Raw genomic sequence first — 72,089 nt, 5'->3', positions numbered from 1 at the left:
GTGAAAGTGATCCTAGCAAACAATTATAGTGTTTATTCGATTTAATTTAAAAAATAATTTTCATGATTTGAGTTGAACCTGTTAAATGTGAAACTAATTTTATTTAGAGTAATATTAAAGTTGGTATTAGATGAGGGTATTTCGGCAGATTTATTTTATTTTTGAAACACGTAAAAAGAAACTGAATTAATTTTATATTAGTAATCTTCTTTATTAGCTTTACTCTGAGTAAGTTAAATAACCAGTAAGAAAACAAATGCGCAAATATCCTAATTATGAATGAAATTAAATTAAACTCAGTTAAACTAAACCCACCTAAATTTGAATGGATTCCTATTTATGCATGACTAAAGATAATAAAGATTAAAAACTATTGGTGATTCCCATCATTTTTTTTAATCGTATATTGACAAAGTTTTAATTGATTGATTATTTTGTCCTTATTTTGAAAAAAATTTATCAGTTTATCTTAATTCCTAAATTAAATATCAATTTGTCCCTTTTTTTAAATTATATATTTATTTATCCTTATTTAACCGATATTTATTCAAATAAATGAATAAATAAGTCAAATAACGTCAGTCAAGTATATTGGGCAAACATGCACAGATTTATATATAATTTGAAAATGAGACAAATTGATATATAATTTAAGAAAATGAACAAAGTGATAAATTAATTTTAAAAGGGAGTAAAATGGTCGATCAACCCAAAGTTTCGGAAAATTTAATATGCTCCAGATCCACCACTTATTCAGTGGTCCCTTTTCCATAAATGAAAAAATTTCTTTTATTTCTATTCCTCTCTTCTTGATTTTTTTCCCTCTTCATCCTCCCTTTTTTTCTATTTTGAAAAAAGACCACCATGGTCCAGGCTCACAAAATATCTTCTCCCAAAATTTCTAATTCTTCCGTGGAAATTGATGAATTCAAAGGAGTAGAAGAGTTTTCTTATAAAAAAAATTACAAGTTTCTGTACGCCCTTTTTAAGTGTGAAATTATTTTTTGTTCAACATAATGATATTATCCTTCTCAACGATTACTTTAACATAGGCCTATCAAACAACTTATTTTCAGTTAAACTATTAACGGTAGGGGCAAGTAAAAAGAGTTGGTTAGCACGGTGACAATGAAACATACAATTTTGGTATAAATTATTCTTTTTATATTCATCAGATTATCTTATATTGTTGATTTACAGCTTGGACCACAATTGGTAGATTCTCCAAAAAGACAAATTGGAGAGTGAACAAAATCAAGCAAAAGATTATGAACTTTATTATATCAAGGGAGCATCTTTGCCTTTTGCTTATCATTAAACTCTTATTTTCATCATCTATTAACAGGGAATGTTACAAAAGTAACAACTCGATCGCTCTTACTCATCGCAACAATATACTTTTTATCATTGCTCTAAGGCATTGTATTAGCTAGCTACTTGGTGATTGTCCAGTCTTCCATCTTGACGTTGCCTAGTGTTCCCTATTGATTGACACGAAACTTTGGATTATGGAACAACATAACGAATCCAAAGCCAAGAGATGGTCAACAAAGCCAAGAGATGGTCAAAAGTTACTACTCAATTTCTTGAATATTATAGTAGGTGACATAAAATGGGTTTATTTTTTGGGACCGAACATGCTCACACACACACACAAGTGTAAATAAAAAAGAGAGAAAAGGGGGAAAAAAAAAGTAGAGACACACACAAGCGCGGAGGGATGAATATTAACAGTCGCTCATCCCTAAACTTTGATTATTTTATTATTATATATAATTATATTTGTTTAATAATATTAAACTATTAGTGCTAATAATTAGTCTCTCCCTAAAAAATACTTATAATATTCACTTCATTTTATTATTCTTAATAACACTCGTAACTTTAGTATTTTATTTTCGTCTTCATCACAAAAAATCTCAGGTCCACCATTGGACACAGATTGCCTTGATTCATCCAATGCGGATTACGTCTAGCAATATATTCTTCTCACCACACTCGTTATTACTCATTCAATTTACAAAAGGAATACAAATAAATTTAGAAACCCTAAGTAACAACAATTATTTATGAGCCGCGTCACGCAAAGAAAAGTCATCATCTAATTGTAAAATATGAGTCGTACCTAACAATTTTAAGATTCAAAATAGCAATGTAAATAATCAAAAACTCTATAACATAACTTTTTCCTTTCTCTAGAGTACATGGAGGAAAACAACATCTACTAATCTTAGGAAGATGCTGAGACTCATTTACTTGCATAAAGAGAGTAGATCCCTGTATTCAAAAAAAAAAAAGAGTAGATCCCAAGTTACATTCTTTCCTCCAATTTTTTCCGCATACAGGGAATCAACCTATATTACTACATAAATCCTAGCTACAAAGTTACTTTTATTAGTTCTAATTGATTCTTTGAACTTCTCCTTAGGAGATAGTCACGGAACACTTTTTGAATATTGTCTAACTATTAAATATTGATATAGTTCTCCTTCATGTCCAAAGAGGTTCCCATAATGAGTTAATGCTAGTGTTCTCCTCAAAGAAGTTCATACCGCTTTGAATTTGATAGCCATTGCTGTGGGGAGGACTCAAAATGAAGTTATCCGCAGATTGTTGTGGTGATTCCTGTGGACTTTGTGTCATTTCCATGCAAATTAAAGCCATAAGATTGGCTTGCTGGAATTGCATGTTCACAAGCTCAGCTTGTGCCTTGGCTAATTGTGCTTGAAGCTCATTGACCTGCTTTTGGAGCTGGCAAATTGATCCTGCACAACCATAAACTGGGTCTCTTATTCTTGCACTAGCCTCGTAAACCATGCTAGCCACTGCATCAGCTCTTTGAGACTCTGGAAGTTCCTGAAAAAATTAAAAAAAGCAACAAAAAGTTTAGATAATAAAATGCACAAGTTTCTACCCTTCAGAAAATACTATAGGCAAAAAATATTTAATGATACAATCAATAAAATATATTTAAAAATATGTATATATTGACTAGTTCTGTTTCTCAATTATTTTATTAAGTTGAAGACTAAGAGTGTTAAGTATAACTACTAGGAGGACCACCATTAGATATTCGTTAAAATTAGGTGGTTGAAACTTGAAAATGCATTCATTTTGAGTCATTATAACACCAAGTACGGAGCTACATTTCGTCCAATTAGAAAATAGGGTCCCGATTGACCAAAAAATAAATAAAAATGACAAGAGCTTCACATAATTAAGCATTGTTACGGTTTGTGTCTCCACCAATATTTGTTTACTCTTCAAGTTTCCCTGCTAAAATGTGGTGCGTAAAATATTTATTTGTCTGTATACTTTGTCGTCACTGTCAAAGTTTCAGGGTAACAATAAAAATTAGGCACTTTTGTTCATTGCAGACTAGTCTTATCATTTTTGTCCTCAGAGAGGATGCCGAGACGTGTAGCACACATTTTTTTTTTTTTTTTCTTGGGACTTTTCAATAGATTACGTACAAGTTGATGCACTATATTGGGTGATGATGGGATGGCACAGGTAACTATAACTCAATAATGTAAACTACCAACTCAATGAACTCAATAATGTAGAGATTCCTATAGATTGTTATTTTTTCATAAACGAGGCAATTTTGTTTGAAGCATATTTAAGATTAATATTTTAAATTTTTTTAAAGATGATAATATGGAGGATCGAATATGTTCTCACCCTACTTGCTCAACTCTCCTGCATTAACTGAAGTACCATCATTTAGTTTTCATATATTGTTATTAATCCTAAAGTAAGTGGGAAAATTAATAAGGGAAATATATATATATATATATGGAAAAAGATCTGTTTATAAACTTTTTTTATAAATTACACTATGACCGGTCATACACTCTTGATTGAAGTATGACCGATCATACTTAGTGTAGTTTGTAAGAGTTTCTAAACAAAAATTTTGTAAATATAACATTTTCTTATATATATATATATATATATATATATATATATATATATATATAATAAGATTAATGTTTCTCATATTATAAGATATAATAATTTTATTTCTTACACACACATAAAAATATGTGAGGGCCATATAAAAAAAAACATGAGTCTTATATACTAACTTTATTTAATATGTGTGTAAGTTATCTCCTACAACATGAGAAATATTATTATTATTATTATTATAATATATATATACATATGGGTCAAGTTATATTTACAAACTTTTTTGTTTACAAACTATACTATGTTCTATCGAGAGAAGATAGTATAATTTGTAAAAAAATTCAAAAAAATTTGTAAACGGTCGTTCCCTTGTATATATATATTATATATATATAAAAGATCTTGAACACATTTTCAAGATTCACTTGTTTGTTTGGTTTCTCTAATTTTCACTTAAATAGCACAAACATCTTTACAAACGAAGATAGGTCTTTTAATTGAGAGTTTAATTATAGGACTAGAATGGCGGAGACAAGGGGGGAAAAAAAGAGTAATTGAACCAAGATGTTTTGAAGTCTTAATTATATTATAATTGGTAGCCTTTGTCCTATAATAACTACCTGTAAGAGTTTGATGATGTTGCTGGCTCCGAAGACTCTGTGAGCAATGGTAAACTTTGCAGGTTCAGTGGGAGGGAAATAAGGTGCCAATACACATTTCTCAGCACATCTTCGCCTCAAAATCTTGCATGCAGCACAAGGGGTCATGATAACATGAGGAGGTGGTTGTGGTTGTGGTGAGGAGGATGAGGAAGTGGGAGAGTGAGAAAGTGGGGCAGAGTAAGTTGGGGTGTTTGTGTCACTGCTCTCCATGTTTTTCTCTGTTTTTTGTGTATACCCTTTGTGTTTGTCTGCTTCTTTGTGTATTTTAGGGACACAGAGAGAGAAGAAGAGGTGTGTGGGGTTGGTTTGGATGGAAGCCAAAACTTGGGGTTTTATAAAGGAAATGAGAAGCAAGTAAAAGCGTCATCACATGGAAATGTTACGTCACCGTTGAATTCGTTAACCAACGTGGCTGCTCGTGGTTTCCCCACTTCTTCGTTAGGTGTATTGGATTTGGCTGATTCTATGGAAAACTCTTCATGTTTGAAAAACCGTTTTCAAGACACATTCTCATTGTGTTTTTGCTCCCATTACTTTAATAAACAATTTAAAGAATTAGTAATAATAATCGTTAAGGGTATCAATTCTTAACGCGAAACAAATATAATATAAAAATTCGTGTTTGGATTGACCTATATTTAAATTTGTGTAGTGTTCGTATTAGCAAAATATGTCACGTAAAATTCGTGTCATGTCACATTTCAACACGCAAACGCTCATTTGACCCGTATTTTTTTAGCCGTTTAACATTTTAACCAATTCATGTTGTATCATGTCGCATCAACCCATTCAAAAAATTATTCGTGTCGGTGTCAAAAACTCGTAAATTTCAATTTGCGTGTTATCTGTATCGTGTCATGTTATCTAATACAAAAAGTGATTCATGTCAATGTCAAAAACTTATAAATTCAATTTGTATATTATATGTGTCATATCTTGTCAACCTGCAGAATTTGCTGGTATTCATGTTGAAAATTTTGATACGAATAAAAATTTGTATCATGTTCGTATTGATATATTTGTGTTGTGTAATGTCACAACACAAGTAATTTCTTTCAATATGGAATTTATTTTTTTCATTTTCTACGAAAACCTTTGTGGTTTGCCTACCTTGGTAAAGTGCCTTTCCCAAACTAGTTAGAAAAAGAAACCTATGAGCGAGCAACCTGTCCTATTCACTCTCCAGCTTTGTTGGACTCATGTAACAGCATAATTTCAACCCAGAAAACCCAAAATGTCATATTGTAATTAATTAAGGTGCTTGAATGAATCTTCCTGGCTGAAATTCATATTAAAAAACAAAACTCCTTTCCCAAAATTATTTTACGTGCAAAATTAAGGAAGGTATATATATAGATGAGACATTATGACATTACTCTTCACCATTTGTTTGTTTCCGATTTTTTCCTCTTGCCCCTAAACCATATCATAATAGACAACACAATAAGCAGCAGCCTCGGAGGACAAAGCAAAAATAAACATACGTTCTCTCCATTTTAAAATTCTTTGGTTTAGGTGGTCACAAAATTTTTAATTTTCTGAATTAATTCAACAAATTGATAATATATATTAAACTTTTTTTGGCTAACAGCTCTCACTAAAAGATTCCATGATGAAACTGAAATGTTATTTTGTTCTCATATTCATATATTATAATTTTAGTTCTAATGTAGCGAGGCCAACATCAACTTTTGGTCCACACTAAACTACTTAAAGTGAGTTATTAGGGTTGCTATCACAAATAAGCAACCATTTCACCTAAAAGCTTCGGTTTATAAGTGACGAGTCTTTAGTTGTTTTATATTATGTTTCTCTAACACACTCTCTCACATAAGAGACTTTTGTTTTTAAAGTGTGGATATACCATAATAAACAATCAATTTAATCCAACAACTTAAATTTATAAATGAAGGACCTTCAATTATTTTATATTATATCTCTCTAATAACACTATATCTTTCTACTCCCTTAACTATTACCAAAATCCTTGCTATATATTTATTCACAAAGATTCTGCTTGCAGAATATATGCATATGTGTTTTTATGTGTGCAAGAAAGAGAGTTACGATCTGTTTGACTGTGTTCTGATTTTTTTTTCTTAAAACTATTTTGTAGAACAGTCATGGAAATAGTTGTTTTCGATGGCTTATTTGTTTTGAAAGTTGAAAACCTAAACAGAAAACAAAAACAACTCAAACAAGATCTCTAAATTTTATTCTAAAAACAAAATAACAGGTATAGTTTTTAAAAAAAAATTACAAAACAGGCTTTACCAAATGATTTTTAAAAAAAAAAAAATCATAAAACTGTTTTTGAAAATTGATTTCAAACAAGCCCTTAATTGGGCCACAAGGTGGGACAAGGTTGGTGGAGGGTCGTTCAGCTTGTTGGACACAACCATGTAAGAAAAAGGGACTTCCGTAATCGAAGTATTTGGGTTGCAATTACCAATTACAACCTTTCAAATATTGAGAATTACTTTATTATATAGCTCCAATATAACATTATAGGACATGAAGTTCTTAAATAGGTATTATTTTAAACCGTGGGATTCTAGCTTATCTTCGAGTGATTAAGTTTTCCACAACTTGGAAAATTTTAATTTGAGTTTCAACTTTGCGGTGGAAGTAGTTGGACCTTTTTAATTTATTACAATTTTCTTCCTCATTTGCTCTCTAACTCTCTTAAGAGTCTTTAGCGTGTGGACCTTAAGAAAAGAAGAACACTAGCCAACTCCACTTTACGGTTTACTCCCACTAACAAAGTCCTTTTTTTTTTTTGGTTCCCACTTAAACTAAACATTTTCATATTAATGATGAAGTAGTGGCTAGTGTAGACACAAAACAAATTTCATTAGTTCATAGCAAGTTGCGAAGGTAAAATCTCTCTAGTGTGAGAATAAATAGGGGTCATTCCTTGGGCAATGGTTCTCCAATAAATAAAAGAGAGATAGAGATATATCACTCTCCTAGCAACATGATTTCATATCATGTCCCAGATTGGTCATATAATTAAATTAGCCAACTTGACCGAAATATCATAGCTAAATTCAAAAATGTTATAAATGAAATGTTGCATCTGAAACCAGTCAAAATTGCAAGTTCAGCTTCGAACTTCTTGTTGAGAGGGGGGTCCCTAGTCCCTATCTTGCTTTCATCATCATAATCACTTGTCCTGCCATGCAAGGAATGGCTAGCAATCACGTTGAATAGTCGTACTATAACATTATAACATGTGTCCGTGTAAAGTGCTTTTATTAATGTTATACGACACTAGTACTCTTTTGGCATTGAATCATCCTCATCCTCATCCTCATCCTTTCCTTACTCTTCAATTAGCAAATTCAACAATGAAAGGTGGTCTTCCCTTAGCACACTTAATAAATGCAAAGTCCATAGAGTACTTTAAGTTAGTCTTTGATCAAATATGAATGAAAAACTAAAATCGTGAGCCACAGGGCACTGAGCTAGCTATGTGGGGTGTTGTGCGAAGAGGACCATGATCCAAAACATTCTCTAGACTTGGACCAAAGCTTCTAGAGCCTTGGTTGATACATTATTCACTACAGACTGAGGCCTGAGTTGTGCTCTGTATTGATGTGTGAGGATCATGACCCATAAACATTGATGACTTTATTTTAATTCAAAATTATACTTTAATATTAATACAATATGAGTTTCATGTGATGTATGACTGTATCTCAAATCTTATTTGTATGTTAATTGTGTCCTATCCTATAATTCTTAACATTTCAGAATTCAAACTTCCAAGCTCATAATTATAATGGCTGCAAGTTGTCACTTTTCTAGAAAGAGTTAAGCTTTTGCTTCCAAATTCATAGTAATCTAGAACTACAAGGTTAGGTCCACGCGGTTAAGGCTAGAAGGCTGAGAGAAGCAGTTCCAAATTCCTATCAATTCCGCACTCAGACTGCAGAGAATTCTTTCAGGTTCAGTGACCTATGTAAGCTAAATTATTTAGGTGGAAGCCAGGCTGATGATCATATCATTGAAAATGAAGACTAATGTATGGCTAAAAAGTTGAGGTTAGGCACACAAAAAAACAAACAAACTCATATATTTCCATATTCCCATACAAGACTTCTTCCTAATACGATTCATAATATAACTGGGGAGGACCACTGACATCTTACTAGCCTGGCCCTGAACATGTTTCATGCATCAATTTCCCCCCTCGATTTTCAAGTAAACATGTTCAATCTGTATTAGCATTCGTGATACTCCACTGCATTATGGTCCATTTTTTTTTTTTTTTTTTATTGAACATCCATTTCACATTATTGAAGCTAAAATGCATGTAAGTTTTTCTGCCTGATGGCAATGATTAATATTTGATCATTCTGCGATGCCCTTTTTTACACGTCGGTGAACATTGAGTCAAATAGGTGTTCTTAAGGGGTCCCTATGTGCCCATTTTTTCTCTGAGATGATCCATCACGTTACTGTAACAGCCAGCGAGAAATATTTCCCTCAAGCCATCTTATAGTATTAGTGTTAACTCATCATTACAAAAGCGAAGGATTTTATTCCCTCTCATTTGTTGGAAATTGACAATCACATACACAAAGAAAAGGAAAAAAAATTATAATAAATCAGAGGTTCACAACAGTACCTAGTCTCTACAGACCTGGGAGCAGACCCCCGATAGCTCACCTGAGAACAGGATCCCAGTTGTCTTTTACTGACCCCGACAACAAGGACCCTCGTCAGCATTGTGACGTGTGAGTCATATCCAACATCATTTTCTTTCCTCCCATTCAAACATATGTACGGTAAGAGACAGAGAACATTGTCACTCTGATGTTCCAGCATAACTTTCTTTTGTATGAATAACAAACCAAGACTTGTAGCTGGATGTAGCACAAATTGCCTACCCAAAAACACTGTTTGGGAGCACAACACATATAAAGGAGTCAAGTATTTGAATGATCAAGAGTAGCAAAGCCAATGCTGAAACAGTGATTCACTCTCTAGCAGTATCTTTCAAGTGAGTGAAGTTAGCACTGTCATGAGAACTAAAGTTTAAATTTCTTTTATGGAAACCAATCACCAAATGTAAAGAACCTTGGGATACACCACCCCAAAAGCTAGCTCAAAGGGTAGGAGTGCCCAAGGCCTTATAAACTCCACATTAATTGCACATACAACCATTGTGGGACTATATATCTCAACACGCCCTCTCACACCACCCCAAACGAACCTTGGGATACACCATGTAAAGAACCTTGGGATACACTACCCCAAAAGCTAGCTCAAAGGGTGGGAGTGCCCAAGGCCTTATAAACTTCATATTAGTTGCACATACAACCAATGTGGAACTATATATCTCAACACTAAATTTATATTTCAATGTAGATATATATTAGAATTCCATGTTGAGAATGGTATGGGATAGCAAAGCCAATGCTCAAAACTCTTTGTAAAGGATATCTTCATCAATGGGCCTAGGAAACAAACCATAATAAGTGGGCCAACACCGCATCTTAACCCAAAACTTTAAGGCTGTAGGTCTATGGGTCTTTTGCACTTATATGACCCTCACGTTGAGATATATAAAATCATTAATGTAGTCTCACCCAATAGTTTAAACTTTGGGTGAGACTACATTAATGGTTTTATATATCTCAACATGTAAAGAATCAATTCAACCCAAAAGCTTAAGCTATTGGGTGAGACTACATTAATGGTTTTATATATCTCAACACGCCCCCTCACACGAGAGCCCAATGGGCTTGAAGGATGGATAATGCACAGGTCCACCTACCTGTGTGAAGAAAGAAATTCCACTAGAAAGAAAATGGGGGGCAATGAGGATCGAACCCGGTACACCGAGGCTTTAATACCATGTAAAGAACCAATTCAACTCAAAAGTTTAAGCTATTGGGTGAGACTACATTAATGGTTTTATATATCTCAACATAGCCTACTTACTTCACCACTACTCACTGACACTTGATTATTTTCAACATTCCATTTGTAGGGAAATCAAACACTAAAGTTTAACCAACATTCAAGGTCAAGACAAAGTTCTTAAATTACCTTAAGTACAAAGTCATCAATGTTAACCCAAAAATAGATAACTCAAAACCCCGTTGCAGAATCACGTGGTATTAAATTCAGCAATTTGCAGCAAACAGATCACACCCCACGAGAAGTACTTGTTTAAACTCTGTCTTCGAAAGTTAGGTAGACTAAATCAATTCATAAGACAAATTATCTAGTGTAATAAAGATTTATATGATTATTTAATATAAACTGATAATCCGTACCAGACACGAGATAGATCTTCCAAAGAACAAGGCTTTTTTGGAATAAGTCAATTCATTTGGGAGAATGGTGTGTTCCGAGGTGTGAAGTGGGAGAAAAGGGATTTCATAATAGGGGACCCAACGTGCATTTTCTTTGCATTGGGCTTTTTCATTAACTGATAGAAATATCAGGTCCCTGCGGATCGGATCATCCATATAATATACAAACAGAAACTCCAGATATTTGATCTCTTTCTCTTTGAATGATATCTCAATTTCAGCGACGGTTTCAGGAGCTCCTTTTTTTCGCCCCCGTGTAGCGACATGGGGGCGAAAATTTAATAATCCATTTTTTTTAAAAAAAAATGGATTATTAAATGAATATTCTTTTTGATACAAAATTTTCTGTTTGTTGAGATATATAATCCCACATTGGTTAGATGTGCAACTAATGTGGAGTTTGTAATGTTAATTGGTTTATTCTACCCAACTTATGTATGTAAACCGGGTTTACACAAGTATTTCTCCTCAACCGCGGCATTTTGTCCATTGGAGCATAACATTTAGTTATGACTTTCTTGCCAATTTTCTTACCCACATGAAGGGAAAGAAAGACAAAAAAGCCCTTTCAATTTTACAAAAACAAATAAGAACAAGCTTATCAAATCAAGTGTTAACTTTAATTGGATTAGATACATATTCAAGCTTACCAAAAAAAAAAAAAAAAGATACATATTCCAACTAGAACCATTATCTGCATTTCTGTATCAGCCTGATAATTTTCTGCAACAATCAAAGTCATATCAGCTTCACAATATGCAAATGTTATGAAAAACTGATGTTGGAGCATGTTAGAGATATATAAAACCATTAATGTAGCCTCATCCATCAGCTTAAGCTTTTGGGTTGAATTGGTTCTTTACATGGTATCAGAGCCTCAGCGATCTTCACCGCCTCCTATTTAATTAATAATTAATTAGGTCTTGTGGAGTTTCTTAGCACAAGTAGGTGGACCCGTGCATTGTCCACCTTTCAAGCCCAATGGGCTTTCATGTTAGGGGACGTGTTAGAGATATATAAAATCATTAATGTAGCTTTCGTGTGAGGGGACATGTTAGAAATATATAAAACCATTAATATAGCCTCACCCATCAGCTTAAGCTTTTGGGTTGAATTGGTTATGCACTCCTATAGGTTTGCAAGAGCAACCCAGTGCCAAATTTCAATAAAAAGTTGTGTTCATTTGAGAAGCAATTATGGGTTTTATAAATACAAATAGACCCAGGAAAGCAATCTTTCCATTGCAAGAAAGCTTTCCCACTCATTTACTCCATAAAGCAGCTAGCCAGCTATTTAAGTGCAGTCTCACAAAAATCAAATAAGCTTGCACAGCTGCAATGTGCTCAAAACTCAGCAATTAAAAAAACGAGGAACAGCAGATTTGCAGCCTGAAGAGCAAAAACAACAATTTCAAAAGAGGGAAATACAACAGTAATTGATGCAGAGCCAAATATAAAAGTAAAGTTCTCATTCATATGCTTTCATGTAAGATACAGTATACTCAAGTACAATATATGCACTGATTGAATAGTGACGGAACTGAATACCTTTTCTTGATATTAGATCAAAGAATTTCAAGGACTTTAGTCATAATGAAATGGACTTACCCGGGATGTGTAACTCACTTATAACAACTTTGTAGCTAAGCAGCAGCAGCATCCAATTTTGAGTCCCAAGATTTTTAAACTTGAAATCATTATAAGCAGTCGAAATCCAACATATTGCATAACAATTTTGTGCACAAAAACTGCTTTTTATCAGGAGTCATGACTCCATATCTCTTCTGGTAACTTTTACCCTATAAATGAAAGCATCCCATCCGAATTCATCTGCCACTCTCCCAATCTAGCAAGTTTTAAAACCTCATAATAATCTGTAACAGGAAATGTTTAAGAGCAGTCAATAAAAAAAACCACAGATTTTAAAGATATGACCATATATATATAGGTGCATGCTTGATGAAGAAGGGCAATCCAAAATGACTAAATAGAATATTGTTTTTTAGTTTAAATGTTTTCATTTTAGAGAAAAACAAGAATGGAGATAGTTATTAATAACTCTAGTTATTCAATCTTATAAACATGCAAGTTTTGATTTGTTGTTATGAGTATTTTAGGTATTTACACATAAGACTAGATAAAGCCAAAAATATTCATACAAAGCATTTTACTTAAGCTCAAAATATACCACATGAACCATCTAAAACTACTGTCCAACAGTCCATCTTTTATATGTAAAAAATGCAAGAATTGAAAAGTTTTGGCAGACAAAAATGTCTTAAAGAGCACAAATAAACAGTACCAGTATCTATCACCTTGCCAATTCAGAGAGAGAGGCTGTCTGCAAATGTTTTCTCACTGTTTAAATTCATAATCAATGAAATCCTGAAGAGCAATCATTCTAATATAATAGCATTTTAAGCTCTTTATTACTTCAGCAGTTGCCAGAGCTCCATTAACTTTTATAACAATAGGAACCTTGTAATCCAAAGCCATCCTTCTCAGAGCCAAACCATCCAAAGGGAACCCATATCCTATCAGCCCCCCTCAAGCTGAGAGGGCTTAAAATCTAAGACCTGAAGCTTGTATTTGAACTGCAAAAATTTCGCGGAAGCAATAGCTTTGGTCAGGCCATCAGCAATTTGCTCAGTTGCTGGTATGTGATGGATAGAGACAGCACGATCTTGGACTTTCTCCCTCACAAAATGTAAGTTGAGCTCAAAGTGTTTTGTTCTGGAGTGAAACACTGGATTTGCAGAAAGCATGACAGTAGAAAGATTGTCACAGTATATGGTTGGAGGTCGAGGAATGCAAACATGAAGTTCAGTGAGCAAAGACTTAATCCAGGTAAGTTCAGCAATGGTAGCCGCCAAACATCTGTATTCAGCCTCAGTGCTGGATCGACTAACTACAGGTTGCTTCTTGGAGGACCAGGAGATCAAGTTGTTGCCAAGAAAAATACAGAATCCACTAGTGGATCTTTGATCATCAACATCAGACCCCCAATCCGAGTCACAATAAGCAGCAAGATGAAAATGCTTGGAAGGGTGAATGGTGAGCCCAAGAGAAGCAGTACCACTGAGATATCGCAGTATCCTTTTAACAGCCTTCCAGTGATTGTCCAAGGGATGATGCATGAATTGGCAAACTTTATTGACAGAGAAGGTGATGTCTGGCCTTGTGATGGTGGCATACTGGAGGGCACCTACAATAGAACTATATTGAGTAGGATCAGGATGTGGTTGACCACTGTGTGCAGAGAGTTTGCAAGTGGACACCATTGGAGTTGGCATTGGTTTACATCCTGTCATGTTAGCTTTTTGAAGAAGGTCCTGAATGTATTTGGATTGACTAAGATGATAGCCACCAGTAGAGGTTTTCTGAGCCTCAATGCCCAAGAAGTAATGAAGTGGTCCAAGATCCTTCAAAGGAAAAACACGATTGAGAGTGCGAATTAGATTGGTGACAGCAGATAAGGAGGAGCCAGTGACAATAATATCATCAACATAAACAAGAACATAAACAGTAGTGGTACTGGTGGTGTGTATAAACAAGGAAGTATCACACTTAGCAGAATGAAAACCAAGATCATAAAGGGTAGTGGACAGCTTATCAAACCATGCCCGTGGGGCCTGCTTGAGGCCATAAATTGCCTTATGAAGATGACAGACTAGAGATTTATCTTGATGGAGAAAGCCTGGAGGTTGTTTCATGAAAACCTCTTCTGCAAGATCACCATTTAAAAAAGCATTATTGATGTCAAGTTGGTGAACTGGCCACTGTCGTGAAAGGGCAAGAGTAAGAACAACTTTAATGGTGGCAGCTTTGACAACAAGGCTAAATGTCTCCTGGTAATCGAACCCTTCTTGTTGGTGATATCCTTTGGCAACTAGGCGGGCTTTGTGTTTAAGAATAGTGCCATCTGGCTTGTACTTGGTGCGATAAACCCATTTGCAGCCAATTGGACTTCTTCCTGGAGGTAGAGGGACAAGTGTCCATGTGTTGTTGGTGAGCAATGCTTGATGTTCTTCTTGCATAGCCTTGAGCCAGTGAGGCTGAGTAAGTGCCTGAGATACACTACCAGGTTCAACAGATGTAAGCAGAACCTTAGGTTTATGGATTCCTGCCTTGCTTCGAGTGATCATAGAATGTGCATTCTGCATTGGTGTCTCAATGTGAGAAGAAGAAGTCCTGAGATCAGTAGTAATGGAAGTGGGGAACCTGCAAGCAACAGTAGGAGAACTAGGAAGAGAAATATCAGTAAAAGCAGGTATATGAGGAGTAGGGCTGTTATTACCAGAAGTTGGAGGATGAGGTAAAATAGGAATAGCAGGAGGTGGTGTAGGTGGGCTAAAACTGGAATCAGTATTGGAGGATAAAGTGTTTTTGTATGGAAAAAGTGCTTCATCAAAAAGAACATGCCTAGCTAGAATGACTTGGTTATTAGGAGTAAGACATTTGTATCCTTTATGTCTTGGACTGTATCCAAGAAAGATGCATTGAATAGATCGAAAATCAATTTTGTTCTTGTTGTAGGGTCGAAGATAGGGGTAACAGGCACATCCATAGGTTTTAAGAAAAGAATAGTCTGGAAATTTATGGAAAAGTACCTCATAAGGGGATTTATTTTGGAGTGTAGGTGTAGGTAATTGATTTATCACATAGGCTGCTGTGTGGAAGGCAGTGTCCCAGAATTTTCTTGGAAGATGGGAACTAGCTAAAAGAGCCAAGCCACACTCAACAATATGCCTATGCTTTCTCTCAGGTTTCCCATTCTGTTGGTGTGTGTATGGACAAGTGAGCCTATGGATGATGCCTTGAGTTTGGAGATAGTTTGTAAATTTGAGGAATTCCTTTGCATTGTCAGTTTGCAATGCTTTAATTTTGGTGTTCAATTGGAGCTCAACCATAGACTTAAAGGAGAGAAAGATATCAAAGGCTTGGGACTTTGCTGTCATGGGATAAAACCAAGTGTAATTGGAAAAAGCATCAACAAAAATAATGTAGTATTTGGATCCAGTGTGACTATCAACAGGTGCTGGTCCCCAGATATCAGTTAGAATGAGTTCTAATGGAAAACTGTATATAGTGTCAGAAGCAGGTAAATGTAACTGATGCATCTTGGACATACAACAAGCACAACACAAGCTTTGTTTGTTTTTATTAACAAAGGGAATATTGCATAGTCTAAGAACTTTGGTGACAGTAGGAAAAGAAGCATGAGCAAGTCTTGAATGCCACAATTGTAAAGTATTTTCTGTAGAAACAGTGTTACAAGAAATCGAATTGCAAGTGTTAACAGATACAGAAGGAGACAGTATTGAACTAAAAGATAAAGGAGTGCTGGTAATTGATCTTGGTGCTCCATCAAAGACATAGAGGCCATTCCTAAGTGTCCCTTGGAGAAGGATCTCCTTGGTAACCTGAGATTTAATGTAGCAGGCATTAGCATCAAATTCAAAAAGAACATTATGTTGTCTAGCAAATTGGGAAACACTTAACAAATTCTTTGAAAGACCTGGAACATGCAAAATGTCAGTGAGAGTGAAAGATAAAGGAGATGAAAAAGATTGTAAAACAGATTGTCCTGTATTAGCAATTTTAAGATTTGTACCATTGCCAATTTGAACTGTTTCTTGGCCATAATATGGTGCTTTTTGTGTCAGGAGGCTGGAGTCAGGAGTGAAATGATGAGTGGCTCCTGAATCTGGATACCAACTGGAATCAGTGGTGGAGAGGTAGTCACTTGCTGCATCCAAAGATTGAGAGGAGGATCGAGGAATGGAGTTTCTGAATGACATGTTCATTTGTGGAGGGGTTGCAGAAACAGAAGAAGAAGCAGTGTTGCTGGTAGGTTGATGATAGGGACTTTGAAAATTTTGGTTGAACCTGTGATAGCATTCCCATGCCATATGACCAAGTTTGCCACAAACTTGACATTGGAGTCTGTTGCCATTGCTTCTGCCACCTCCTCTTTGAAATCTTCCTCCTCTGTAGGTGGTGTTTCTGCCTCTGGTGAAAATAAAATTACCTCTATTGGGATTGGAAAAGTTGGAATTCTGTCTTCTGAAAGGGGGTTGATCAAACCTCTGAGTGAGATTAGCTTGCATGGCCATAGTTTCTGTTGTCTTTTTGTGTTTGTCAAAACGTTGTTCTTGAGCCATGAGCAAGGCTTCTATTTCCCCAACTGTGTAAGGATCGGTTCTGGAGATTACAGATGTGACAAAAGAGTCATAGTCTTCGTTGAGGCCATCAAGAATGGCATCAATATGATCTTCGGAGCTAATGGGAAAACCTGATGCAACCAAGGAATCAACAATTTTTTTGATTTGCAACAGGTACTGAGATACATTGGTATCTTTCTTGATGTTCTTTAGCTGGATTTTCAGCTGCTTGATCTTTGCTCTTGTTTGAGAAGCAAAGAACTCTTCAAGTTTCTGCCAAACCTGGAATGAATTGGAGCAACCTACCATGCGTGTATAGATGGTTTCAGACATAGAAGAGAGGAGCCAGGAGAGGAGAAGTTGATCTTGTTGTGTATCAATGGAATCTTGGTCACTTTTTGCTTTCTTTGCAGTTTTGCTTGTCTTGCCTGCTTCTGCATGCGTCTTTTCTGAGTCATCTTGAGTGTCTTGAGGTGCTGCATGCGATGTTGTGGCAGTGAGAACTTGAGTTTCTTGCTCAATGAATCTGATCAGGTTATAACCTTTGATCGTGGCCAATGTTTGCTGCTTCCATGGCAAGAGGTTGTTTTCATCAAGCTTGAACGAAACTGGGTTGGCAAAAGATTGAATGGAATTTCTCTTTTCGGTCTCCATGGATCATCAGCTCATGATACCATGAAAGATAATGAGAAAGAAGGAAAGGAATTGTAAACTGAATAATACTTTGTATTGAAAACTTAATTGATCTGTGTTTACACAAAGGTGCCACATATATACTGATACTATTAACTAACAACTAACTAAAGCTTTGGGCTGGGCCGCATGACTTAATGAGAAAGAGCCCAAAGGGAGCCCATATCCTATCACAGCATTTCCAAGGTATTTCACAAGTTTATCATCATTATGCACAATTTTCATTACCCTACCACCCAATTTTTGTTGCAATGACTAGTGCATCTATGACTAGGGTAAAACATCATAAAAAAAGAATCACCGGCAAAACAATTGAAAAACCACCTAGCTGAAAAAATCTCAATAAATGGGAACCAGTTCTTTTCATGTTGAAGTGCAGAGTAGAGCACATTCAAATAAATCATGTTCAAGCATAAACCTAAACTGATATATGAGATGGACTAAAACTAAATTTAAAACTTCATCAATCATTAAAGGATTAATCTCAGGGTACCTATGATAGATATCATGCAGCAATGTCAGCAATCATATGCCTTGCTCCATATAATAAATACAGCTTTATCATATTAAAAATTCCATAATCCAATTGACAAAGTAGTGTAGTGACCTGTACAAAATCTAAAACAAAAGAAATGAACAAAAGCACAAAGGCTGCACTGAAGGCCTTTATTCCTGAGCTTGGTGCTGATGAAGATGATATCACTCTGTTCTCTCAAGAGGAGTGAGTGAGAGTTGGTTTTTCTGGAACTATTCTCAGAACCCGTTAACGGTAACCGCACATCTTGGCCTTGTCAACAACACAATTGTAGTATTTATTTGTCATCAAGTTAAAAAAAAAACTTTATCAAATGATGATAGATCACTGGGCACCAGGAACTACGCAGGGGATGAGAGTCAGCACCGTCTTTGGGAGGAGTTTAAAGCCTTAATCTCGGGACTCGTCCCGAATTGGACTAGTCGCGAAGCTACTGATTGAAACATCTAAAAAAAAAAAAAAGATAAAATTTTTTAAATAATGAACAAAACTAGTTACAAATTAAATAGGGCAATAATAAGTTAACCATGGTTAGATGTCTAGTTAATAGGAATGTTCATTTAAAAAATAAAAATAGTAGGAATATTCCGTTGTCAACTTACATTGTTTTATTAGTTAGAAGAATTCAATGGGTTTGTCAGTCATTTTTGAATGATAATGGTGCTCTACCTCAAGCAGGGATGTTATATTAAGGCTAGCTAGAATGATGAACCGTTTTATGGCATGAATTTCAAATCAACCAATTAAAAGATTTGACATTCTCTTAACATTTATCCACATGAAAGGGTAAAAATTATATCAAACCTGTAAGATTATAACTCAACTGAATCTGGTTTGCTTCACTTGGATTCTTCTGCTTTCTGCATACATACCTTAATATTGTCCAAGTGTACCACATGTCCAAATTGAAGATAACTTAAACCATTCAAAGATTTACATTGTTGCAACTATAGTTGCAAATAGCTCCTTAGAAAGAATCATTACATGTTGCCAATAAGTAAACTTTTAATTTGCTCTTTCTTACTACATAAACCGGCTTTCTTGCTGAATTTTAAATTCAGTCAATGGCAGGAATTTGTGAAATATACTATTGTATGTATCATTGCTCTCCATACCAAAGGGCAGAAGCCATATCACACTTATGATTAAGTGTAAGATATTTCTCCAAATTTACAAAACTATCAATACTTAATTCCAGCAAATTACAAAATAAGTTTCTTCTTCAAAGCAAAAACAGAAGTTTCACTGAGTAAATATAATAAATACATCCAGCCTTTCAACTTACAAGATTAAAACCAAAACCAAATTCATGTTACGGGTGTTTGATACAAAACCATGAGAGCAACCTAGTTACACAAAATCCCAAGATATGTCACTGAAACCCTTTGGCATCCAAATAGTGCTGCTAAAAATGAAAGGTGCTGGGTTGTGACTTTGTCATCCTCGCTTCACCATAGGATTCATCATTATCAATTCTGCGGTTGTTCCTATATGCTGCATAAGCAATTATGTAAACAATTACAAGGATGATCATAACAATAATGTTGATCACAGAGACCTTCCTCCAACTCTTCTTGAGACTAGCCAATACACCAGCCTTGCAAGAATCACATGCATAGCAAAGCTGTTGTTGGTCATTGCTCCACCTATTACAGTCTAGGTTGGATCCCATGAGTCCTGATCCTAGGTTCCACACTGTCTCGTTCTGATAAACATAGCCACAATCTGTTGGGGGCTTGCAGCAACCAGACTAGAGACACAAAAAGAAGAACATTAATTACCTCAATAAATCACATGACATATGGGTTTTAAAACAAAGAAACTGCCACTGGTTCTAAGTTTTTGAAAATAGTTAAATGATTTTTTTTAATATATTATCTATCAGTTCGTGGATTAATTGACTAGTCCGATTCGAGTCAGATAGGACCATATAAACAACAGAACTCTCCCTAAGACCACTAATTAAATTGGATCAACCCTTACCGGTTGATCACATGCTTGATGGTTTTAAATGAATGTTGTAATTCAAAAGATAATGATTTTGTAGTTGTCTTTATCTTCTGTGTCTCGTTGCTATTAAACTATAATTGTACTTTTTCTTTCCCCTATAAAAATGTTAGGCGTGCAATCAAAAGTTGCTTTGTTTTGTGGCAGTGGCACAATCACAATGCTTGGGCATGTATGACAATGAGTGCGGACCAAGTGTTTGATCTACTAATCGGAGCAAAACACGAAAAGATAAAAAGATAAGAAAACTGTCAAGTCATTCTAGAAGATGAAAATATGTGAGCTCAGAGGTGAAAACATTGTGTTGTACCATCATAAATCATAACACCATTGACCATATGTCTTATATTATTATGACACTTATATAATATTATATAGGGAAATAATTGTTGAGATAATTATCTAATCCATCAGAAATAAAATAGTGAGATCCACTATTTCTTTTTCTTTTTTTTTAAATAATAGATCCCACTATCTTTTTTCTGTTGCATGAGATAATTTAACATGAGATAATTATCTCATGTAATATGATATAAATAGAACCCTATGATATAATATATAAGATTTACTTATAGTATTATATAATAAGATGACACTTATAAAACTTCTTTTTAATATTAAACTAATGAATATAATAAAGAAATTTAAAATCTAACAATACAATGTACTAATTGCATTATTGAATAACAATTGGGTGTGGAAAAATCACGGTCAGGATTCATACATGATACATCTTTAACAATTTTGTCCGTCCAGCCATAACATACTGTTACTATACTAGCAAACAAAAAAGGGAAAGGATATTCCACCTAAAAGATAAATCATACGGAAAAAGGAAGACCTCCCAAATCTTCAAAGTTTTATTTGTATCAGGCAGAAAATTCTTATGTGCGTTGGGGGCAGCTTGTAAAAAGCATAAAGTGACAACTCTTAGGTTATATACATACAAAATGTTTGCCACTGCAAAAAGGTGTAAATGGAGCCCACACATAAACCGAAAACACAAAATATCAATTCAAATTTTAAAAAGTTATATAATATGAAAATTACTTAGAACTAACCCATTCCCTTCTATGTTAAGTAACAGATTATAATTATTTGCAAATTGCAATTATAACTATGTTTTATGAATTCAATCCCATAAATCAATACTTATCAGCAACGTGGCCACCGCCTCATATGGTCCTCCCATATCTGTCATATACCTCATAAACCTGTTCTATATCTTTCCATGATATCTTATATCGTTGTCACAATATCATTCTTTTTCACGCGAAGCTGAACTATAGACAAATATGTAAAAATCAAAGCCAAATATTGATGATGACACATTTGGTATCTAGCAGTGATGCCATCTTTCCATTCCAACTAATGTTTCATCAATTATCATTGCTCCATTACTTGATGCCATCTTGTCAATGTTATTTTTTCCTTTATTTGGTTTCATTTAACACGAGAGGGTTATATTTATAAATTTTTTGTTTACAAACTCTTACAAATTATATTATGTTTTTTCGGGAGAACACTAAGTTGTACTATATTTCTCTGAAAGTACATAGTATAATTTATAAAAATTTATAAAAAAATTTGTAAACTGATCATTCCTCCCTAAAATAGGTTGCAGCTTGCAATCTATTGGACAAGGAACCACGTCTTTCGGGGCTTGACTAGCGGAAACCCATCACCCCCACATGCCACACAGTTCCTTGCACAGAGGAGTCACATCTCTACCCATCTAGGGTCGTTTTAAATTTCGTAAAATTAATAATCAGTTTTATTTAAATAAAAAAAATCAGTTCTCTGCCCTTTATCCTTCTTACCCAAACAGGTATAGCTCAGTTTGCAACACAGATATGTTAAATGTGAAGAAAATTTGAATTCGATTTTGACCAAAAATATATTTTTGGAGAAAAAAAAAACTTTATCCATGATTAAATCTCAACTTGAGATTAAAGGGAAAAACTGTTTTGACCAAATTACAATTAATTAATTAACCAATGATTGCTAGGAAAATCTAAAAAAATAAAAAATCTGCATAATAAATCCTAATTCCTAAACAGTAAACACCATCCTTCATTCAGAGAACTTTTTTTTTTTTAAATGAATTTAGCATAAAGACACCCAGAAATTGATCCAGATTATTCAAGATATAACTCACTAGTATACATCATACATTATAGGATTATTGGGGGGACATACCTGAACCGGTGTAAGCTTTCTACGGAAGAACATATCAGAAGCTTCAGGTACCCCACCAACGGTTCTTCCCATTGTAGCACACACTTTAGAGTCCCTAACACATGAACTAATCTTTCCCCAGTAGCTATTACTAGCTACACGCTCTTCAAGCCACCCCGAGTAGTCCTCAAGGTAATAGTCCATGTAACCCCGGTTCATTACGGTTCGGCCTGACCCTTTGTCCGTGACAACGTAGGCGAAGATTATGAACCCAATAAGCACAGCTATGATGAAGAACATGACAACGAGGTAAAGTCGAATGAGGAAGGTGTTGCGGTAACACGCGCCCGCAAAACCAGCCAAAGAGACGACCATGATGCTTACACCGATTATGATCAATGGCCATTGAAGAAACTGAAGACAATCTGTGTTGTTTGCTCTGCTGCTTAGCCATATCCCACCACCTAGTATTGGAATTGAGAGCAAGAAGGTTAAGAAGTTAAGTGCACCAATCAAGTGGTTGCTTGTTCTCATCTTTCTTTCTTGTATCTGAATCTCAAAGTTCAAAGCTAGAGAGAGAGTGTGTTATGAAAGATGCAGAGTTGGTGTTGTGTTGTTTTTTTATTTATTAAGAAACTTGGGAGCGCGTTGTCTTAATGATGATACTCGCTCCTTGTTTTTGACACGTGTACATTGTATTCCCGAAAGTTACTTAAATAACCTTATTCATTTGAAAATGGTAATAGCACTTGGATGGTTGGTTCCAAATATTTATATTTTATAATACAAGTCGGTTAAACTTATAAAAGTGTACTTGTCCTGAAATATTCAATTGTGTATGGAAGTACTTATATTACTATTTTACAATATTTTAACATGCTTCGGCTTTTTCGTAGATGTGTTATCCAGGCCATGTCGTCCTTTTTAGAAAATAAAAGCTTGTATCAAAATTAGAAAAGTCATAAAAAAAATTATATTTATCTCATTTTATATGAGATAAATAATTTTTTTACACACACAAAAAAGAAGATAAATCTCACCACTCTTTTTTTCTCTTTTTTCTTATTTATGGGTCTCACTTATAATTTTATTTCTACAAAATGAAGTAACTTCTTTCCTACAACATAAGAAAAATATTTCCCAAAAAAATATTATATCATATGATAACAAAAATTGAAGAGATGTAATAGATAACAAAATTTAAAAGGAAATATTTTAAATTTATTTATACGTGTATTAACTTTTTAAAAAATAATAATAAAATAAAATTTTGTTGAAAATTAAATAAATGATTGTTTAATGTTACATATATGTGTGTGTGTGTTTTTTAAATTTAAATTGATTAATTTTTTAGTTACATATATGATTCTAGATATTAAACCAAAAGAGGAGAAAAAAGATTATTCCGGATTGTTTTTTCGCCTTACTTGAGGGAAAGTGTACTTTTGGGGAAAGTTTCAAGTTACTAATAAGCGTATGGGTGCATCCACCAATAATAGGTTAGCTAAGCAATCCATGTGCACTTTTTCATTGATTGTGGGTAAAGTTTGAATGTTCACGTGACCCCAGCTGTAGAATTTGGCACGTATTTTTTAAAAATTCCCTCAAAAAAATGGGTATAAAAATTCTACAATAAAAATAGTTATTTGCAAAAAATAAACCCATAATCAACATCTTTCTACCTAAAATATCTCCAACCTAACCCATAGAAAACACAATTTGTACAGTAGTATAGTAGTTAATTGTAGAAATATGTTAAATAATAGTAATGTTACAAATTCAGTATTACTTGTAAGAGCAAAAGCCAAAAGAAGATACATCCTCATTTTCTTAATGAATTTTTTATATATTAATTTTAGAAAAAGTGTTTGTCATATTAAATTGTCATTTTAAATGAAATGATCCTGTTTTGGTGCATATTTGATATTCTTTTATATTCTCTCTTTCACAAAATTAAATGGAAAGAAAAAGAGAAAGTATTATGGATGGGAGAAGGTAAAAAATCACTAAAACAAGGTGGTTTCATTTAAAATTATATAAAATCATGTAATTTAAAATGATAAATATATTTTTCATTAATTTTTCATTGATGATTTTGTAGGAGGATTTTTTTTTCCCTTCTTTGTACATCTACGCGCATATATAAATTTTGTTTTCTTACTCAATTTATGTTATTAATCAGTATACATGAAATAAGTCTTTAATCAACAATAGTTAATTACAATGGAAATGGAGTGTTGTTTGTTTTTTTTCCATTCTATTTGATTATGGGTCTCGTTAATGGATTTTCATGGGCCATGAATAAATTGAGGAATCCCTCTCGCATGAAGAATTTGAGAAGAGAAAGTTGTCTCCTATTTGGATTTTCGTGGGTATAATTAAGGTTAGTTTGTAGCTCGAAAGTCACGTCGACCCTCACCCAACCCAAGGACTTGGGCTCTGAACTGAAATCCGCTCCAAAGCTCTCAAAGCTAGTCATGGACTCATGGGTATAAGGTATAGGAATTATTCACCGGAGCTAATTATATTCAAGGTGGGTTTAAGATTAAAATTTTAATTTTTTTTTTTTTTTAAATAATACCGAAGAGAATTGAACATATGTTTTCATTCTCACATACTTAATTCTTATGTACCAACTGAACTATTGTCATTTGGTTTACATCATACTTTAGATAGTTTTTTTTTTTTTTGGGTTTCGATTTTCTATCAGGGTTTCGATTTTCTCATGCGATAGGAGAAAATGTTCTCATGCTATAGATGCATCTTATGTGGGACCCACATCTATTAAAAAAAAAATATTGCACGAAAATTGAAGGGTCGGTAGTAGGAGAAAACAACTCTCCTACAACATGAGAAAATGTTTTCCTTTTTTTTTTGTACAAACTTTAGATAGTTTTAGGATTCGCTCTTTATGCAGTTACCGCAGATAAGTTATCTGCAATAGCCCAATACAACGTCATTTTGGGACGGAAGTCATGGTGTTTTTGTAATTTTAATTTATTTTAAGATTATTATAGTCTTTATAATTATAATTTTTTAATATTTCAATCTCAAAACGACGTCGTTTGGGAAGTAGATGCAGATAACTTATCTGTATTAAGTGCAGAAATATTTTTTTTTTATAGTTTTAATATGTTTAAGATGTGGACCAGAAACATCGACATATAAAGTTATAAACAATTTTAGAATATAACTATAATAATGAGAAATGGCAGGGGAGCGTTATATCGCAATGGCCATTCTGATGGTTTAAAATTGGGGCATGGAAGACGTTATCGCGTTCTTATTCGTTGGATTTTGACGAGTGATGACAAATCAAACCAAACAGTCCAAAATACATTATATGCCAAATAAATGTGGGGCATGCCTAAATTCGTCAACATTCCAATATATCCGGCATAAAATCGGGATTGCAGTTGCATGGTAATTTGAATTTTAAAACTCCCAGATTTTATGGTCAAACCTTTTTTCTACGTATTTTTATTTTTCATACACAAATGATTATGATATGAATAATGAAATTATTAAAAAGGTATCATGTCTCACTAACTTCGTTTATGTTTTTTTAACGAAAAAAGTGTTTGTCATTTTAAATAAAAGAAAATTATGTTATTTTAAGAGAGATACAGACACACAAAATTTGAATTTTAAATTAAAAAAATCACATATTTTCTCTCTCCCATGATTTTCGTTTTTCTGTGTCTATCTTTCATCTAAAATGACATAATTTATGTCATTTAAAATGACAAACACCAAACCTTTTTTTAATATTAATTGAAACATCAAATGTAGATTTGAGTTTTTGTCACATAGGTCTTAAACAGCACAAAAACTGAGTCATTCGCCTAATTATACATTTTATATTCTACAGGAATTATATTGACAAATTTATTTTTTTACAAACTTATAAACTACATTAAATTTGACTGATCAGACATCAATCAAGAGTGTATGACTAGTCAAACTTAGTGTAGCTTGTAAGTTTGTAAAAAAAAAAATTGTCAATATAACTTTCATCATATTCTATATAACTGTTTTGAAACTTACAAAATATATAGCTTTTAAGCACTCACAAAAGATCTCTTTGTGGAGTATTTAAACATTTAAATACTTCATGGCATCAAATGTGGACGGTGGAATTCATAAAGTGTATCCCGGTTTCACCTAATACAATTTAATACTGCCATTCTTTTATTTTTCTTGGTGTAATTATTTTCCTCCTTGCAATTTAATATTGTTTTATTCACTACAAGGCAATATCTCACTCGAGGACATGATTATTGTACTCAATGTATCATCAATTTGATTCGTTGTATAAGAATTTTTATTTAGAAAAAGTTTATATAATTACCTAAAGCAATATTACAAAACTTGATGACAAAAGTCTATGATGTTGTATTTGGGGGCATGATTGTAACATTTGACAAATGAGTCAAGAGGATAACGCGTGAAACAATTACTTCAATTGTTGTGGTTTCTTACACTTTCTTTAGGACGGTTTATTAATGTCTGTGTGTATACATTTCCTTAAGTAGAGAAACCAATTATAGATAAGGGTAGATTGAAAACAAGTGAACCTCTCACTCAATGTACGAGTCACGTGAGACCCCTCTTTCTTACATTACCAAGAAGGATAAGTGAATGCGATCGTTTCTTTACACTAAAAAACAAGGGAGTTGTTGAAGACTTGTAAAAATGGATAACTATCATCACCCATTCTCCGTTTTCTTTGACTATACTTGCGATAATGAAGTCAGAGAGAGAAAGAATACCATGTTAGGTCTTTCTTCCTTTTACTATTCTTTAATCTCATTTGGTTTTAAAAATGAAATGGTAGTCGGAGAGTAATCATTCATCAGACATGAATGGCTGAGTTTGGAGGAACTGTTTGTTTCAGTAAGAGAGACACATGTCACACATCAATGGCATATTCTCATGAAGTTTCACATATACAAACATCAGGGTTCAATATAGTCAGTGTCGCCTTCAAGACCTTGTCCACTTGTCCGCATATAAAACAGTTATAATGAAACACATAAAATTAGTATAAAATTAATATTAAAACACAAGTTTTAAATGAAAATATTTTTTTTTTGTAGTTGTTTATAAGTTATTGTAAATATAATATAATCTTATTAATTTAATAATTATAAAAATTTTAATTGTATTCTATAAAATATAGCTACAAATATCAAAAGTATTCTATCACTATTTTAAAATTTCGATGCTTAATAGTGCCTTAAGTTTGAACCTTTTGCTTTTGGTTCGTCCAATCTTTACTAATGAAGGGTGTCAGTCCCCTCCTACACTTTGATTTCGTTGCGACATTTTTTAAAAAAAAAATATTATAATCGGTTCATTGTTTCACAATTAGTCTGATTCGAAACGGATTCCAAAATTAAGATTTTAAATATCTTCTAAAAATAATACTTAAAAGTAATTGAATATACGTTCTCAACTCATTCTGATGCAATTTCTTGCGGACTTGAAACCGCTAATATAATTTACACCACATCATCCCCACGTCACGTGCCCTCTGTCGAAACAACATCTATAATATTAAGCAATTTCTGCACTGCATATTCTACACTTTTTTCTCATAAAAGTTACAGTTCATTCTTCATTGCAGGGATTAAACAAATTCTAAAAATGGTTTAAAGTTTATGGAAAAAATATGTGTTATTTTAAATGATATAAAATTATATCATTTTAAGTGGGAAAAAAATAAAACATGAAGGAAGAGAATGGACAAAAAAAATAAAGATGTGAGTTCTACTTCATATAAAAATGAAATAACACAACTTGTGTCATTTAAAAGGACAAATATTTTTTCTGAAATTTATATCACAAACCTAATAAGAAAATAACAACACTCTTATCAATTATTATTCAAGAAAGAATATTAAATTCAGATTTATGGCTTTCTCCCTCAAGCATTAAATAAACTAAAAAATAAGAAATTTATGTGTTTAAGGAAAAAAAATCTCTAGATTTGTACTTTATTTATTACGCAACTTGTAATAAACCATTTATGTGAGACAGTAATGATTCAGATAATTAAAGTAGTATTTATTAAATATTACTGAATTTTTTGTTTTTATAGAACTTCAAATTAATAGTTTCACTAGTTTTATATCAAACAACTATTTTTTTTCTATACAAATTTTTAAATTGGAAAATAATTATACTCATTTTGTTGGACCCGTTCAGCCCAACTGGACAAGAATATTAACCCAGATCATTTTAAATAATTTATACTTAACTATACTTCTTCTTTTTCTAGGTTTTTAATTTTTTTTATTGAACGTAATTTTTATTTTTATTTTAATTACCGCAATTAAGTCTTGTTGTTATTTTTATATTATAGAATTCTTAAATTTTGATTTTCTACTAAAATATTTAGAAATTAAACCATCTTAAACTTTTTCTACTCAAAACACATCAATCAAAATATTATATTTTATCCCAAATTAATTGAAATACTGTGGTTCATGAACTCAAATAAAAAATATCATATTTTACCTTAAATCAAAGAAATTATTGGTTTTTTATAATCTTATTCTTACAAAATATTTTTAATTTTTATCAAATTTTAGGTTTTCAACCGTTTAAATTATTTATTATCTCAAATGTGCCTTAAACCAACAGTTTTTTAAGTGAAAAAATGAGGTTATAAAATTTTAAATAAAAAATTTTGTCTTAAAAATAATTAAGGGTGATAAGTTGTGTTGATCGTATTTGTATTGGATTGAGATATAATATAAAAACAAATAAATTTGACAAGAACATGACATAAATAAAAATCCGTACCAATATTTTCGGCATAAACACGACACACTTATTTTATGGGTCAACATAACACGAATAACCTGCTTGTAAGATCGTCCCATCATAATTTGTAAAGTGATTAAATAATTTATAAAAATGGAATGATAATTGCAATAATATAAGTATTTGGAGGTTTTAGGTATATGCATTTCAGTCTTACATATAAAATTATTATATTAATTACCTTATCACAAAATTTCAGCAATACACCATACCACATGATTAATATCTCCTTTCAACTTATGTCCCTCAACTATGGTTACTAATCAACATTAGTTGCGACTAGAGTTGCCAATGCTAATCTACATTATGTTTCACCCAACATTCTTATCCTCATTGCACTCATGTTACCACCATTGTTTTGTCAGGCGGGTTTAGGGGAAGTCCGTGGCGGGAACCACCACCCAATGGGCTAAGCTACTCCAAGTACACCAAGTGGGTCCGACACCACATCTCAACCCAAAACCTTGGGTAGTGTTTGGTTTGGGAGAAAAAAAAATTTACTAGGGAAATGGTTGGAAAGTAAGTTTAGTAGGAAAATGTAAAAAAAGTTGTTTGGTTGACCCAAATATTACCAGGGGAATTTATTTAAATATGCAAAATCTATGTTCGGGAGAAACTTTGCACCTGTTTTTTCACTTTTCCAGTTATCTTAAAATACCACATCTCAACTGGTATTCTGTAACAGTGAATTTCATCCAAAAATCAACACAAAAGTCATTTTCCCATCTATCCTATTTGCCTGGTATTTCTTGAAAAAACCTGAACCAAACGTGGTATTTTCCAATATCCACTTACACTTTCCCATCAATCCCAAAATAAACCTTCAACCAAACACTACCTTAAGGCATTGGGTTCATGGATCCTTCCACTTATATACTTTTTACTTAGCTCATTACCAACCAATGTGGGACTCATCACACTTGAATATCTCAACAATCTCCCCCTCAAGTGTGAAACTCAACATTGATATGCACCCCCTCAACCGAGTACCTCGGTGCCCAAGTACTCAACCCGCCTCCTAGCCAATCACCAGGCTAGCCCGAGCCCAACCCGGCTCTGATACCAATGTCAGGCGGGTCCAGGGGGAAGCCCGTGGCGGGGGGCCACCACCAATGAGCTAAGGCTACATCAACCGTAGCAAGTGGATCTGACACCATGTCTTAACCCAAAACCTTAAGGCATTGGGTTCATAGGTCCCTTCCACTTATATACTCTTCACTTAGCTCATTACCAACCAATGTGGGACTCATCACACTTGAATATCCCAACAATCTCCCCCTCAAGTATGAAACCCACCTTTGGTATGCTCCCCCTCAACCGAGTACCCCAAGCGCAAAGTAGGGGTGGCAATATGGGTTGAGCCCGGCAGGTCAACCCGCCAAAACGGGGCGGGTTGGGTTGAGGTTTTCAACCCACCTCAACCCGCCCTGCCTAGAAGTGGGTCAAAACGGGTTCAACCAGCCGCGGGGCGGGTTGACCCGCCGGGTTATATTTTTTTTATTTTTTTTTACAATTTGGTAATATTTTATTAGTCCTTAAATTTTTGTGATATCCAAATTATTTTTTATCTTAGTACTTCTTAAAAAAAATAAAGAATAAGGATTTTATTTATGACAAATGTTATCTATATATAAATTCCTAAAGAATGTTTGACAAATATTAGTATAAATTTAAGATTGAGACTAAAAAAAATAGAGAAGTGTGAACTAAAATAAAATAATATTAGAAAAATTCATAAAATATAATTTATTTTTGAATTTTAATTAATTTTTTTTAATTGGCGGGTTGGTGGGTTGACCCGCCAACCCACCATAAAACGGGGTGGGTTCATTTTTCCAACCCATATTTTTTGGCGGGTTAACCCGCCTCGCCCCATTTTTGGCGGGTTGGTGGCGGAGCGGGGCGGGTCAACCCAAATTGCCACCCCTAGCGCAAAGTACTCGACCCGCCTCCTAGCCAATCACCAGGCTAGCTCGAGCTCAACCCGGCTCTAATACCAATGTCAGGCGGGTCCAGGGGAAACCCGTGGCGGGGAGCCACCACCAATGAGCTAAGGCTGCAAGCTGAATAAATCTCTGTATGGCCTGAAGCAGTCCCCGAGGATGTGGTACATGAAGTTCGACACTTATGCGGTGAAGCTTGGCTTTGACCGCTGTGATGCTGATCACTGTGTTTATGTGAAAAGGTTAGAAGGTGACTTTGTTATTCTAACTTTGTATGTTGACGACATGTTACTCGTTGGAAACAGTTTGAAGATGATCAGCACTGTTAAAGGAATTCTAGCAAAGTAGTTTGAAATGAAAGATCTAGGCGCTGCAAATGTGATATTGGGTATGCAGATTAAGAGGGAGCGTGACAAAGGAAGATTATGGTTAAGTCAGCGGAAGTATATAGAAGATGTTCTGAAGAAATTCAAGATGACTGACTGCAAGCTTGTGTTGACTCCCATGTCTACTGGTTCTAAGTTATCGGTTGACCAGTGTCCCAAGACTTAAGAAGAGAAAGAGGAGATGGCGTCAGTTCCTTATGCTAGTGCAATTGGGAGTCTGATGTATGCCATGATTTGTACTCGACCTGATATTGCTCAAGTAGTGGGAGTATTGAGCAGGTATATGTACAAGCCAGGAAATGAGCATTGGACGGCTGTGAAGCGTGTGTTCCGCTATCTTCGTGGTACGTCTGACCTTGGGTTATGCTATGAAGGCGTGAAGGGCTCAAGGGGATAGACATTGTTAGAACTGAGATGCTTTGTGGATGCTGATTGGGGAGGTGATATTGATAGTAGAAGGTTTACAAGTGGATATGTTGTTTCATCATTCGGTGGAGCTATCAGTTAGATGAGTAAGTGGCAGAGCACTGTTTCTTTATCTACTACAAAGGCTGAGTACATGGCCTTGACACATGCTGTTAAGGAAGCTATTTGGTTACGGAGGTTGTGCAAAGAGCTTGGCTTTGCACAAGGAGAGATGATCATTTGGTGTGGCAGTCAGAGCGCCATTTTCTTGGCTAAGAACCCAGGTTTCCATGCGAGGACCAAGCATATCGGCATACAGTACCACTTCATCAGAGAGAAGATTGAAAACAAGGTTGTATGGCTGGAGAAGGTTGACACAAAGGTCAACAATGCTGATTTTCTGACCAAGGCAGTGACTTCAGAGAAGTTTGAATAGTGTACAGCTGCATTGGGATTGAAGAAACATGTGAAGCATTCACCAAGTGGGAGAATGTTGGGTATGGCTCATACTGCGCATGCTGATGAGGGCCCTAATTATCGGGGTCAGCAGAAAGGCAACTGGGGTATTGTATTTTCTTACCACTCCAACTGGGGTATTGCTGATGAGGGCCCTAATGTTGGGTATTGTAATTTTCTTAGCAGTTTGGGCTTGGGCCCATGAATAGCTGTTGTTAAGGTTTTCTAATCTTATTTATATTTTTCTTGTAAATCGAGTGACTTGTAACGAGTGGCGGTAAGGAGAATATAGTACAGACAAGCTGGATGTAGCCTTAATTGGGTGAATCAGGATAAATCGTTGTGTCTATTCTCTCTTTCTCTCTGTTCTTTTCCTTTTTCGATTTGTGTGTTGTCGATTTCCAACATTTGGTATCAGAGAGGGTCTAGGGGAAACCCGTGGCGGGGAGCCACCACCAATGAGCTAAGGCTACACCAACCGTAGCAAGTGGATTCGATACCATGTCTCAACCCAAAACCTTAAGGCATTAGGTTCATGGGTCCCTTCCACTTATATACTCTTCACTTAGCCCATTACAAACCAATGTGGGACTCATCACACTTGAATATCCCAACAATCTCCCCCTCAAGTGTGGAACCCACCATTGGTATGCTCCCCCTCAACCGAGTACCCCAAGCGCAAAGTACTCGACCCGCCTCCTAGCCAATCACCAGGCTACCTCGAGCCCAACCCTGGCTCTGATACCAATGTCAGGCGGGTCCAGAGGGAAGCCTGTGGCGGGGGGCCACCACCAATGAGCTAAGTTACTCCAAATACACTAAGTGGGTCCGACACCACATCTCAACCCAAAACCTTAAAACATTGGGTTCATGGATCCTTCCACTTATATACTTTTCACTTAGCCCATTACCAACCAATGTGGGACTCATTACACTTGAATATCTCAACATATTTGCTATGTAACCACCTTTTCCTCTCCCTCTTCTTCTTATTTTTCCTTTTCTTCTTCTGCTTCTTCATCCTCCTCTCCTTCACCCTTTTCTTCCTCTTCTTCTTCTGATTCTTCTTTTTCAATAGTCACAAAAACTTCTTCTATTTCACACTCGTTATTTCGCAAAAAATACGCACAATTATATTTTCACCCATACCTTAGGCTACAAATCACGGATTTTAACATTCTTTAGTGTATTGAAAGTTCAAAGCAGATCCACAACTTTGATAAAGGGGTCTAAGCATAATAATTCTAAAGTTAAAAGACCTTAAACTGACCTCAAAGTTATTGTAGTGGTGTTATCTCGAAAATTGATACAGTCTCAGTATTTTTGCTATAACTTAAGCTTCTCACCATGCATATGGATGTTCTCTATCTCGATAAAAAGATGAGAAAACTATCTACCATTTTCATGAAGATTCAGGGCTTGATTCTACCTCTAAATTACTTTAAATTGTTGTGAAAGTATTACAACATTTATCTAACCTAGTTTCAGAGTTGTGGTTATATTTGAAGCAGTAGATATCTAATTTGACCATTCTCTAGTGTTTTGGAAAGCTAAGACTCAGGCCTACAAATTTTTTGAAGAAGTCAAAATTTAATTATGGTGTTAAAGTGGCTCAAATTGGGTTTGAAGTTAGTACAATGGTGTTGTCATAGGATTTGGACAGGTTTTAGTGTTTTGCTCATATCGTTAGCTACATAGCATGAAATCTTACATTATTTAGTGTTTCATAAAGTTTAAAAAGAGAGCTACCACTTTGTTGAAAATACCAAAAGCTAACTCGATGTTTGAAGAACCTTAAGCAGAGGTTAAAGTTATTGCAATATTGTTGTTACAAGATTTGGTCTAGTTTCATTTTTCTTATATTTTCATGGGTTTTATGACTTTGATTCTATGATATTGGAAGGAGCGATGATGGTAATATAGTGGTGGTGGAAGTGGACATATATGTTGGTAGGAGTGTTCATGAATCAATCCAAGTCGATTCAATCCGCGGTAACCGAACCGAACAACCGATAATCGAATTAATCGAAAACTAAAAAATCAAAAAAAAAATCACGTGTTTTAATTGCATTGGATTGGATCGGTTTTTTGTTTGGTTGGTGAGAACCGATCCAATGTATTATGTATTTATTATTTTTTAAAGATGGTGGCTAGGAATCTTGTTATTTTGTAGACTTTGAATCTTAGATGTTATTGATAACAAACTGTCATGTTTTAGTTTTTTTATCTATTAATCTATTTTAACTCTTCATGAGTTTTAAGACTTATTTTAGTTTGAAGATTTGAAATTTCCAGTGGTTTGTAACTTTGAATGACTTTATTTTGATATAGTTAGTGATTTGTATGACTGAAATTTTAGATTTTTCGAAAAATCAAAAGCCGATCTAATCAAAATCGAATAAAATTGGATCGAATTGAATCAGATTTAAAAAAAAAGCGAAGGGTTGGATCAGATGATTTTTGCTTCAAAATTGATCCCATCCATACCACAAACACCCCTATATGTTGGTGTCATACATTGTATTGGAATTAGAAGTGCTTAATGTATATAGGACCCAAACTCTAGTAGACAACGAATATTGATCGAGATTTGAGAATATGTTTAATAATAATAATTATAATATCCTTGGATAGCATGAGGTCATTGATGTTTCTTGCGACAATAATATGCTATGCAAAATTCAATTTCGCAAAACATTTTATCAATATATAGTCTCATAGTTCTTTTTCATTAGTTTCAGATATGTATGGGTAAATAATGGGGTCTATGCTAGTCCAAGCTTTTCTTTAACTTAAGTTTGATACTTGAATGTCTTAAGAGATGATGAAATATAAAACGAAGGTAGGTGATTTGTTTTGCTTAATTATTGATTTTGATGATATTTGAGAAATAATTTAAAGCAACATTATGAAATTTATATACGTTTATATTTTTAGAGTTCAAGTATTCGAAATGCATTATATTATTATTTGAGTAATTTCGATATTATAAATTTTAAGGATAAATTAAATTTTGATTTGATTAAACTTTTTTTATAATATTTGACTCATATTTGATGATATTGAGACATATTATGTGAGGGTATTGTGGATTTGATAATTTTTTTGTGATTTTATGGTTGAATATTTGTGAAGCATTCCAATATTTATGAATTAATTTATGAAACTATATTATTCTTATGACTGGTTTTGAGAAACGTATATATTATGTTTTATATTCTTGAAATTGGTTTTCGGGGATGACTTTGTCAGAACACTGTATGCTAATAATAATAGATGTTAGCCTTGATGCAGTATGACTTGTATATAGGTGGGAGCCTAGTATTGGGATTACTCTATATTTATAGGAAGGGAGCCTATGATTGATATATCACAATTTTATTTGAGCATACCCCCGCTTAAATGTGTATATATAGTATTTTACCAAAGTGCAAATTTCTGGATTTTTCGAATTTATTAGGTTGATATTAGTTTTTGAGCTTTATTGTTTGATGTCATCATTATATTATTTTGTCATAATGTTATTTTTTGTAACACATACAAATCGATTTGAGATTTGGGGATTTCTCACACTTATCATTTGAATAATATTAATTTTCTGTGCTGCCACGTTCATTTGTTATTTACTCATTAAGTTGCATTGAAATTTATCTCAATCTTAATGATATATTCTTGCAGTAATTATTACAGAGTTAGCTTTTGATTTCATTCTTCTAGTTTGATCATGGGAGTTTATTTGATTATCGGTGATGAACTGACACATCATTTCGTGTGGACAAAATTTATATTTTGATTTTTTTTAGAAGTCTTGTAGGTTTATATTTTATAGTTGCTTCATTATTTTTACAAACAGGATAATTATAAATTTGATAAATATAAATGCATTAGTTTGATAATTTAGTCTTGTGAGACTATTTTGTGTTCGTATTAAATTTAGCTTATGTCGATCGTGGGCCCAAAATTGGGTCGTGACACCGTTTACCATCAAAGTGTGTTATTTTTATACAGGTTGACATAACACGAATAATTTACCAATTTCAAAGTGTATTGCTTATTATGCGGATTGACATGACATGAATAATCTTTATACTAAATGTTACACAACATGATACAACACGGAAAACATGAAAGAATATCAAATGCAAGTTTAATGTCATGTATATAAATTGACATGTAACATAAATACATTTTTTCGTATTAGATTTTGTCAATATAAACACAATACAGATTTAAAAAAGGATAGATCAGAATAAAATTTTCAAGGGTCATATTAACGGAACGAGTTGAAAATTGTCACCTTATCTCAATGTTATTAAAACTGGACCGACCCGGCCGGGTTGACTCAAAAACTTGTGAAGCAGACACTAAACCGATTCAGTTTGGATGTTGGATTGGACTTGTCACAGAATCGGTGCGAACTGGCCCGACCGGGTTTTACAAAACTCGGACTGGTCATGCACATTTATTAAAAAAAAAAATTACAATACGACGTTGTGTAAAAGAGTATCAAATACCGTGCATTACCTGACCAATTTTTGCTTTTATTCTCGAGTCTCAAACCCTCTCAAGTCTCACATTGTTCTTCTTCGCCTCAAATCTCAATCCTCTTGTTAGGGAGACACTGAGCAAGGTACGTTGTTGAAACCAAAGGCTTTGCATATCATTCAACTATCATGTGAACAAGAGATTCTTGGCGAAATTACTCATTTTGAAATAGGCAAAGAAGCCTGGATTCACTTGCGCACGCGATACAACATAGAGTTAAAAGCAATGTTATTAAAATCGGCCCGGTCATTGACCAGGTCGAGGTACTGGGTCACTGGGTTACTGGTTGAACCGCATGACCCGGTAATTATATGCAATATTAAAAAATTCTAAATATACTCAAATATCTAAAAAAAGGATAAAAATTTCAAATATTTTAATATAAAAAATAATAAATCACATATTATTATCCAATAAAAGATCGAACAAAAATATAATGATCGTGATACGGAGCTTTAGGTTCAGAAAACGACATCTTTAACTATAAATCAAATCAAAATTTTCTGCATAGTGTATAATTGAGATAATATTATTGTTGTAGGTACATAACTTATGTAAGTCAATAAGCAAAAAAATATTCAAATATGTCCATTATGATTTTTATTTTATTTTTTTTTAAATTTGGAAAAAAAATTTGTACCGGGCCGGGTCACCGGTTTTCATAAAAACTGGCCGAGTTGGACCGGGTCACACTGGTTCTGATGCATAACCGGTCTGTTGCTTCATCCGGCCCGGTAATATGACCGATTTACCGGTTCCCGGGTCGACCCGGCCAGGTCGATCTGGGTTTCTTAACACTGGTTAAAGTTTCCTACATTGAGCAAGGCACATTGCATCGATCTATATTCTGCTTTAAAATCTTCCTAATAGTAATTTCTTTAATTTGTTAGTGATTTTCCTATCATCTGTTAGTTTTATTTCTAAAGGATATCAATGATTACAACAAACTGTTATGAGTAGAAAAACATTGTAAATGAAGAATATATGAGAAGAATTATCAAACAATCCTTTTCTTTGAGTTTTCCCAATTTCCTCTCTGTCCTCAATTATCAAACAATCCTTTTACTAGATTCAACACTATTCTTGAGTCTCAACCCTCTCAAATTAGTTCATATTTGAATGATTTACTACCAATGAATCATTCTGTTAACTCATTTGGTCTCAAAACTCATTGTAAGACCAAAATATTTTTAGTATACAATTAAACAAATGCATACTCACACTTGCCTTCAAAATAGAGGTTGAGCTTATTGTCTGAGGAAAATCACTGATCAATAACAAGCTTGCAATAAGCCAAAGCTTCATTTCAAAACATCAAATGTCCATGGCCAAATTCAAAGAAAGAGAAGGGAGAACAATGATTAAGCAGAACCCAGAAGAGCACTTCATGTATGTGACTCGTTACATATATAGTTTAATTGCTATGTCCATAGATTTTAAAATTTAAGGAGGGATGATGCCCTTACATAATGAAGTGAGTCATTAATCACTTTTCTAACCTTTCATTTTAAATTTATTTCAAGTGAATATTCTATCTCAATGGCATCCTAATCACTGAAACTGTCATTATTGAGATTATTTTTTCTTTCCTTTTTTCCATCACAATATATATGGATAATAGTTACAATATTGACTACGCAATCCCAAACTCCTCACTCAAGAGAGGACCTTTTTCACTAGTTTGCCAACAGTCTTAACCTTATTCATTTATAATGGTTTCTCTTAGATTTTTTAATAAATATGCATCGGCTACATATCTTCAGCACATGGATACCGTTGGTTTTATATTTTTTGGTTTTTAAATTACTCTAGGAAATTGAAATTTGCAATAATAAGTAGATGAATTTCAATTATTTTTATTTTTATCAAAAAATTTGGAAGTACATGAAAAATCTTAAACAAATAGCTAAATTAAGAATTTTTTTACACAAAGATCAATGGGGAAACTACAGTTTGGTGTTTTAGTTTATTTCACTCCAGCGACTGTGATTTGTGACTGCTTGTGAGTGATTAAATACTTTATAAAGCAGGTTATTTATCAGGTCTTCTTGTTTACTTTTTTTTTAAATACAAATCTAGTTGAAAAGAGAGATTATTAAAACATAGTGAACCAAGCATCGTTCCTGAGATATGAAATTGAGCATATTTCTTGATGTGTAAGACCATGTATTCGGAACAAACACGTCCTCTTTTTTCCTTATTTTCGATGACAACCAAACTAGTATGACTTGATTTCCCTCTGGTGATGAATGATTATGCTTTATGTTTGTGTCTAGTGTGATTTTTTTTGGTTATTCAACTTAGCTTTTGCTTAGTGTTAATTTCTTTTATACAACTATCAATAAGAAATATAACCAATCTAGAATTTCAGGTACTCTACATTATTTCATATTGATTATCTTCTTTAGTGATGTTGGGACTAATGGTAAGTTCTCTGTTAGGAGCGCCTATGAATTTTTGAGAATACGTAACAAGAAGTGGCTTCTCGTCTAGAATTGAAAAGTGCCTGAGCGGATTAATAAGGGAACTTTGTGCTCATTGGTTTCTTTCTTTCAGATCCTTTTAATGTAAACATATCTTGAACCATATATCAAAGTCTTATTTTTCATTAATATAATTTTGGCACTTTGTCCCAGCTTCAAACTCATAAAGGGAAAAAGAGATTAAAACTGAAGCACCTTATGATTAGTAATATTTACAATTGTAATTATGCTCTAAGATTTCATCATGTTGTGTCAATATGCACTATGCAGGAAATTTTAGTTTGATTTATAGCTATAGATGTCATTTACTGAACCTGAAGCACCAGTCTCACAAGAAATTTCATCTCAAAGAAAACAACACAAGGGAAAAACTAATCCAAGTTGGGAACACTGTAAATAACTTGTTAAAGATAATGGAAAAATTGTTCTAGTGTATCTTTATTATGATAAGATAACCAGGGGAGGTGGCATCAATCAGCTTAAGATTCACTTGGCCGAAGAAAAGGGCAAGTCGAACAATGCAAGAAGGTTCTAGCAGATATTCGTTTTCAAATGAAGCAAAATATTGATGAGTGCAGGAACAAAAAAAAAGTTCAGGAGGAATATGAAGATAGCAATCCATTAGATGAAGATCACGTAAGAGTAATTGATGAAGTGCTACAAAATTCATCAAGAAAATCACCTTCTACATCTCAAAAGTGGAAGATAATTAATCCTCTAGGTTCTTATTTTATGCCTAGAACAACTCCTGAAGCACAACCTGGCATAAAAAGTGTGTTGCAAAGTAAAGAAGTAATGGAGAAGTGTGACCTTGCAATTTCCAAATGGATGCTTGATGCTGGTGTGCCATTTAATGTTGTTAATTCATAATATTACCAGCCAATGATTGATGCTGGTGTGCCATTTAATGCTGTTAATTCATCATATTACCAGCCAATGATTGATGTTATTTGTAGCATGGGTCCAGGGTATAAAGGTCCAAATTTTTACACAGTTCGTGGTCATTTGTTGAATAAGTGGGTTGGAGAAGTCAAGAAACTTGTTAAGAGTTATCGCACTATTCAGAAGTAAACGGGATGCACTATTGTGGCAGATGGGTGGACTGATCGTTGTATAAGAACTTTTATCAATTTTCTAGTTTATCACCCAAAAGGAACTATTTTTCTCAAGTCGGTTGATGCTTCTAATGCTTCTAAAATTCCAGATTTATTGTATAAGCTTTTTAAAGATTTAGTGTTGCATGTTGACCCTGAAAAATATTGTTCAGATTATGACTGATAATGCTGCAAATTATGTTGCTGCTGGAAAGTTATTGGAGGCTGAGTTTCCTAAGATTTTCTGGTCTCCTTGTGCTGGTCATTGTATAAATTTGATGTTACATGACATTGGAAAGTTAGAGGAACTAAATGATGTTGTGTCTCATGTTGCCAAAATTACTAAATACATATATAATCATTGTCATCCATTTCCATTTGATGAGAAAATATATAGGTGGAAGGGAAATACTTTGTCCAGCTCCTACTCGTTTGCCACTAATTTTATTGCATTACCAAGCATATTGGCTCAAAAGGATGCATTAAGGGCTATGGTAACTTCTAGAGATTGGACAAGTTTAGCTTATTCTAAGGAGGCCAAGGCAAAAAAATTTGTGGAACAAGTTTTAGATTCTAATTTCGTGGAAACAATGTGCTGATATTGTGAAGCTTACTGAGCCATTTATTTGTGTTTCATATTGTTGACAGTGAAAATAAACCTGCCGTGGGTTTTCTTTATCAAACTATATTTAAAGTTAGAGAGGAGATGATAAAGAGATTTCAAATAAACAAGAAGAAGGTGGAGCCTTACTTGAAAATCTTAGATAGTCGATGGGATTCACAGCTTCGCAAAAATCTCCATGCTGCTGATTATTGGTTGAATCCAGGTTGTCGTTACAATGATGAAGAATTTGAAAAAGTCAGTTCACAACATCAAGTTTTTTGGATGTCATTGAGAGATATACTTATGGGGATCCTGATTTAAGTTCTAAGTTGACAAGTGAGATGAGAATATTCAAAAATGTTGAGTTAGATTTTGGAAGGTCATCTGCTAAGCGTGAACGAAATACCGTGATGTCAGGTAAAACTTATCGTTGATATTTTTTTGTGAGCATTAATTCTTATTATTGTTAATAATATTAATACTAATTTATTTTATCACATGCAATATTCTAGATCAATGGTGGGAATCTTATGGATGTGGTGCACCAAATTTGCAAAAATTGGCTATTCGTGTTTTAAGTCAAACATGTAGTGCTTCGGGTTGTGAACGCAATTGGAGTGCATTTGAACATTTATATTCATTCTAATAAGAGAAATAGATTAGAGCCCCAAAAGCTTAATGATCTTGTCTATGTTCGTTACAACTTGAGCCTGGCACAAAGGTATTATTGAGTATTTACTTTTTTTATATAATTATTTCTCTAAGTATTTCTAATGTTGAAAATTGGACAAATTAATAAACAGGAATCGATTGAAGCATCAAAACTATGATCCAATAAATTTTGAAACATTTGAGGACCACTCTAATTGGGTACTAGAGGATTCACCACCATACTTAACAGTTGAAGAAATGGAAGCTTTATGGAATGAGCTTGCAAATATGTCCATTCAACTAACTCTAAATGATAATGGTGTGTTTACTTATTGTTCTATGATTATTTGATTACTTCATGTTAATAACTAACATGAAAAAATGACATTTGTTTTAGATCAATTAAATTTGGATGATGATAATGATGAAAATGAGGCACAAGACAGTACTATGGAAAATGCAAATCAAACTGAAGGCAATGTTGGTCAAGCTTTTGATTTATTTGATGAAAGAGGAGAGCATGAATTAATTGACACAACTTTGCCTCATTGGGCATAATTATATGTTTTTGTGCCAGCAATTTGATTTGTTTGTTTTCTCTTGATATCCACAGGAGCTATTATTCTAGACTTGTGATAGATATCAAGTGTTTAAGGACATGACAAATATTATACGTTTGTTTTATCTTTTGTTGGACAATAATATGTGATTTATTGTTTTTCAAATTAGAATATTTGGAACTGATATCTTTTTTTACATGTATTTGAGTATGTTTATAGTTTTTTTTTAATATAAATTACAAGTTTTATCAGAAACCGAGGATCACGAAGGTGAAAACAGAGAGAACAGAGAGTTTCATTGTGAAATTGAAAGAATGATTTCTTAGATTGAATAATCAAATCTGCATGTGTACATGGCTTATATATAAAATAAAATTAGTTCAGCTATTCTAACTGTCCAACTGAATCACGTGGCATCTGTTATAAGAATTAAAGGGATGACGTGGCACTCTTCCTTTACTGTGTCACTTGCTTTTAGCTACACGTCGTGATCTTTTTCTTCTGTTCTGTCAATATCCCTTTCTCCACGTTATCAACAGTATTTACTCCCAATACCCCTCCACAAGCTGGACGCAGCACATCACGAAGGCCAAGCTTGCTAATAATAAGATGAAATGGTTGAGAAGGAAGGGGCTTAGTGAAGATATCGGCTAACTGAGAAGATGAGCGAACTGGAAGCAAATGAAGGGTGCCATCGTTGATTCTTTCACGTGTGATGTGACAATTTATTTCAATATGTTTGGATCGCTCATGGAATGCTGGATTCTTTGCAAGGTAGATGGCTGAGACATTATCACAAAACACATAAGCTGGTTTGGAGCAAGGCACACGAAGATCAGTGAGAAGATAAGTCAACCATTGGATTTCACAAGACATGGAAGCCAAAGCACGATACTCTGCTTCAGTTGAAGAGCGTGGGACAGTTGTTTGCTTCTTCAAACGCCATGATACAAGTGAATTTCCCAGAAAAACACAGAGACTAGTGATTGATCTTCTGGTATCTGGACAACAAGCCCAGTCACTGTCAGTGAAACCTGATAGTTGCAACTCATTGTTTGAGGGGAAAAATAAACCTTGGGCTGGGGAAGCCTTGAGGTATCGAAGTACACGATGTGCAGCATTCATGTGAGATGTTGTAGGAGCAGATACAAACTGACTGAGTTGATGAACCACAAAGGAAAGATCAGGCCTTATGGTTGTGAGGTACAGAAGTCTCCCAACTAAGTGTCGATAAGGTTGAGCATCAGATAAAATCTCAGAAGAATCTTTAGCTTGACACAATTTATTAGATGAGTCCATGGGAGTGGAACTCGGTTTACAACTCAACATCCCACTATCAGAAAGAATTTCCAAGGCATATTTTCGTTGATTTATAATTATACCTTCTGTTGAGCGTGCAACTTCTAAACCAAGGAAGAACCGAAGATTGCCCAGGTCCATGATTCTGAAATTTGAGTCCAGAAAAGCCTTGACTCTATTTATTTCATCCAAGTCATCACCAGAGATAACTATATCGTCCATGTATACTAGCAAAGTCGTGAAAGATGAAGATGCTTGTTTAACAAAAAGGGAATGATCTGCTACAGATTGGTGATAACCAATTCAAATTAAAGCAGAAGAGAGCTTCGAGTACCATTGGCGGCTTGCTTGCTTGAGTCCATAGAGGGACTTTTGGAGTTTGCATACGTTGGGGGGCTTATATTGAGGAAGACCCTCTGGTAGAGCCATGTAGACCTCTTCATTGAGGTCCCCATGCAGAAATGCATTATTTACATCAAGTTGAAAGAGGTGCCATCCACGAGAAGTAGCTACACTGATTAGAGTTCTCACAGTAGTCATTTTAGCAACTGGAGAAAATGTGTCAAGATAATCAACCTCCCCCATTTGTGTATAACCCTTTGCAACTAACCTTGCCTTATACCTTTCTATCATTCCATCAACCTTAAGTTTGATTTTGTACACCTATTTGCACCCAACAATGTGCTTGTCAGATGGACGGTCAACTAAGATCCATGTATTATTTTGCTCCAAAGCAGATATCTCAGCCTTCATAGCTTCATTCCAGCAATCATGTTGTGATGCTTGTAGATATGTTTGAGGTTCTGTGAGACATATGGAATTACAACAGAACCGGGTAAAATCAGGAAAACAATTGGTGTAGGACAAAACACTTGATAAAGGAAAATGTGTATTTTTGTTTGGCATGGGAGTGGATGCCCGAGAAGAAAAATAGCAATGGTAGTCTTTAAGATAATTTGGTTTGTGTTTGACACGTGCGGATTGTCTAGTAGGAACTGTGTGGTTAGGTTCTTTTGTATGTTGGGTAAAGAGAGAATCAGATTCAGGGTGTATAGGTTGATTGGTATTTTGGGTAATATCAAGATCAGGTTTAGTATTTGTGGGTTGGTGGTCATTTTGCATGAGATATTGGTTAAGGGCAGTATGTGGGTTATCAGTATATTGGTTAAAATGATGATCAATAGAATGGTCAATTTGTTGTCTAGTGGTTTGAGGAATATCATATATGGGAAAATCTGCAGTATGCATATCAGAACCAGATTGGTTAGCTTTATCCTTAAATGGAAAATGAGTCTCATAGAATATAGTTTGACGAGATACAAAAATCTCATGTGAAGCAACATCATAAAGAGCATACCCCTTCATACCTTCTTGATAACCAATGAAAATAGTCTTTCTGGCTCTGGATGGAAATTTTCCTCGATGGTTAGACAATGTACTAGCAAAGCACAAACACCCAAATACCCGTAGATGAGTAAGAGTTGGTGGCTTGTTATACAACAAAGAGTATGGAGACTTATGATCAAGTAGGGGTGTAGGCAGACGATTTATCAAATGGGCTACATGTATAATAGCAAAATTCCAGAACTTTGATGGTATTGTGATTGAAAGACTAAGGCTCGAGCAACATTCAACAAGTGTTGATGCTTACGCTCCACTCTACCATTTTGTTGAGGAGTTTCAACACAACTCCTCTGATGAATGATGCCTTTTTGTTTATAAACTTCCTCCATAAGAAACTCAGCCTCATTGTCATTGCGCAGTACCTTTAACTTGGTCTCAAATTGTGTTTCCACATATTCAATGAAATTTTATAAACGTGGACGCACTTCTGCCTTATTTTTCATCAATATTACCCACACAAATCGAGTAAAATCATCCACAACAGTAAGGAAAAACCTGTGTCCATTAATAGAAGGAACAACATATGGTCCCCATATATCAACATGGATCATATCAAAAAATTTATTGCTTTTGAAATTACTGGTAGAAAAGGGTAACTTGCGCTGCCTTGAATAATGACATATGTCACAAGGTCTTACATCTTCACAGGAAATGAAAGGAAAATCTTCAGACATTTGTTTACAAGTATCATATGACAAGTGGCCTAAACGAAAATGCCACAATTTGGCATCGTTCTTCTTCTTGGTTACATGAACAAAAGCCTTATTGAAAGAATCGATGTTCTTCGTACTATCTTGCAAGCATTCCATGATATAGAGTCCCTCCCTTTTATCAGCTATACTAATCATCTTCTTGGTATTGGCCTGCTGTATAAAGCATGAAGACTCACAGAAAGTAAGACAACAAGGAACAGAAGCTGCAATCCTTGAGACAGATATTAGATTGACCTTAAACTCGGGAACATAAAGAGCATCTAGCAGCTGCAGTGAACTAGATAAAAGTACATTTCCTGATATGTTAGTCATTACATGAACTCCATTGGGCAACATAATGGATATTGGTGATATCTTTTGAATTGAATTGAAAAGAGATAACTTTGAACAGATATGATCCATGGCTCCTGTGTCAATGATCCATCGGATTTTACCTGAAGAATTATCAACAGGTAGAGAAGTTGCATTTGAGGCTAATGATGTGGCAGTTGGTGGAGGGAGGAATCTGATCCAGTATTCTTGGTTCTTGCAGCAAATTCAACAACTTTTGATATTGCTCATGAGACAAAGACACTCCTATCTTAGACTCATCATTAAGAGCAGTGGTAAAGCTTCCTCCATCAGATTCCTGCTGAACAAGATTGGCTGCACTATATTGCCTTCCACCACCCTCAGCATTGCGTTGTTTTCCACTATTCTTGTAACCAGGTGGAAACCCGTGGAGTTGATAACAAGTTTCAACAGTGTGGTTAGGCTTCCCACAATGAGTACACATTTTGGATCTACGTCCTTGGCCTCCCAAGTTTGGTCGTGGTTTTCCTTTGTTATCTGTAAAGGTTCTTCTACCATAATTCGTGCTATTAGTAAAAACACAGGACAAAGAAGACTCACCTTGCAGTGTTGTTTTGAATTGCCTTTCTTGTTGAACAACCAAAGAAAAAGCTCAACTAACATGAGGGAGTGGATCAATCGTCATCAGCTGAGATCTGACATGAGCAAATTGCTCATTCAATCCCTTCAAGAAACGCACTGTCTGATCTTGATCTCTATGAGTCTGTACCAACTCAATGAGACGACAATTACAAGGAATAGTGCAGCGACATAAAGGTAAGGGACGAAGATTGTCAAGCTCATCCCAAAGAGTCTTCAACTCAGTGAAGTAATCTGTCACATTCATCTCTCCTTGATGAAGTTTGTACAAATCTTCTTGAAATTCAGAAAGCCTGAATATATCAGATTGGCTAAAATGATTTTTCAGATCTGTCCACACGTCTGAAGCACGATTCATCCATAGGATTGACTTCTCGATTGAACTGCTTATTGATCTATTGATCCAAGCAAGAACAATAGTGTTGCATCTTTGCCAAGCAACATAAAGAAGATCGTCAATGGTGAGCAGAGCAATGGTTCCATCAACAAATCCAAGCTTATTCTTGGATAACAGTGCCATGCTCATAGCTCTTGCCCAAGTATGATAATTCTTTCCACTCAAAGGTGGATTCACAAGAACGAGAGAGGGATTCTCGTTTGGATGTAAGAAAAACGGGTGACCTGGATTGGTCAAGTAATCAGGAACAATATCTGCCATTGCAGATGAAAAAGAAGAAAAATATCAGAAGAATCTGCAGCGAAAATGGCGGATACCAGAGCTAGAGAAGCTCTGATACCATATCAGAAACCGAGGATCACGAAGGTGAAAACAGAGAGAACATAGAGTTTCATTGTGAAATTGAAAGAATGATTTCTTAGATTGAATAATCAAAACTGCATGTGTACATGGCTTATATATAAAATAAAATTAGTTCAACTATTCTAACTGTCCAACTGAATCACGTGACATCTATTATAAGAATTGAAGGGATGACGTGGCACTCTTCCTTTACTGTGTCACTTACTTTTAGCTCCACGTCGTGATCTTTTTCTTCTGTTCTGTCAATATCATTTTTCTCCACGTTATCAGCAGTATTTACACCCAATAAGTTTGCATATATTAACGGGTCATGCGATTGAACCAATGACTCACTAGTTAAATCAGTGATCCAGTATCTTAACCGGATCGATGATCGGATCGAGTTTGATAACATTACCTTATCTAAAAAGTTAATAGGAGCAATTAAAAAAATTAAATGATTTAGGCAATAATCTTTTTAAAAATTAACCATGAATAAAAATGTATCGTTTGAATTTTTTTTTTCCACGGAGTCTTTTATTTATCCATCCTCGATCCCAAGAGAAGAAATGATATCCAAGTAGGGCCAAAGAAGATGGAGAGAGAGTCACACGATATGATATGACAGTTCAAATACAGTACGCGGACGCAAAGTCCTACTTAAAACCAATTAAATCGGTGTTCGTAAAACGACAACACTGTACTCTTACTTCCCCTTCTCACTCACTGACTCACTCACTGTATCTTAGCTTCGCGCTCAGTTTGTTTCTCTACACTTTCACGCACACTATCCGCTGAAGAAACACAAAGCCTCACAAACAAGAGAAGAAAGGACCAAGCACATCATTCAAGCAAAAAAAAAGATCAGAAATATCCAACTTTCGTACTTTGCATTCCTTTCAACAGGTTAGAACTCATGGATGAATCCCTTTTCTTACTTTGCATTTACATTAATGTTCATCTTAATGCAAAATGCAGCAAAGGGGTGAGAGAGGAAATAGGTCCATACACGTTATAATATTACTGCTTCACTTGTTACCTCACATTTCTTGTTGTCCATGTTAACATATAAGTGCTTACTTAGAAGGTCCCTTAAATTTGGAGGCTTGAGTTTTATCTTTTCCTTCTCCACATTTCTTGCTAGATTTTTTATTTTTTATTTTTTGGTGTCTCTTTAATGTTTTTCTTTTAAAGTGTAAAACGATTTTGATTCTTAATTTACGAAAATATAAACGTTTGTTGAACCTAAATGATGCTTCTTTTCAAGCTCTTTCTGCTTTTCTTTTTTGAAAAGCGCTTTTTGCCTGTAATTGATTTAAGTTAAAAAGTTATGCCAAAAGAAACTGCCATCAATGCAGTGTCTCTGTGTTGGAGCTCAGGAGCTGCAAGGTTTCGTAGCTTTCATATATGATATATTTACATATCTTTTTTTTTTTAAAAGCAAAAGGAATATATTAAAATAAAGGTTGATTCCATAATGTACTTCTTTTGTCTGTTTGTTTCTGTGCTTCTTCCTCCTTTTTTTTTATGCTTTAATAAACATATAGTAAGCTCCTTCTCTCTCATTTTTAGTCTCAAAAGATGGGTTTTCGGTCTTCCATTATCTTCTTTTGTTGCAGAGTTTAATGGTTTTGCATGTTTTCTCGTTTGCTGTAGATCTGATTCCTCTTGTGAACTTCGAGGTGGGTTTTTTTTTTTTCTTCTCCATTTTGGCGTGTCTTTGTTCAGCAGCGCACATATGTAAAGCATGTTTTTTTAGAAAAATCAGTTGTCTACAAAATCATGTTGTTTGTTTCCTCATTGAAACAATCATGTGAAAATGTTAATGGGTTAGAGCCAAGTGATCATTAACGTTCGCGTTTTGGCAGACAGAATCAGAAGGTTTGAGCTTTTTTTTTTTGGTCAACACATGTCTTCATATCATAGCAACCTCACATCCATAATTTCGTTGGTTGTGCTATGCCTTCTTTCACGGCAAAATTGGATGCTAAAACACTTTCATTTGTGATTTACAAAAATGCCCATTGGACATGTATTTCAAGTAGTTAAATTAGTATTTTTATATATTGATATGGAAAGATCATGGGCACCTATGTAATTTCATTCTTTTCTGTTGTTATAGTTGTAGGTCCCTCTTGATCATAATTCATAACTGGGGTGCTGTTAGCTGCAAAAGACCTTATCATAACATCAGTTGGTTAAAAGATAACATTTTCTCGCATGTGTGGGCCTTTGGTTGACATAATGTATCGATACAAATCTGTGTGACTTTTATTTTACCATCTTTTTATAGTGTTGCTCCATCTTTCTATCTTTTTAGTGATATCTTTTGGTACAATTTAGTTATATTTTTAGGAAGGTGTTAGCTGAGAGTAAAATTCTTTGTTGGTGAATCCCCTAGTATAATGTGAACCTTGGTGTGTGTTATGGGAGACGAAAGTGAATTATTTTGAAATATCAAAGTTTTTCTATATAAAGATAAAAAGGTGACATTTTTAGGTATCCTGAATTAGGGGGTCGGTTGGGTAGGATTCAGTGCCTAGTGAGAGGTACATTTTTGGCATCAAAGTGAATATCACAGTAAGCAAATCTTATGCATTTATAGCTTAAGGGGTGAAGATAAGAAGTTCATCCCATCTTGCATGAATGCATTTATTTTTCCCGTAACTTCATTAACTTTCACATTGGATTCGCTTGTCTCGGCTTGTGATATTTATCTGAACTATTACAGTCCTCGTGGGTCAGGGAGCTTTCAAGCAGTGAGGCCCAAATCATTAACCCATTTCTCTTTTCTGGATAGAAGGCAGTTAAGCCATGCAGACCCCAAAGACAAGGTAATCTTGAAATATTTTGGCAATTGCTCTTTTCCTGTTTTATTAATGTTGCTCTTGTACTTTGCCTGATTCAAAAGGATTTCTGGTTTTCTTCTTTATAATTTTAAGGTGTTTACATTTTTGCAGCTGCTGTATCTGCATCAATTAAATACTTGCCATATATATACTTGAAAGCATTAAATGTGGGAAATCATAACCATACAAAGAATGAAAAAATTAAATGTGAGAAATCATAACTATACAACTGTCGTTGCTGTACGTAAAGCGGCTGCAGAAATAGTTTTACCTAATTTTAAACACTTTTTGAATATATATATTTAAGATTATATCTTAATTAATTATTGAGTATTTATATCTTTTTTATAGTTGCATTTTTTTCTTAAATATTTGTCTTTTAATTTATATTTTAAAATTTTACTTAATTTTATAATATTCAATAAAGCACAAGATGATTGGTAGTTTGTGTTACAGAAGAAAAACATATAGATGGCTAAGAATATTTGTTGCCAATAAATGCCTGCCTAATCATGTCTCATTATTATGCTTCCTTTTTTGGTTCAATCAGGCTTCACTATATGCCTCCTCCCTTAAACTGCGGAATGGGGGATTGGGACCTGGTGCAGTTATTACCGATTCTAATGAGCCAAAAAAAAATGTTTTTCTATGTACTGTCTGATTATTACTATTTTATTTTTTTTCCACAAATGACTGTTAACATTAATACGCAATGTATTTTTTGGATGGGGCAATATGTAGCACAAACTCTCACCATTACCCATAATGACCTATTGATTCAGAAATGGTGATAATGTATCTTCAAAGAATAAAATTATCTGCTAATTACTAGAAATTTATAATTGAAATTTCACTATTTATAACATATGCTTGTAAGTTGTAAGGCACTTATCTTTTTCAAACTGGAATTATGAAGTTAATAACACAAGTTATTTTAGCAAGATTTTCGTGTAACTTGTTGGAGTCTTTCTCATGTAATTGGGTACTCAATTAGACAATTACTCATTTCTATTAAATTTGTAATTTTTGTCCGTTTAAATCTGGCTTCAAGAATGGTTATACTTTAGCTCTTTCATCTAAAAGAATTTGTTTAATTTTTAAGTGTGAGGATATTGTTTTATATGGCTGACAAGGTATTTGTTGCTAGAATTGAGAGATATGGGGGTTTCCATTCCCCACAAAGGATTTCACTTGTGTACATTTGTTTATTCTGATTTCAGAAGTGGCTCCTCTGAAGTGCCTCAGAAGGTTTCTCCTCGTGCTGTACGCCAACTCAGGACTACTACTGCTCTTGACATTGACTCTGTATCTTCTTTAAGTCAAGCTAATAAAATATCAAAGGAAAAAAGCCCCAAAGTCACTGACCGCAGATCACCTAGAAGCCCAGTTCCTGAGGTAACAATTTTTTACCAAGTAATATATTCACAGCAAATGTTTAACTGCAAGAGTTGGAAGTTGGAACCATAGAATCTTTTGGGATAAACTTGACAATAGGAACCATAGTATTTATTCGGATAAGCTTTTTTTCCTTTGAAAAAGTACTTTTTGCCACGGAGAAGGAAAAAACTCTTCTGCAGAAGTGAAATATTTTTAACTCCTTTAAGAAATATACAAGAAGCTATATTTACCATGTTAGTTTTCTGTTGAAGAAGAAAATTTTAACTTTTTCTTTTTTGTTTTTGCCTGTTTGTTTGTGCTTTTATATGAAAAAAAGCGCTTTGTTAATTGGGATAGGTTATTCTACTTATTTCTTTTCCTGCCTATCATTTTGAATATCAGAATCTCAACTAACCTTTATCTTTCTCTCTCCTCTTGAGATTCTGATCTAATAGTGTTGGAGAGTGGTAGGTAAAAGTAGTCAGAAATAAAGGTAGGTAGAATAACCTATCCCTTATTAATTAGCAAACCTACTTTAAAAAAATTATAATAATTAGTTAAGTTTTTCGAAGAAAAAAATGCAAGCCCCCACTTAAAACTGAAACAATTTTAGTGTTTTTCTCATAAACTAGAAAAAGTAGCTAATGAAAAAAACCATACCGAAAGGGCTTTTAAGTTTTGTCAAAAAATGCCCATCCGAACGCATTAAGCGTAGGACTGTTTTCTGGTTTCCTTTCAAAAGTACTTACTGATAGATGTTGTTAACTAAGTATTTGAAGTTTGCTTGAATTTCATTTTACGAAGTAAATTCTCTTACAATGTGCACTTTAGCGGATAGCCAATAAGTGGACCTTTTTAAAGGATTCTGTTCTTGAAAATTAATTAAGCGTAATCAAATCACTGTGAAGAGAGTGGGTAAAATAAGCTATTGGACTGCCATGTAACAACTTATCATTAGTGTTATAGGTGTATGACATTGTACATCAATGACTGGCGAAAGCCTTGGTGTGTTCCACATCCTCTGATGTATCTTTTATCTTGTCTCACTTTTCAATTTTGTACTACTTTAATTTTTGTTGTAGTCCTGGTTGGAAGCACCAATATGGTGTGTTGTTTTCTAAAATTTATCAGCACGATTTTCCTTATCTAGAATTTTAACCCAACATAATTTTATGTTGCTTTAGAGGAAGCGCCCCAGCAGGATATCTGAATTGGAATCTCAAATTTCTCAACTTCAAGATGATTTGAAGAAGGTGAAGGACCAGCTTATTTTGTCTGAATCATGCAAGAAGCAAGCTCAGCAAGAGGCTGAGGAATCCAAGGAGCAACTGTTAGCCCTATCTGCAAAACTTGAAGAGTCACAAAAGCAGTTCCTGGAACTCTGTGCTAGTGGAGAAGCTCGTGTTATTGAGCTCCAGAAAATTACAGAAGAACATGATATGGCATGGCAATCCGAGCTCGAGTCCTCCCAAAAGCAGCACTCAGTTGACTCTGCTGCCTTGTCCTCTGCCATGAATGAAATTCAGCTTCTCAAGGTTCAACAGGAATTGGTAGCAAATTGGGAGAATCTGAACACTCAACATGCAGTAGCGGCAGATGTGGAGCTACTAAACCTGAAGCAAAACTTGGCAGAAACTCTTTCTCTTGTGGAGAACATGAAAAACCAACTCAGGAATTGCAAAGAATCTGAAGCTCAGACCCAAGCTTTGTTCAATGAAACCATGCTGCAACTTGAGGCTTCAAAAAAAACAGTGGAGCTCCTAAGGGCTGATGTTGCAAAAGGTGTAGATGGATACAACTCCATTGCTTTAGAGTTAGACCAGTCTAGAACACGGGTTAACTCACTAGAGGCACTTGTTAGCAAACTCGAGACAGACCTCATCAATAATAAATGCAGTCATTCTAGAAATCTTGCAGATGATCATAAATTTAAGAAAGAGGAAGAGGATCCTAATCAGATTGAAGCAGAAATTTATCTTTTGAAGTCTGAGATCGGACGACTTAGATCTGCTATTGAGACTGCTGAGACTAAATACCAAGAAGAACAGATTCGGAGCACGGTGCAGATCAGGAATGCCTATGAATTGATGGAGCAGATAAAATCTGAATCAGGTCAGAGGGAATGTGAGCTAGAGGCTGAATTGAAGAGAAAGAAAGCTGATATTGAAGAGTTGAAGGCTAATCTAATGGATAAGGAAACTGAGTTGCAAGGTATTATGGAAGAGAATGAGAACTTGAATTTAAAGCTTGAAGAGAGCATGTCATCCCAAAATGAACCTGAACTTAGAAAGGAACTTAAAAGGTTAGATGAATGTGTGGCTGAGTTGAAGGGTGATATGATGGACAAGGAGACAACATTGCAAAGCATAACTGAAGAGAATGAAATGCTCAAGTTGGAAATCAATAAGAGGGAGGAAGTAGAGGTAGCTAAAGCTGCAGAACGTGAGGCTCAAATGAAACTTGGGATTGTGATGGAGGAAGCAGATAGGAGCAACAAAAAGGCAGCGAGAGTGGCTGAGCAACTAGAAGCAGCTCAAGTAGTAAACTCAGAAATGGAAGCAGAACTGAGAAGACTCAAGGTACAGTCTGATCAATGGAGGAAAGCTGCAGAAGCAGCTGCTTCCATGCTTTCAGCAGAAAACAATGTGAAGCTCACTGAGAGAACCGTGTCTTTGGATAACAACTATAAGTGCTCACCCTTTGCTGAAGACATTGATGATGACTTCCAGAGAAAGAAAAATGGCAACATGCTTAAGAAGATTGGGGTCTTATGGAAGAAACCTCAAAAATAGTGACTTGTCTAATTTATCTTGTGTTGTGAAATTCTAGTCCAATAATGTTGTATTCCTCTAATGTTTTGTGTCTTTTGCAATTTTGTCTCACCATTACCCTCCCCTCTGCACTCCACTGTAAATTGGTCTGAAACTGTTTGTGAACTGTACTAGGAAAATTGGCATTTAGTTGTTGAATGAATTTCAGCTCTTTTTCTTCACATAATCTACCACTCCCTCCTTTTAGACCATGTTTGGATCCATTATTTATTTGGGTAACTGTGTTTTGTATCTGTAAAGCTGTTTTTATTAATGAAAGTGACATGTTTGGACTATGCTAGGAAAACCTATTAATTTATTTTTTTTATTAAAAATATTTTTTTCCCCTAGGTTATACTTTCAAATTTCTTTGATTATTAATTCTTGATTATTTTATAAATTTGTATGCAAAATGTTTTGTTTTTCTTTCTTTAACAAATTGTATTTTGAATAATTCATATTAATTTTAAAACTTAGCTACGTAAAATTACTTTTTTTTTATACATAATTAAAGTAAAATATAAAAGTAAAATATATTTTCTTAAACTCACTTTTCATTTTAATATGTCCAAACACAGTTAATTTTTTTTTATCATAATTGATTATTATTGCAAATAATTATTAAATAATGTTCTAAAGCTAAGCTAAACATGTCTTGAAAGCGGGAATAGATCTTTTTATATTAAAATTTCACATAAGTTGGTTATATAAAAATTTTGTGTTTATCTCTCTCTTTATTAATTATAATTGTACTCTAATTATTCAATGCATGCGAAGAGAGATAAATGTTAAAATTTCATAAATTTGCTTACCAAAAAGAAAAAATTCATAAATTTTATATAAGATGATGCACTCTACTTGAGACTCCTGGTCATGATTTGTCATTAATTTTGTGATTGTCCGCATAGTCCTCAATCTGAATCTCCCATACTTAAAACCTGGTCTAACATAAGGGGCTTCATATAATCATCTTAAATAAAAACTAAGATCAATTTCAATTGATTAGAAGTGTTGATTACCAGAACGAAAATACTATAATTTAAAATATCATATATCTTTCTTAGGTTAGATAAATAAAATACGATATCTATTTTTTTATTGGTGATAACAAAAAAAAAAAACTGGGTGTCTAGAAAATAAAAACTTTTTTAAAATCGAACAAGAAGGCTTTGCATGTAGCCCATTTACGTTTGGGCCTTGCATCAGGTTTCAGAAACAGCTTAGTGGGCTCAAATAAGGAAAATTTAATGTAGGAAAAAAAAAAAAAGAGGTTTTTAAGGTTAGGTTAGGGTTTTGAGTGTGGCTGCCTGAGTAGCGAGTAGCGAGTAGCTCGTTGTTCTTACTTGTGCAGTCCGTCCGGTTCAGAAGTTGCAGAACGGTTCTGTGATTCGTACTTGCCACTTGCCACCATGGGGTGAGTTGCATTTCGTTAAACAAAATTGTTTATTCTGTTTGAATGGTTACTTTAGTTTGTTGGATTTTAATTAAATTACTTTATTTGATTTGATCTGTGTCCAATCTGTTTATTTTTCTTATGGATCGGTTGAAAGCTGGTATTTGTTTTTTATTCTTTGAACTTGCCAATTCTCCTTGTGGAAATTCTAAAGAAAATAATGTTTCACGTGGGCAAGCATATATATGTTATTGCCTTAAAGATAAAAATTTCATGTACTCTGTACATGCTATTTGTTATAAATTTGTTGAGCGTCTAGCAAGATGTATAATTTAGAGGAGTGTTGACAAAAATGATACATTACTTTCACTCTGTTTCATGTTTACAAGAATTTGTGAACCAAATGGTGAAAAGAGATTTTGTTGTTGTTTTTTTTTTCCTTCATGAATTCTTGAAAATAAAAAAATAAAGTGAAAATAAGATCATATTTTGTGATTATTATTAAAAACATATTAATTGAATTTGATAAGTAAAACAAAAATCGAACAAGCCAATTATCTTTCAGGAGCCATTTTCATGTTTATAGTTATGGAGTATGTATAAACTGATTGTATAACAACTAACAAGCCAATTATCTAAAGTAGTTCATATGAACTCTTAACACACAACAACAGTACAGCACCTCCTTTCTTGTGTGTGTTGCTTTAGTCAGTTGAGTCATTGTTTACTATCCAATCTTCGGTAATAAATTAAAGGGTCTATTTTCGTAGGGTCGATTAATAATAATTATGCAATGTGCTTTCATTAAACATGTAAATTAGTTCACAGCTTCTGGCATTTTCTCCTTTGTCAGGAAAACACGCGGTATGGGAGCTGCTCGCAAGTTGAAGTCCCACCGAAGAAGGCAAAGGTGGGCTGACAAGGCCTACAAGAAATCAAATCTTGGAAATGAATGGAAAAAGCCATTTGCTGGATCATCTCATGCCAAAGGCATTGTTCTTGAGAAAATGTTAGCCTAATATCCTATATGTGCTTTTCTTTTTGATTGCTTGTAAAGTGTGAACCATTTCTGCTTAGAAATTTTATATAGCCTTAATAAAGGGTTTCACTGAGTGACCTTGTTTTACAGTGGGATTGAAGCTAAGCAGCCTAACTCTGCTATTAGAAAATGTGCTCGAGTACAGTTAATCAAAAATGGAAAGAAGATTGCAGCTTTTGTGCCAAACGATGGTTGCTTGAACTATATTGAAGAAAATGTAAGTTATCTTTTAAAGCAAGATGAAAGTGAAGAAGAGGTGTTGGGGTTAATTAATTTTGTTTCTCGTTTTCCTTTCTACTTTAAAGTTGATGCTTGTTGTTATGACTTGTGCAGGATGAAGTGCTTATTGCTGGTTTTGGCCGAAAAGGGCACGCCGTTGGAGATATTCCTGGAGTCCGATTTAAGGTTGTGAAGGTATCTGGGGTGTCTCTTCTTGCACTCTTCAAAGAGAAGAAGGAGAAGCCTAGGTCTTGAATATTTTTTCTTTTAGGAGTTACTGTCTTTGGTTTTTTATGGTTTTCAATTGTATAATTTGAGAGAAGTAGATCATGGTTCTCTTCTCTGGCCAGAGTTACTTTTAAATGCTCATGGAACCGGAACCTGCTATGTTTCAATCTTATGTGTGGACTGGTAAAAAAGCATACTTATTTGTTAGTTATTGAACGTTTTGGAGAGTATGGAATGTTAGTTTTTTTTAAGTTTGCTCTTTCTTCAACCACCTTTGTAATTGGAACTTTAATGTAAAATCCATCGATTGCGTTTATAGTAACACGCAAAGGCATTTTTTTTAAGCTTGTTACTGCCGTACAGGATAATATAAATCTTCCTTCGAAATGTTACAGAACCGAAGGCGGTTCTTCATCAGCATTTCTCTTAAGTTAATATAATGGTGAACATTATAGTTTTGTTGACGTTGGTGTAAAATGGAGGTAGATTAACATGGGTAGAAAGTGTATGATGTTCCTTTGCATAATTCTTTCTGAAATTTGTTATGTTCAAGTTGATACAGCAATTATACTTGTACAACTAAGGTTCCTCAAATATTTTACATAATTTCATCGCACCCATTAAATTCCTTTTTTTTTATCTTAATTTTTATTTTTATTTGTTTTGCGCATCCAATTACTCGTAGGGATGTAAATAGGTTAGACTTTGACTTATATAGGTTAGGTCTGTGCAAAAAACATTGGGTCTGGTATGACCTATTGGCCTGTGTAGGTCCCAAATTATAAGTCTGACCTATATTTAAAAATAAAAGTCTTAGCCTAGGCCTGTTAACTTGTTTAACCCTATTAAATATTAAAAAATTAAAAGAATAACTAAAATAATATTATTTAATTATTCAAAATTATTACATAATAATTTTATTTATTTTATTTAAAATAAATAATATGATATAGGCCGATCTGTAGGACTTTTTGACCCTTATAATTTTTTTTAATAATTAATTACTAAATTGACCTTGATTATAAACTATTTCAAAAATTTAACCTCCCCAACAAACATAACACCAATCTGCTCCTGTTTGAGCGTTGACCACCAAGCCTACTCGGATACACTCCTCCCTACCCGAGTATTTTTTACCTACCCAGGTAAGGAGGGGTGTACCCAGGTATAGTTCTTGAATCTGAGAAAATGATTGAATTATTTACCCGGGTAGGAAGGGGTCTACCCGGGTAAATCTGGGAAAATAGTTCTTTGCAAGTCTTAATTTTCATCTTCATAAACATTAACACTACTCTCTCCTCTTCTTTGTGTTAATTTCTTTTAAAACAAACTAATTTAACTAACCCCACCACTGATGAACTGCAACGCCTTCATCTCTTAACTTTCCATACAAAGCCAAACATTCCCGAAGTTGCGGGGAAGTTAGATGCGAAGACGAAGTCAACCGTGTCGTCGAGTATCGTGCTATGTTACTCCAAGTCGTTTAAGGAAATGTGGTCTATGTTGTAGTCCGTGACAACCTGAAACCCTTCTCCGTTAATGTTTATGTCGTTTACATTGTTGCTCAGAAAAACAGCCTTATTGCGCTGCGTTTTGCTCATGAGGCCTTCATTTGTTAGGTCACGGAAGAGAAGTGTTAATAGGTTATCCATGTCTCCATGACGAGGCATGGGTTGTTGTTGTTGGGGAATATTTGAGGTTGTCGAATCATTAGAGTTTGTTGCAACCAATATTGATGAACAGTGGCGGAGCCGGATCTAAATTTGAGCCCGGGCCAAAAAATTATACGTGTATTTAATTTTTTTAACTTTAGTTAGTTCATATTATAATATATTTAAATTAGGGAAGGATCTGTTTATAAAATTTTTTTTGTGAATTTTTGCAAATTATACTATATACTCCCGAAAGTACATAGTATTAGCCAGTGTACTTCCGAAAGTACATAGTATAGTTTGTAAACAAAAAATTTGTAAATATAACACTCTCCATTTAAATTTTATTAAATATAGAGCATCTGAGCAGGCATTACAAAGAAGAATTATAATTTTATTAAATATTTTTTTATACAAGTGAAAATTGAATACATAATCTAATACAACTTACCGAAATCCCTTACCAAAAATATTTTAAGTTTTAGATAAGGTCAAATTACAAATTGTAGCCCGGGCCAAATTATAATTTTAACTCGGGCCAAATTATAATTAATTATATAATTATATATAATAAGTGTAATTTGTTAAAATTTAGCCCAGGTCGAGGCCACACCTGCAACGTACGTTGCTCCGCCACTGTTGATGTACTTATCAATGTGAAGGAAGGGATGAAGAATGCCAAAATCATCAACGGTAAAAAAATCTTACAAATTGAATTAGGAAACGTAATGATGAGATAATAGGCTTCTGGTAGAGATTTACCCGGGTAGACCCCTTTCTACCCGGGTAAATAATTCAACCATTTTCTCAGATTCAAGAACTATACCCGGGTACACCCCTCCCTACCCGGGTAGGTATAAAATTTCAAAAAATACCCGGGTAGGGAGAAGTGTACCCGAGTAGGCTTGATGGTCAACGGTCAAACAGGGGCAGATTTGTGTTATGTTTGTTGGGAAAGTTAAATTTTTTAAATAGTTTATAATCAAGGTCAATTTGATAATTAATTATTAAAAAAAGATTATAAGGATCAAAAAGCCCGATCTGTAGGCTTATAAGCCTAATATATACAAATATTTTAAATAGATTTATTTAAACACCTAGGTCTGTTCTATTTTACTATTTGTAACAGGTCAAATATGGTCTAATATAAGCTAAGCTGTAAGCGAGCCTAACCCATTAATATCCCTTTACATGTAGCCTGTGCGATATTTATGCTCATAATTTATATACATATATCATTTCTGTGAATTGATATCTTCAAATTTGTATAAAGATTTAGTGTAATACGGCGAACCTCAGGTTTACAAGAACTTTCCATTTTAAAATTTTTTGAGGCAATGATTTTCTTATATATGAGAATATTTATCTTAGTCTTTTATATATATATATATATATATATATATATATATATATATAGGCTTTAATGTTTTTACAGTGAATGTAGATAAGTTATTTATATTCACTTTCAAAAGGACATCGTTTGAGTTGAAAAAAAAATTATAATAAAAAAGACTATTATAATTCTGAAATAAATTATAATTATAAAAATATCTTGATTTCCGTTCCAAAACGACGTCGTTTTGAGCTTAATTTAGATAACCAATCTATATTGACGGTAAAAAAATCAAACTCATATATATTTTGAATATATTAAACAATAAACTAATACAAATTATCTAAATTTCTCACCAGTTGAAGAATCCTGGCTTTGAGAATCATCTTTTTAGTTTGCCTCATTAGAAGGGTATTTATTATATTATTAAACTCGGGAACGAGACCAAGCTTTCTCTTTTCCTTCTTCCATCTTCCTTTTAAAGTTGATGAAATAAAGGTTCTACGGTATTGACAACTTTTGTACCCTAATTTCCTACTCCTATTAAAAATAAATAAATCATTTTTCTAATCTAATTCCTTCGTATATGTAAGAAATACAAACCAATCTGAATTAAAGATGAGGAAACTAAAAAGGAACCATTTTTACTGTTGATATCCAGCACATAAGTATGATAATATACTATCATTTTTGTGCCATGTGCATGTCAGATAAACAAGCGATAGTGCTAGTTGAAGACTTTGACTAGTTGTACTTGCTCTACCATGTTCTCATTTCAAGCTCCAACCAAAGATGGCCCAGTACTTGTTGTGCATTGACGGTCAATTAAAACCATCGTTGATGGAATATAGTTCCTTTAATCCGATTATTATATGTCATAATAATCTAATTAAAGATCAAACCATGGCCCATTTCTTTCCCATCAATATCTCTACCCTCAAGGACAAAACTGTAATTTCATCTCGAAAATGACTGCTTCAATGCTATACAGCTGCCCCTTTCATATTTTCATACCAAGAGAACGAATTCTCAAGAACAAGACTCTCTCTCTCTCTCTCACTCAAATTGAATTTTTTATGCTCCATAATCCATGTCCTATTAAAAAATTCAAACAATGATGTAGCAATGTAGCTATACATTTGTCATTGATTAACGAGGCACATTCAAATAATTTTCAAACTTATTGCTGACAATTTTCTCACGCCCAAATCCTAAGTTGGATTTGGTCTGCCAAGGGAGACAAAAATCCTTCCCGAATTTCGCGCTCATGCTTCGCTGAAATTTCTAATTCTAAGAGGCACGAGAAATTCTTTTCAGCTACACTATTATATCATATATGGTACATTGGCAACTATTTGTCTATTTAATTTAATAATTTTTTTTTTGGAAATATTTAATTTAATAATTCATTTGAGTAATAGTGAGTAGTACAAACATGTTCTAAGAATCTACCAGGCAGAATATATTGAAACCACCACTAATAAAAAAAAAACCCCATAGCTGCTCCTGAAAATTTGATCCTAACTGTTCAGAGATTTCAGGTTCAGGCTGCACAAAACTATGAAACATCACTCTCATTCTCTCTATCTCTCTATCTCTCTATCATCTATCAAATAAGGAAAAAAATGCTTTATCTGCTTCTCTCCAATTTCATTGACTCGGTTAGGCAAACAACATCTGAAATTTCAGTCTATTCACCAATTAAAAGATAGTAGTACAAAAAATTTGACAATTTAAGGGCCAAAAAGAAAAACAAACTAGAAAGAAAAGAAAAGGTGATTTGATTCAAGGGAATCAAATCCTATAAATTAACCCAGCACTCAAAAGGATTGCAAGTCTTAAAAAGACTGATATGTTTTTTATCAAACATTGGAGGAAATTAAAAATCAGTGACTTTGTGTCTACATTAGAGGACTATTGAGAAGCCCATGCCAAGATGAAGTGATACCATTATTCCAACTAGCTCTTCCTGAGTCAAGTTCACCCATGTTTGTGTCTCCATTTAGCTGCCATGGGAAACCCCATAACACCCTATTTTCACTTTGTTCCCTGCCATTACAAAGTTCTTGTTTCATGGTTGTGACTGTCACTGCTTGAGTGGTTGCAATACTCATTTCTTGATCATAAGGCATCATCATCTCTCCACTAACCCCAACCCCAGAAGCATTGCCATTGTCAACCTCACCCATGTCCCCATTCCCATAACCATAGTACATAGTCTGCAGATTATTCTGAGTTCCAAGGAACCCACTTCTAAGTGCATCTAAGAATCCTGGGTTTGTGGTTGAAGGGTTCATGCCTTGATTGTTTAGAATATCACATGGGGTGCTTGTGGGGTTCCCCAAAATTGAAAGATCATGTTCATCAAAACCAAGTTGTCCACATGATTGCTTTTGGAGCCTAGCTAATGCAAGGTTAAGGTCACTGGAGTCATAAGACAATGGAGGGAGGCCAGTGAGTGGGTTGTGATTGGGTGTGAATGTTTGATCTTGAGCCCTCTTTGATGCTGATGATGATGATGATGATGATGATGATGATGATCTCTTGTTCTTCCTGCACCCTCCACCCACAGGAACATTCCTCAGTGTTCCTCCTTTGGTCCAATATCTCCTGCAAGACTTGCAGAAATACCTTGGCTGGGTAAGACTGTAGTTGTTGTAGTAACAAAATTTGGTGTTGGTGGAGTCACATCTTGGGCATTTCAGAGCTTGTTCTGGTTGAGGTCTTGGCTTTCTCTCTTGTTGTGCTTTTGAACAAGCTAACATGTTTTCCAATGACTGGCTAGACATTTGCTGCAACAAAAACCACAAAAATTTCCAATTGAGCCAAATAATCCATATATAGCCCAATTTGAGAGTTATGTATGCATACATTTATACATAAATTAAAAAACATACATAAATTACTACCAACAATGATACACATAATTAAATTTCCAATTTTTTGTACTTTATTGACACTCAAAGGGTGTTTATACTTTGTAGAAAATGTGATTTTTTTTTTTTAAAGGAAAAAAAATCAATTATTCTGTGAGAAGATCATTTCCTTGTTCACTATTCCAAATTGATCTTAAAGAAGAAAATTAAAACCCAAAACCATATATGAAGGAAAAGATGAAAAGCAAAAGAGAGAAAGCATATAATTAAAGAAGAGAAGCACCATCATGCATGATATATATATGTCTCACCTGATGTTGTCCACTAGAAGGATCCATCCATACAATTAACAATCAGAATAAGCTAGCACTCCTCAAATGAACACGGTTTTGAAACTTGAAAGGTGTGAGCTTTTGGTTTCTTTTTTGTGTATGTGGAATGTGGTTATTATGTCTAGCTTCGTATATCTGTGCGTTTTGTTTTATAAGTAATGAAGGAAAGGGAAAGAGAAAGGAGAAAGAGAGAGAGGAAAGTGAAGAAGAGATAACAATAGAGATGGGTTTAGCAAGTTATGCAAAGTGAGGTAATAGATACCATAGGTTTAGTTAGTACTTGTTATATTTATATACAAAGCAAGCAATCCCAAGATAGATAGATATAGAGAGAGAGAGAGAGAGTGTAATGATGGGTGTTGCCGTACGAGATATGATCGATGAGGTTGGCTTGCACGCAGAGAAAGCATTAAGGAAAGAAAATTCGAGTGCCTTCCCTACCCAATCTCTTCTGCAACGGTTTCATACGAAAAAAGAAACACTTCTCTCATCTCACTCCCTGCAAAACCACCGTGGGTCCCCCTCTCGCGTGGATTCAACTATTTGTGTGGACCCCACACTCCTTTGCCTTGCCCAGGCCATTTAAGTGGTCCCCACACATCCACCACCGCAATTCATCGCCCAAACACCCCCCGATTTCCTCAGCCCCCAAACACATTACCTCGTCCACTCGCGTTACCCTTTTTTTTAAAATTTTTTATTATTTCATTTATCACACCACATAAAAAAGTAGTTGAAATTTATTTTATTTTTTTCTTAATGAATTTCATATATTTTTTTATGTGTTATACGAGATAATTTATCTCATGATACAATATGAGAAATAATATTTTCTTTAAATAAATTAAAAAAATACACTGAAGACTGAATTTTATATTTTAATTTAAAGAAAAGTATTGTTATTTGGTGGTATAGGGAGGGCGGTGTTAGAACGTGGATGTTTTTGGATTTGTGTATGATGAGGTGGGACCCAGAGAGAAGAAACACTCAAAATTGAAATAGATGGAAGGGAAGGATTGTCGTCGTTTGTTGAATGTCCGGGTGATGTAGACTTGTAATGATGTTGGGGACAGGCAAGGGGACACAAGTGAAAGTGACACGGGATCTTCATTTTCATTTTCATCCTTTCATCCTTCATTCTTTCGTATTTTTTGTGCATTTATTCTCCTGTGCACAATCACTCCCTGTTTGCCCATTTCCTTAGTTATATAATTTATTTTATTTTATTTATTTATAATTATGGAATGGAAACACGTTGTGTAATTTGGCTCTGGCCACTGGCCTCTGGGTCATTATTCAGTCATATAATCCCCTCTCAGACACGCTCACATCTACTCATTATCTATGCCTAGACACCTCATCGCTGTCACCATTACTCACTCAATGTTCATCAGTCAATTTTGCTTTACTTGGTTTGGGTCTTTTTGGCCCTTTAATTTGGGTGCTTGTGGTCCTCATCCTGAATCATGATCAATAATAATCTGAACACAGTGACTGACTTGTCTTACTCAACTCCCACTTCTTCTATGCAACTCCTACAGTCCTACCCTTTCTTTCTTTCTCACTCTACGGACATAATTTCCCATTATAGTCACTTCACTCCAATCTCTCTCTCTCTTGTATATATTTTTATATTTATTGATAAATTATTAAAGGATGCATACATCAACTCATTTTTAATTATGTATTTTTTGGAATACATAATTGTAATATTTTTTTTATTATATACTCTCAGAAAAATATAGTTAAAAAATAGTTGCAAGAATGAACAGTATCATTCCTACAAGATTATTCTTATATTTTTGATTATTAATATACTTGTAGTCCTCTTTTATATTTTGTTAAGGATAAGCAAATAAATAATAAATATAATTCAATATATTAATATTTTTAAATATAAATAAATTAATTATTAATAAAGCGTGTAAGACTTTTTAGCAATGTTATTAAAACTGGCCCGGTCATTGACCCGATCGAGGTACTGGGTTACTGGTTCAACCGCATGACCCGGTAATTATATGTAATTTTATAATTTATATTAAAAAATTATAAACATACTCAAATATATTAAAAAAATGATAAAAATTTCAAATATTTTAATATAAAAAATAATAAATCCTATATTATTATTCAATAAAGGATCAGACAAAAATATAATGATCGTGATACGGGGCTTTAGGTTCATAAAACGACATCTCTAACTATAAATAAAATCAAAATTTTCTAGATAGTGCATAATTGAGATAATATTAGTGTTGTAGGTACATAACTTATGTAAATCAATAAGCAAAAAATATTCAAATATATCCATTATGATATTTTTTTGAAAAAATAAATAATTTAAATTTTTTTTTTATTAGGACCGGGCCGGGTCATCGGTTAACCGACCAGGTCACCGGTTTTCATAAAAACCGGTTGGGTAGGACCGGGTCACACCGGTTCTAATGCATGACCGGTCCATTGCTTCAACCGAACCGGTTATATGACCAGTTTACCGGTTTCCGAGTCGACCTATCGGATCGATCCGGTTTTAATAACACTGCTTTTTAGATTTAGCTTAAATTTTCCCATATATAATGTTATGTTGTTGTGCTTTGTTTACTCATTGGTTAAAATATTTATATATCTGAATTCTTAAACGACATTAATTAATAGAGAAAATTTAACATCAAGAAACATTAACAAAATTTAGTAAGAGAAAACATTGCTCATGTAATTTTACTTCACTCGAACCATACTTCAGCTCGGCTCGTGAATTTTTTTTTTTTTGGAAGGTTAAGAAAAAATTAATATGAGCAGAACTAAAATATTTGATAACTTTTTTTTGAAATAACAGATAAAAAAAATTCAGCTCGGCTCATGATGGTATAGAACTATATATACAGATAATTTCTGCAATATGACACAACATAATATGCGTAACATTTAGAGTTAAAAAACAATTGATATCTTCATTTATATATTTATAAGTTATTCATATATTAGTTTCGATTTTCTCATGTGGTAGGAGAAAATTTTCTCATGTTGTAGACACATCTTACGTGGGTCCACATCTATTAAAAAATTAAAAAAGCAAAAGAAAATATTACACGTAAATCAAAAAGTCACTAATAGAAAAAAACAATTCTCCTATAATATGAGAAAATATTTTACCTTCATATATATACACAGCTAGCAATAGCATATCCTTATAAATAGAGGCACGATCGGTCCCTCTAGCTCTTTTCAAATAGCTGTATCTAATAAAAATTGGCAAAACGACAGACTCGCAGATTCATCTGAACCGCCAAATATATGGGAAAAGATTGTATGATAGTTACCATTATTTGCCAATGCAGAATCGAATGATTAATTTCGTTTAGTAGTTTATTTAATGGATCTGCAGCTTAATCAGATATATTTCCTCACACATGGCGTTTTGTCGCTTAGCTGGTAGGAAAAAAAAGTACTGCTCTTTTTTTTTTGTTAATTTTTTTTTTCAACAACCGATCTTTATCTTTGGGCTGATCATTCTTTAATCAAATCATAATTAGAGAAAAGCTAACAGCCATCATTGCATTTTATGAATTTTTAATCCCAAGTTTAAATGAATCATGGGGCACATTATTTCTTTCTCTCTTTAGTTAAAATTAAGATGAACATGCAAACCACCAAACTGATTGCTAACCTAACAAATCATAGCTACTATATGCCCAAATCCCGGAAAAATAATTAAAATGATAAAAAAAAAAAATATTCCATGAGCAGGTAGATGATGAAAAATTCAACTAAACTACATATATCATAGGGATTTTAAGTTTCAAGTATGGATTTAAAATTTATCATGTTATAGGAAATAAAATTATCTCACAAAAATGTGTAAACTTTAAACCCTTCAAGCATTCTCCACCTCACCCAAAAGAAAAAGTAAAAGAAATGGCTACATGTGCAATGCAAGTACCTTCTATACCGTATATTTGTTCCTAAATTGGATGTTACGTCTCCATTGCCATTACGTAGCAGATTCTGTGGAGTGGCTAGCGGGAAATACTATGGTACTGACTATAATTCATACTATCATTATCTTTTGAAGTACTTGTGGAAAATAATTAGCAAGCAATGATTGATCCCACTTTGACACCCTTTGGATCCCATGGAAATTTAGCTTTGGGTGCACCCTATGTACCCTTGAGTTCCTAGCTAGTTTTCAAAGTAACCATAGATTGAAAGGAAAAAGAATAAAATTAATAGCGTATATGTTATTATATGCTGAGTGAAATAAACATGTGTCCGAGAATGGATGATGTTGAGGATATTTAAGTTGATATCAAAGATTGGAAGATGCAAAAATATGTGGTGGGGCATGGATTGTGTGTGGGGTCATGAGGCATGAACATCCCTATGGATCAGTCATGTTGGTTGACTGGTCAAATTTATATCAGTCAAAGGAAACAATGAGGAAGAAAAAAACAAAGTAAAAGTAAGTGATGGGAAACCGTGCCCAAAAACATCCTTAGGCACACAACACATACGGTAATGTTGTTTGTATTAGCATTTATGTGAAGAAAAGAATCTAATGTTCCCACTTCCTACATATCTTTCTTCCACGCAGAATCTTTGTCTGTATGGTTGAGGTTGATATGTCACCTGATTTTGTGTGCTGGTTGGAGTTTAATAATCATAAATCATCCTAATAATTAACAAGTAGGATGTGATGGGTTTTAGAAGAAAAAAAGAAAAGCGAGATGTGAAAGAATGAAAAATGTTGATCGTAGAGCTAAAGTCGGGGGATGTAACTTACAATTTCATTGGAATAGGGAATAAACAAAAAAAAGACAATATTGTAAATCACAAGTCACAGCGCTTTCTTGTTTTGGAACTACTTTAAAACTAATAATCATATTCAACTTATTAGTTATCGACATGAACTCACAATATGAAGCCATTAATTTGCATCCCATCAGTTTTCATGCGTCTGGGCATAATTCCTTGTAGCTAATTATTACAACCGTTTAGGTTCTGTTTGTTTTCTGAGGGGGAAATATAACAGTTGTTGATGTTTTGATAAACTTTTAATAAATCTTAAATGTTTCATGATCTTTAGTATTATAGGTACACACCTAGCTAGCTAGTAGTTAGTTGAATAGTTCTCGGTTCTTTTAATAGGCACAAAAATATTGACATCGGAAAAAATAATGTGTTCTGCTTCCAAGCTTTTGTTTGAGAGGGAAGAATATTTGAAATTTCTTTAATCCATCGCTTCCTATATACCTTGAAAGACCGCGCATGTTGGAGATCGGGCATATTTTTTTTAGTTTTGCAAAAAATGGTAAAGAAAGATGGTAATATATATATATATAAAAACTAATATCGGTGTAATGATCATAAATTTTTTTTATGTTAATTTAATCTTAACCGTTGATATAAACTATTAATATTGGATATAACACATATATACTGATATAAATTAATTTTGTGTGCGGAAAGAAATTGCACCGGGTAAGAATAACAACTTTACATTCATTATTATTCATTAATTTTTCTTGAATATGATAATAATTTATGTGAACCCTCATCTGCAAGTGTATAAACTTTGCGTGTAACTATAATTGTCACATGTTACTTTTACATGTTGGGGCAGGTATATAATAATAATTTGATACCTATCATCTCATTAATTTCACAATAATTTTATTATGATTTGTTAATCTGTGACTGGTTCTGTGATCATTACATCATCTCGTGCATTTAGATGTGAACCTCACGTAAAATCGATTGCTAAAAATTAATTCCCCAGCTTCAATGAAATTCTTGTAAGTATTTCGTATTAATGTAAAATAACTATATTTGGAACCTAGGTTTCTAAGAATAGCTTATCCCTCTAGTGAAAACTCATTCTCACCGAACGATGACAGCTCAGTTGATGTAACTGTATAAGAAAATGAGTGAGTAAGGAAGTACCTCGATTTGATCCCCACCAATGCTATCTTGGAAAGGGACATAAATCCTTACTCTTTGATCTGCCCCGCACTTGAAATTAGTCTTATAGTCGACTCAAAGAGTCAAAGCTTATGATAGTTAAGGTTGGTATTAAAAAAAGAAAAGAAAAAAACTCATCGTCAAGTAGACCACCCACCGTACAATTCAAACACGAGGGGATCTGGATCCTCTCATGTTAAAAAAAACATGATATGATTATGTGGAGAATCATAACCATACAAAAGGTGGATCAATGGTGATAAAGAAAGAGAGAAAATATTGAAATAGGTAATTACAAAATCATAACTGTTGATTTACCTTTGTATGATTGTGATTTTTTCATATGACCATGTCATTTTTTTTAACATGAGAGGATCCATTTCCAACACAAGAATAGAGAGAATTAAACCAATTTGAATATTGAATGAATCTGAAATCTATTAATACCTTAAAGGAGTATACAACATTGGAAAGTTTGATGATGTGTCAATCTCTCCTTCAATTTCATCATTGTGTTCACACTTAAGCCAATTTGAAATGTTTCTTCTTTTTGTAACTTTTCAAATTCAAAATTCAAATTTCATAGCTGGCGAAAAAATAAGAGCATTCTCTTGGTGGGGTCCAGCTGTATTAAATGAACACTACATTTTGCACGGGTAGTTGTTAAGCCTATTAATTGTTTCCCACTAATTTCTGCATAAGTAATTGTTAAGTCTATTAATTGTTCCCTCCACTTTCTGTTCCCTCCACTTTTTTTTTTTTTTTTTGGAGTTACCCAACCCTAATTATCTCTTTGAGACGAGTTGGCTCCCTCCGGTATCCCCACGAGCTTCGACTCTTTGAGCCGGCTATGGGACTAATCCGGAGTGCGGGGGAACAGTGATGGCTAAAGGTTCAGCCCCCTCCCCAAGAATGCATTCAGCGGCTGTATGGGTAATTGTTAAGCCTATTAATTATTAGATCTTTAAAAACAGTTTTAATACCAAAAAAATTAGTTTAAAAAATGAATTTAGTACATGTATAAATAGGATATGTGTTGCTGCATATTTTTCTTTGGTAATTACTTGTTGTACACATATTTCTTTTGTTTCTGTTTGTTTATCTTCTTCATCTTCTCAAGTTGTTCTTCTACATAATCTTACACATTATGTGTGCGCTTATAGTTTTATACTTCATGTCTGTTGATCTTCCATATTCATTGTTCTGTGCTTTATTGGGTGAATTGTCTATATTATTAATATCGTATACTGACACACGAGGTATTTTTTGTGATTTAGTTTTGATGCTGAAGTCGAAGACACCTTGCTGGACAAAGAAAATTTGTGACCAATAAAAATGTTGTGCTATGAAAAGTCCTTAGAAGAAATAAACATGAGGTGCTGGGGCAAAAGTTGAGGAGGAGGATGAAGAGTTTTCACAAGGAAGAGGAAGAGGATGATGATGAGGAAGATAGTAAGAATAAAAATAAGGTATACTATTAGTTTTTATCTGTTTATTTATTATTTGAGGTTTAAACCCGAATTAATGCTTTTTTTCACCTGCCCTTTGGTGTCAAATATTTTCAACTTCCATAATCTTGATGCTTTATAATTAATATTATCTTTATTTTGTATGGCTATGGACATTTCAGAAAAATGAAAAAGCACAAGTTGGTGGTGTTCAATAGAAAGGTGAGAGTCCTACAGAGTGCAAGCAGTAGTAGTTATTTATTTCTTAAAAGAGTAATGCAGCTCATAGTTGTTTTTTGGTGGTCCTAAGGTGCCTGATTCTTCCAGCGTTTTTTCATGATCCTCAATTCACTTTCCCCTAAGAACTTATAATCCAGATTTTTATTCAAAGTCCCTCTCTCTGCTTTCTTCCATTATTTTGGAGAGATGTGTTTATATAGTTTCGCATATATAATGATTTGTTACTACTGGACTTCGTCCCAAATACTTTAAATATATAATTTATGTTTCATTACTATCAATTTTTGTTGTTGATTATTATTTTAGCGTTATTCTTTTATCTCACCCTTAAATGCGTTTTTATTTCTCCAAGAGGATTATCCAAATGAGTAATGAAGGAAAGATATATGTTTTTTGTGTGTCAGAGAAGAAGAAAAAAATAATTGTTGTGTACAATACTCTCAGTAGCTCACAAAGATATGAAATATACACATTGGAATGATCCTTAAGATGTCAACCCAAAAGCTTAAGCTGTTGGGAGAGGTCTATGAAGCACCAATGCCGACACGACATTTTCGATATGTTCCTGACACGTGATATCGATACGTTACTCTAAAAATACTAATATTTCGATACGTTCTGATACATCTTAGTATAAAAATATATTTTTCAATATAGAGTGTACTTCACTTTAACAAAATATGATAAAAGGAAAATCATAAGCACAAATAATAGATTATCCATACAAAATTGATAAATACCTCAACTAGTATATGGATATGGAGTGCTACTAATAACATTTGCCTCCAACTCTGGCTCATCTAGGGAAAA

The 72,089-nt window shown here is 34.0% G+C and overlaps 6 protein-coding genes across 6 annotated transcripts; 2 read left to right on the top strand and 4 right to left on the bottom strand.

Moving 5' to 3' along the window:
* Window positions 1-2,193: 2,193 nt before the first annotated feature.
* On the bottom strand, window positions 2,194-4,865 carry LOC133306812 (LOB domain-containing protein 1-like). Its single transcript, XM_061507195.1, has 2 exons — window positions 4,536-4,865; window positions 2,194-2,856 (listed from the first exon to the last, which is right to left on the bottom strand). The coding sequence occupies exons 1-2, from the start codon at window positions 4,785-4,787 to the stop codon at window positions 2,491-2,493; spliced, it is 618 nt and encodes a 205-aa protein (XP_061363179.1). The 5' UTR covers window positions 4,788-4,865; the 3' UTR covers window positions 2,194-2,490.
* A 14,624-nt stretch (window positions 4,866-19,489) lies between these two features.
* LOC133306816 (tetraspanin-3-like) lies at window positions 19,490-23,063 on the bottom strand. The gene is made up of 2 exons (XM_061507200.1): window positions 22,504-23,063; window positions 19,490-20,047 (listed from the first exon to the last, which is right to left on the bottom strand). Exons 1-2 carry the CDS (start codon window positions 23,014-23,016, stop codon window positions 19,703-19,705), a joined length of 858 nt encoding a protein of 285 aa, XP_061363184.1. The 5' UTR covers window positions 23,017-23,063; the 3' UTR covers window positions 19,490-19,702.
* Window positions 23,064-42,914: 19,851 nt separating this feature from the next.
* Window positions 42,915-43,961, bottom strand: LOC133306810 (uncharacterized mitochondrial protein AtMg00810-like). Its single transcript, XM_061507186.1, has one exon. It carries the CDS (start codon window positions 43,959-43,961, stop codon window positions 42,915-42,917), a length of 1,047 nt encoding a protein of 348 aa, XP_061363170.1.
* Window positions 43,962-50,269: 6,308 nt separating this feature from the next.
* On the top strand, window positions 50,270-54,701 carry LOC133306819 (interactor of constitutive active ROPs 3). The gene is made up of 3 exons (XM_061507203.1): window positions 50,270-50,359; window positions 51,595-51,769; window positions 52,936-54,701. The coding sequence occupies exons 1-3, from the start codon at window positions 50,340-50,342 to the stop codon at window positions 54,541-54,543; spliced, it is 1,803 nt and encodes a 600-aa protein (XP_061363187.1). The 5' UTR covers window positions 50,270-50,339; the 3' UTR covers window positions 54,544-54,701.
* A 1,138-nt stretch (window positions 54,702-55,839) lies between these two features.
* LOC133306818 (small ribosomal subunit protein uS12) lies at window positions 55,840-57,747 on the top strand. Its single transcript, XM_061507202.1, has 4 exons — window positions 55,840-55,975; window positions 56,808-56,963; window positions 57,084-57,210; window positions 57,327-57,747. Exons 1-4 carry the CDS (start codon window positions 55,971-55,973, stop codon window positions 57,465-57,467), a joined length of 429 nt encoding a protein of 142 aa, XP_061363186.1. The 5' UTR covers window positions 55,840-55,970; the 3' UTR covers window positions 57,468-57,747.
* A 4,402-nt stretch (window positions 57,748-62,149) lies between these two features.
* LOC133306815 (dof zinc finger protein DOF2.1-like) lies at window positions 62,150-64,010 on the bottom strand. Its single transcript, XM_061507198.1, has 2 exons — window positions 63,613-64,010; window positions 62,150-63,217 (listed from the first exon to the last, which is right to left on the bottom strand). The coding sequence occupies exons 1-2, from the start codon at window positions 63,637-63,639 to the stop codon at window positions 62,327-62,329; spliced, it is 918 nt and encodes a 305-aa protein (XP_061363182.1). The 5' UTR covers window positions 63,640-64,010; the 3' UTR covers window positions 62,150-62,326.
* Window positions 64,011-72,089: the final 8,079 nt, after the last annotated feature.

This window comes from Gastrolobium bilobum, unplaced genomic scaffold (genome assembly GCF_033153095.1).
Source record: "Gastrolobium bilobum isolate Gb01-03AN ecotype WA unplaced genomic scaffold, APGP_CSIRO_Gbil_v1 utg15399, whole genome shotgun sequence".
NCBI classification, from domain to species: domain Eukaryota; kingdom Viridiplantae; phylum Streptophyta; class Magnoliopsida; order Fabales; family Fabaceae; genus Gastrolobium; species Gastrolobium bilobum.
The sequence above is the reverse complement of the archived record's forward strand: the minus strand, read 5'-3'. Positions and strand labels throughout refer to the sequence as shown.

Excerpts from the sequence above, each read along its gene's own strand:
- LOC133306810 (XM_061507186.1), bottom strand. The coding sequence starts at position 43,961 with ATGGACGATATAGTTATCTCTGGTGATGACTTGGATGAAATAAATAGA.
- LOC133306818 (XM_061507202.1), top strand. Across the intron at positions 56,964-57,083 it reads GGCATTGTTCTTGAGAAAAT|TGGGATTGAAGCTAAGCAGC; the intron begins GTTAGCCTAATA and ends CTTGTTTTACAG. Across the intron at positions 57,211-57,326 it reads TGAACTATATTGAAGAAAAT|GATGAAGTGCTTATTGCTGG; the intron begins GTAAGTTATCTT and ends TGACTTGTGCAG.
- LOC133306815 (XM_061507198.1), bottom strand. The coding sequence starts at position 63,639 with ATGGATCCTTCTAGTGGACAACATCAG. Across the intron at positions 63,218-63,612 it reads CTTCTAGTGGACAACATCAG|CAAATGTCTAGCCAGTCATT; the intron begins GTGAGACATATA and ends TTTTTGTTGCAG.
- LOC133306819 (XM_061507203.1), top strand. The coding sequence starts at position 50,340 with ATGCAGACCCCAAAGACAAG. Across the intron at positions 50,360-51,594 it reads ATGCAGACCCCAAAGACAAG|AAGTGGCTCCTCTGAAGTGC; the intron begins GTAATCTTGAAA and ends TTCTGATTTCAG. Across the intron at positions 51,770-52,935 it reads CTAGAAGCCCAGTTCCTGAG|AGGAAGCGCCCCAGCAGGAT; the intron begins GTAACAATTTTT and ends ATGTTGCTTTAG.
- LOC133306816 (XM_061507200.1), bottom strand. The coding sequence starts at position 23,016 with ATGAGAACAAGCAACCACTTGATTGGTGCACTTAACTTCTTAACCTTC. Across the intron at positions 20,048-22,503 it reads GAAAGCTTACACCGGTTCAG|TCTGGTTGCTGCAAGCCCCC; the intron begins GTATGTCCCCCC and ends TTGTGTCTCTAG.
- LOC133306812 (XM_061507195.1), bottom strand. The coding sequence starts at position 4,787 with ATGGAGAGCAGTGACACAAACACCCCAACTTACTCTGCCCCACTTTCT. Across the intron at positions 2,857-4,535 it reads ACATCATCAAACTCTTACAG|GAACTTCCAGAGTCTCAAAG; the intron begins GTAGTTATTATA and ends TAATTTTTTCAG.